The sequence below is a fragment of the Benincasa hispida genome, chromosome 5, assembly GCF_027475165.1.
Source record: "Benincasa hispida cultivar pf3 chromosome 5, pf3_genome.v1.1, whole genome shotgun sequence".
NCBI lineage: Eukaryota > Viridiplantae > Streptophyta > Magnoliopsida > Cucurbitales > Cucurbitaceae > Benincasa > Benincasa hispida.
This window is the reverse complement of record NC_143482.1, coordinates 58855255-58927343: the sequence shown is the minus strand read 5'-3', so window position 1 is coordinate 58927343 and position 72089 is coordinate 58855255. Positions and strand designations below refer to the sequence as shown.

Sequence of the window (72089 nt, the reverse complement as noted above, 5' to 3'; positions counted from 1 at the left end):
GTTTTTCTATTATATTAGACATAAAATTAAAATTTATATATCTATTAGATATTGAAAGTCCATAGGTTGGATGCACACACTTATCTAAAAGTTCAAGGGCTAAATCTCTAATTTACGGTTTGTTTGAATTGACTTAAAAATTTTATATTTTTCAAAAATTCATTTTAATTTCATTGTGACACTTATGATAAAAATTTTTTAAAATAAAAACACTCATATATTTGGCAATTTTTTCTCAAAAGAATTTTTATATATAGGATTGTTTGATTTGTTATATACTTAAAATATTTTTATTAACATCAAATTACTATAAAGGATAATTATAACATATTATGAACTAATAATTTAAAATAATGAACGTTGGAGTTGATTTTTTGGGATGATCATCGGAGGTGGTTGCCAAAATTGGTCGGTGGCAGTATTGGCGATGGCGGTGGCAATGGCTGGAGTTGACCGGCGGCAATTGCTAAAAGTGGTTGTTCATGGTGTGGTGGCTTACAGCGATGGTGGCCAAAGTTGGTCATGAGTGGTGGTCGGCGGGTGGTGGTAGTCACGACAACATAGTAGAAGTGGTGTATATGATTTTTAGGGCATTTTAATCATTTTAAAAGTTATATAAATCAAGGAGAGATTGACGTTTAAACATTTAAAAGTCATTTTTCTAAAAGTTGATCTCAAATGTTTATCCTAGACCAAGCTTATTTCATAAACTCGTTTTTTAAGGTCAAGTGTTGAACCTATCTTTGTGCAGCTTGGACAATTGTCTAATAAAAACTTATCATCTCTCAAGTTTTTTTTTCTTGTGTGTATGCTAATCATTGTTCTTTTTCAAAAAATATTTTAAGTGGTTGTCATACACTACAAATTTTTTCAAAATGACTTATTTTCAAAATTAAACACTTAAAAAGTTAAACCAAATCAAGTTGGTTTAATAAAAAAAATTTCAACTCAACTTTTAGAAAAAGAATATTAATTGTTAATCTCTTTAACTTTTACCATATGTAAATTACGAAAATATCCTCACTACTTCTCCACCTCACGTCCACCATAGCTACTACCGGCTACCACCAGCCACCTCTAGCGAAACAACTACCACCCGTTGTTGCCAACCTCTGGCAACAACCACCCATGGACGACCACTCCGACAACAACCACCGTCAATGATCACCTTTGACAACCACCAACATCGACGACACCGATAATGACTAACTCTAGTTGCCAACTTTGACAACCAAACTCTGGCTGTCAACTCCGACAACGACACTAGCTATGGCAACCAATTTCATCAGCCAACTGTATTGATCATCTCCAATTGACATCAATTCCATCCATCATACACTCAAGAATAAGATAATAACAAAAAAAAAAAAACTCAACCATTAAAAATATTTTTAAGTAGAAATTTAAAATTATTAATTCACAGCGTTAATGGTACTTTATAATAATTTCACATTGATTTTGACTATTCCAAATGAAACAAACTTAGCATTTTTTATGTTAGCAATCCAAACAAACCTTTTTTTACAAGGTATATTTTAGTATTAAATCCATGAAGGAGATAAAATATGAATATTATATAATTTCAAACCAAAAAGTATAATAATAATTAATAACAAACAAACAAACTGATCAGACCATGGTATTGTCAAACTACGACCATATGTGACGGCCAACATACATTATCCATTATTAACTTATTATATTCTCTCTTTTCTTTCACTTTGCTTTTTTGGTCTTTGTCCAAAATAGTTTGTCTGATTTTCAGATTTAATAAATCACTATTGGGTGACTTATTGTCTAAAATAGCTTTTGATTCTGTGATCTAAAGTATTGAAAATCTTAAAAATAGTTTTTGTTTTTTTGAACGTATTGATCGTTTTTAAATTTTAAACTTAAAAATTAATCATACAAAGTAACTAGAACATATATGGTTGAAGATTTATACCATAAACTTATTTATAAATATATGATTTCGAGAAAAAATGCACATCACCTTCACGTGACAACAACGGTAAATTTATAATTCTAAAAAGAATGTGACCTGTGAGATGAAAATATTTATACACTGATGTGGTATTTTCACATAGACTCTCCAATGCTTAAGTCAGAAAGCATATATGTATAGCAAGTAAAAAATTTGAGTTTTAGAATAGTGTTACTTCTTCCCAGAGCTATCAAGAAGTATTTATAGATGTAGTTAACCTAGGTCCTTCTCAATATGGTTCGAAGTTTCATTAGAGGTATCCATTAACCTACGAGGTTGAGGCTTGCTTCGTTTGATATTTTTCTAGAATCTATCTCAGCCAAGACCAAGGTAGAGCATCTTCTTTTTGCCTCATTTTCGGCTTAAGGCAATCCCTTGAATCAGAACATGTACGATGCAAAATATCACTATCTATTATAGATAGGTTGCGATAAAAATCTATCAATATTTGATAGATGTCTATCGTAGTTTATCGTTGTTTGTCATCGATAGACAGTAACATTTTATTATACTTAAAAATATTTCAACAATTTATTATTTAAAACAATGGCCAATAAATATATACAACCATCAAAAGAAAAAAGAAACACAATTTAAAAATTAGAGGTGGGAGGAAGTGCATTAAATATCAAAACTTTACTTAATCTGCTGACTCAAGAAGATGGATTCTTACTTCTAAGTCCAAACAAATCTGATCTAATTAGGTGCAGAAAGACTACCATCTGAAATATTTTTTCTTTTCCTACTCTTTTTTCACACACAATATCAAGCCAATACTTCATTTTTCTTCCTTTCATCCAAATTTTCCCCCAAAAATCAACACATCAAAACCCATCTACACAAAAAGCCAAGTTCTCATACTTTGTCTTATAATTAGGCCAATTCCCAAATTGGAGTCACTCCTATATAAGTATCATCATTCTTATGCCTTTCTTCCTCACACTCATAATCAACATACAACAATTTCCTTAGCAAAAATGGCTTGGTTTCTTGGCTTTCTCTTTCTCTTTTTCGTTTCTTCAGCTAATGCTTGTGATCGTTGTGTTTATCAATCTAAAGCTAGCCACCTTTATGATTCACCTACTACATGTAAAATGAATAAATGAATAATAATTTTCAATTTTTTTTTTATCTTTTTTAGAATAATAATTGCATGAAGATTTGGTCATAATTAATATGGGGTCTCTCTTATATATCCATTTGGAACAGATGGAGGAGCATGTGGTTATGGCAATGTGGCCTTGCAATTCTCTAATGGCTTCTTTGCAGCTGCTGTGCCTTCCCTTTATAGACAAGGAGCTGGTTGTGGCGCCTGCTATCAGGTCCTTATTTCCTTTTCTTTTCATATGGTTTTTCTCTTTTAGGTACAAGTTTAGAGATACGAGATCGAAATTTTTTTATCTCAAAACAGATAGTGTATATATCAATTATCGATGAGCTATACTTATTTTAGCTTTTCACATATTAACGTTTTTCGTAAAGATCTTTTTATGATAAGTTGGCAACTATTAGCTATAGTGTATGTTAAGCGTTGTTAAATTATTGTTGACATAACTTTTCACAAGTTCGTAGATTCGACTTTGACATAAGAGATAAACCTATATTTTCATTATATTGAGAAAAAATCGACAAAAACATAAATAATAATAATAAATAAATGTCACTCATATAAATAAAATAGAAATAATAAGCATTTAATTCATAACTGAGTATAAATGGTTTTTCAATTAATTTAAATTGTTATTTATTTTCTTTTTTATTAATTTTTTATAAAAATCCATCAACATTTTATCAATATTTTCATTGACATTTTTGTAAAATTGAGATCTCGACACATCGATATTGATATTTTAAACTTTAATATTAATATTTTCTTATTTAGGTGAGATGCAAAAACAGAAGGGTTTGTAACACAGTAGGTACTAAAGTGGTGTTGACAGATCAAAATAACGATAATGTGACAGATCTTGTCCTTAGTAAAAGAGCTTTCTTTACAATGGCTCTAAATGGCAAAGGTGCAGACCTCTTGAATCTTGGAATTGTTGATGTTGAATACAAGAGGTACAAGTTTTCATTATTTGCTTTATATATGTGTGTTAAATTACAAAAACTTCCCTCGAATTTTGTCTTCCGTTTTAGAAATTACCCCCTACATTTTAAAAAGTTGCAGTAACATCTTTGACGTCTTTCATAAACATTTTTAAACCATCTTAAAGTAGAAATTTTCTTTAGAATTTCGAATGATAATTACGACCTAGAATGATAGGTGGTAACATTGCCACATAGATACGTTTTAGATCACGACTTTGTTCACTGTTTCATGTCTCAATTTTCATTTGAAATAATAATAAAGGATTTTACTCCAAAAACAATAGCTTTTGAAACAAATATGAAAGTATAAGGATAATATTGAAACTTTTATACATAAAGGTGCTTTCGGAATAAATAGCAAAATTCAATGTACATATTTTTATAGTTTAACCTAACTTTTATTTTCTTAAAATGATCTCTTTATGCAGGGTGCCTTGTGAGTACAAATATAAGAATTTGTTAGTGCAAGTGGAAGAACCAAGTTATAATCCATTTTACTTGGCTATTAAATTTTTATACCAAGGTGGCCAAACAGATATAGTAGCTGTGGATATAGCTCAAGTAGGTACATCTGACTGGAGCCATATGAAGAGAAATTATGGAGCTGTTTGGGAAACTAACAACATACCTGAAGGAGCATTACAATTGAGGATGGTCGTGACTTCTGGATATGATGGAAAGTGGGTTTGGGCAAAGTCCGTACTTCCTGCTGATTGGAAAAGTGGAGCGATTTACGATACTGGAGTTCAAATCCACGATATTGCCAAAGAGAGTTGTCCACCATGGCAATGTGGTGATAAGATATGGAAATGAAGAATGTTCACATCAATTGTGATTTTATTTTCTCTAAACTATAGGATGGGGAAATTATAAATTTACTCATCTATGTAATAAAGGAATTCTAAAGAATTCTATAATGAAATAAAATGATGAAATATATTTTAAATATGAACAATTGTTTTGGTCTTTTGATCCTTGATGTACCCTTTTGGAATAAGGGATTTGTTTTTAGTAATTGGGACAGCAATATCTCAACACTACCTTGTATGAAATAGATGAAAATCATACATCTTATGAAAATAACGATTCCAACAGCTGGTTTCTACTCCTTTAACAAACTTACAAATCTGTAACTGAATAGTATAAACAATAAATACTATCTCAAATGAATTAAAGTAAGAGAGTTATCATTTTATAACTTCAAGAAAAGAGAGATTCCCATGGATGTAGGCTGGTTTTGGCTTAATCACGTATGATTTGTGTTCTTCATCTTCTTTCCCTTTAATCTTCATGTGTGCATGTTGAAGTTTCACCTTCAATCATAAAATCGCCATTAGAGAAGAGATCTGAGAGCTAGAGAGAAGCGTGAAAAATCTAAGAGAAGAAAGAGGAAATTACATTTCAAATGAGAGTGATAAATCTAAAATTCATTTAAGAAAAGAAACGGCATCCATGTGTTAATCAATCTACAAAGAAGATTTGGTTGCTTTACCTCTTCACTCGTTTCAACTAACTCATATCAGAACTGGTATTAGAGGACCAAGATAATCAAGAAAAAAGTTTTTGAAGGTTCAAGACTCAGATTTCATATTTAAAATGGCAGTGGCAAGGGTAGAAATAGAGAAATTTGATGGTAAGAGCGATTTTGGCTTGCAGAAACCCAAGATCAAGGTTATTCTTGGTCAGCAGAAATTCCACAAGGCTCTTTTGGACCCAACAACTCTTCCAACCATGAGTATAGCACAAGAAAGAAAAAATATGGAGTTGGCAGCTTATGGAACTTTGGTTTTGAACCTCAGAGTCGTAAGGCAGGTTATTGATCAAGACACTACCTACAAGATGTGGACCAAGTTGGAAGCTCTTTTTGCCACAAAAGACAATCCAAACAAGATGTTCTTAAGGGAAAAGTTCTTTACTTTTAAGATTGACTCAGGAAAGATACTCACAGACAACCTAGATGAGTTCAAGAAAATAGTTTCTGAATTCAAAAACATTGGTAAAAAACTAGATGATGAAAATGAATCATATGTTCTTTTGAATTCACTACTTGGTGTCTATAAGGAAATGAAAAATGCCTTGAAGTATGCAAAGAACCAATTGCAACTAATGCCATTATTTCAGCATTAAGGACTAAAGAATTGGAGCTTCAAATCACCAAGAGAGAACAACCAAATACATAAGGGTTGTTTATAAAGGGCAAGAACATGCCAAACCAGTCTAAAAGTGGTAAATAGCAACCTAATAAGGAACATAAGCCTAAAACTAATCTGAGGTGCAATTATTGCAATAAGAATGGACATTTTATGAGAGATTGCTATAATTTGAAGAAAAAATCAAGAAAAAGAGAAAGAACAGAAGAAAAAACAGCTTGAAGTCTCCAAAGTTGAAGGCTCCTACTTTTATTTAAATGCTCTAGAATCTACCAATTACAAAGCTAACCAAGTAAGCCCTTTAGAAAGACATGATTGGGTCCTAGATTCTGATTATACTTATCATATAACACCTTTCAAATCTTGGTTTAACACCTATAAAGAGATCGATGGAGGATTAGTGAACATGGGCAATAATGAAGCTTATAAGATCAAGGGAATTGGCTCAGTTTCACTGAAGCTAAAGGATGGGTCAATTAAGCCTTTAAGGAATGTCAAACATGTGTCTTTGCTCAACAGAAATCTAATTTTCTTGAGAACGTTGGATTCCATGGGGTGTGAATATAGGGAAAATGTGGAGTTTTAAGTAATAAAGGATTCTAAAGTAATCTTGGTTGGTGAGAAAGTCAATGATCAGAGTAGAGATGTTAAATGGAGCTTATGTTGTAAGAGAGACAGACTTGATAGAAGCTTATTTGTGGCACAAAAGGCTATCACACATCAGCATTAAAGGTATGCAAGCCCTTTCTAAACAAGGTATACTACCTCAAGGCATCAGTGAACAACTCTCTTTTTATGATCACTGCATAATAGGAATGGATACTAGGAAAAGCTTCACAAAAGCTCAGCATACTACCAAAGGTATTCTTGATTATGTCCATTCTAATTTGTGGGGGAGACTCGAAGCCTAACTGGCTCAAGGTACTTTCTGACTCTAACTGGTGATTTTTCAAGAAAAAGTCGGATATACCTTCTAAAAACCACGAATCAGGCATTTGAGAAATTTAAAGATTGGAAAGTATTGATTAAAACACAGACATCTAAGAAACTAAAGTACCTCAAGACAGACAATGGACTTGAATTTTGCAATGAGGTATTTAATAGCTTATGTAGTGAGAATGGCATAACAAGACATAGGACTATGTGGTATACACCTCAACAAAATGGGGTAGCTGAGAGGTTTAAATATAACTATCATGGAAAGAGTGAGGCGTTTGTTGTCTGATGCAATTTTAAATGAGAAATATTGGTCTGAAGCAGCTACATACACTGTTTATATCCTAAATAGGTGCCCACTGTTTATAGACTTCCTTACACTAGAAGAGAAGTGATCTAACCATCCTTCAAACCTAGATAACCTAAAGTATTCAATTGTGTTGGTTATGTGCACCAAAACATGGGAAAACTATGGTGTCAAGTATATGTTTGTTGGCTTCACAAAGGGAGTAAAAGAATTTAAAATGTGAGAAACCATTGAGAAAATGTTTATTGTTAACAGAGAAATCGCTTTTAGAGAAAAAGATGTGTTTATGCACAAGAAAGAGAAGGCGAAGGACAAACTGACTTCTCCACCACTATAATTGAAGTGGAGAAGTCCACTGAGCAACCAATAAAACTTAACCCACTTAGTGATTTAGAAGATTAAAAGGAAGGAACGGAGGAGCAGACTAAAAGAGTTAATACTCAACCTGATTTGAGTCAATATTCATTAGCTAGGGACAGACAAAGAAGAGTTATAGTTCCCCCAGCTTGGTACACTAAAATGAATTATATGAACCTACTGCTTAATGCTATTATGGCTCTTACTGATCAACAACCAACTACTTTTGAAGATGCTACAAGTGTCTCTAATGCAAGGAGTTGGATAAAAGCCATGAATGAGGAAATGCATTCACTAAATGTAAATGATATTTGGTCCCTAACACCCCTTCCTAAAGGATGTAAGTCAATAGCATCCAAGTGGGTTCTTGAGTTAATGGAAGGAACTTCCAGATAACGGAATCCTAGATATAAGGCTAGGTTAGTTGCAAAGGCTTCACACAAAGGGAGGGCATAGATTATTCCAAGATATTTTCTCAAATGGCCAAACTTGTTGTGGTTGATGCCCTATATTTCGTAGGGTCTTATAGTTTGTAATTTTATGGTATAAACTTATTATTTATTTAATAAAATATATGATGTTTTATTAAAAATTAGTTTCATTAACTACAAACCAATAAACTAACATCCAGGGTTATCTTGTAGCTTAAATGTATGTAGAGATATACAGGTGGATCATGTTTAAGTGATCACCTAAATGGTCTATAGTAGATGGATAAAGCTGGATACTTTATCCTGGTGACATTATGAGTATGGCTCACTTTGTAGGTGTTATAATTGTTGTAAAATACTACAAATGATCTGATTCTGATCATTCATGTGATAACATATGAGTGAGGATATTCTATACAAACGAGTTTGTATAAGACCGGACCATAAAATGTTTAGTCTCATTATATAACGGCGTTCATAATAGAGATTTACATTTCACCAGGATAACCATAGGTAACATGACCTGAATCCTGTGTGAGTTGTGAACTCCAACCTATGAGAGCGGTCCCTTGATTTGTATCGGTGAGAGTGGCCAAATCGCCGACTTAATAAGCTTACCATTTTGGGGATTCGTCTGATTGAAATTAGGAACACAGCTACACAAGAAGGAATTCACTACTTCCCCGAGGTCGGGGCAAGTTGATAAATTACTCTCTTGAGGGCTGATTTTGAGGCTTGAACAATGTGTCGCCACACCCTCTCCTTGCCAAAGAGGGGTTTAATCATAATTGGACTATGATCTATTGTTCATTAAAGGGATCAGTGGTACTTAAGAAGTTAGATATAACTACAGGGGCAAAACGGTAATTTTGACCCAGCTGTACTTATGAGATATTTGTGAAAGGTCATCGTACTGTAAATTGTTTATATCCAATGAACACAGAAATATATCTATAGTGCGAAGAGTGCAGCTGTCGGTCTTTAATGGAGTGTCCGAAAGTTAACGGATGGTGAATAATTTAATTGAAGAGTTTAATTAATTATTCACGTACCGCTGAAGCTTCAAGCTACATGTCCATGAGGTCCCCTCGGTAGCTCAATAGGACTAAATGAGAATTAGTTTTTGGATTAATTTGAATTGTTCAAATTAATTGAGGAAATTAATTATATATGATATGATTAAGTTAAATTAACTATATATGATATAGTTGTTAAAATGTATTTGATACATAATATTATTTATGATAGGAAATAAATATTTGATTATGATTCAAATATTAATTATGTGAATTGGATTCATATAATTGAATTTAATGTAAATGTGATTTATATTAAATGTCATTTGTGAGAGAAAAGAAACTATAGGTTATAATGTATATGATACAATATTGAAACTATAGGTTATATATGATATGTGATATAACATATAGTTATATGTAAACTAAATTTGTTATTATATATATAATTATATTATATTAATTTAAATTGAATTTTTTTAATTTGAATTAATGGGCGGGAATTAACTTCCCTCCCCACTTTTCTCTCCATTCATGTATAATGTGAGTGGTTAACAGAAGTTGATAAAAAGATCTTCTCTTCATCCTGAACATGAACAGAACGGTTCTGTTCTTTTTTTAAAAAAAGAAAAATTTTATCGATCTGAGATCTCTCTTCCTCCTAATCTCCTCCCTTTCCTCACCAAAATCACCAGAGCCCACCACTCCTGGATCTCTCATCCTAGAGAATACTAAGGACGCTTTCGTGGTTGTGTCAGTTGGAGATCGAAGGATTCCTATTTGAAGACAGTCTTCAAAGGTAAGGTTTTCTGAAAAGCCTTTTCTTCTTTTCTATTTAGTTAAAAGCATGTTGTATATTATTTTCAAATGCATGATCTCGTTCTTGTTTTTCTGTAAAATAGTTTTTCAAAACAAATAGGATTTGGGACGACCTCACTTCCGCTACGAGTCCCTTCACGGTGGATCCTTCAAAATTAACCTCTATTAGACTTCTTCTATCTATGGTTGCTCAAGACAATTTGGAATTGGATCAACTAGATGTGAAGACTATTTTCCTTCATGGACATCTAATAGAGGCAATCTAAATGGTGCAACCAAAAGGGATTAAACTAAAAGATAAGGAAGACCTATATTGCCTACTCAACAAGTCAATTTATGGACTTAAAGAGAAGTTCCAATGACATATGTGTATATGTGAATACATCTCCTATAAGGATAAGGTGTATACCTACTCATATATGTTGATGATATGTTACTAGCAGGGAAGTCTAAGCAAGATATGACTCAGGTCAAAAATCTCCTGAAGAGAGAATTTGACATGAAGGATATGAGCAAGGTAAACAAAATTCTAGAGATTGAGATCCTTAGAAGAATCAACCCTAAGCATAAACCATTCTAGCTACTGTGGGAAATTACTAAAAAGGTTTAATCTAAGTGAGGCAAGACCTATACCCCTACCTATTGCTCAACACTTCAAGTTGTCCACAACTAACTCTCCTAAGGAAACTGACCTAGAACATCTAAATCATATGTCTACATTACCCTATAGTCAAGTAATTGGTAGCCTAAAGTATTTGATGATCTCCACTAGACATGATCTCTCATATTCAGCTAGCCGTGTTAGTAGGCATATGTCTAATCCATGTAAGAGACACTGGGAGGCTACTAAATAGATCCTAACTCATTTGATTTGGTCCAAAAATTCTAACCTAATCTATCAAAAATTACAAGAATTAGAGTTAGAATTATATGGGTATGTAGATGCAGACTATGTAGAGGATTTGGACAAGAGAAGATCCTTAACAAGCTACATAATTCTCTATGGTCCTAATCTAATCAATTGAAAAGCATCATTACAACCTATAGTGACCCTATCTACAACAGAGGCTAAGGTTGGCAAACATCCCCACGAGGTTGGATCCCAGCCCCGAGGTTTGACTAGGGATGGGGGTCAAAATCGAAGATCCTAACTGGGTCCCCGGTCGGGGACGAGGAGGGTATCCCAGCCCCATCCCCGTCCTTGTCCTCGCCCATGTCCCCGATTAAATTTTTTATTTTTAATATATATATATATTTATTTATTTATTTATTTATAAAAAAAAAACGAGGATAGGTCTCCGCAAGGACCCATTTCCCCGGTGGGGATGGGGGGAAATACCCCCCGCGGGAATCCCCCCTGCCCTCCCCACCACCCTGCCCTAACTCTGTTGCCAACCCTAACAGAGGCTGAATATATGCATGAAGGACTTTGGTTTGGATCAAACAATAGTTAAACTCTACTGTGACAACCAAAGTGTCATTCACCTCTCCAAAAATTCATAATATCATAGAAGAACTAAACATATTGATATCAAATTGAAGGATGTGTGAACACCCACGCGAAAGAAGATCGTAGCCAAATTTTATTTTTTATACAGAAACTTATAATTCAGAGGACAAAAACATTGATATGCTTTCAAATTACAGCATGCTATTTTACAAAGAATAGAGGAAATTAGATATTGGAATTTACTTATCCTTGAAGGCCAATCACTTCACGAAATCCTCTCCCGTCATGAACTATTCAAATGAACTCTTTCTTCCATGAACTCACAAATACCCAAAAGAAAACACAGCAACTCGAATTGGACACCACCATCAGATTACCTCGATATACTCTATAAGGTGAAAATCGACCATAATTTTGTAGGATTCATGATAATTTTAGCAGGGAGGGAGGAGAGAACTTTTATTTTTAGAGAAAATTTGTAGCACAATCAAAAATTGAGGAAAACACCCTTCTGATCTCTGCGTGAACAAGGAAGAAGACATATCTCTCCAAAAACTGCCCACTTCCACGATATCTTGAAAGAATAAGGGAGAGGGAAGTTATTTCCATAACTCCCTCCCTTTAATTAATTTAAATTTAAAAAGTAAAAAATAATAATTTAATTAATATATCTACATATATATAATAACTAACTTATTATATATAACATATATTATACTATATGTTATAACTAATATAACATATAATCTATAGTTTATATAATATCATATATAATATAATCTATAGTTTGATATCTCATTTAACCTATAGTATTTAATATGAATCAAATTCATATTAAATTTAACCTATTGTATTTATATGAATCGCATTCATCTAATTAATATTTGAATCAAATTCAAATATTTATTTTCTCCCAAATAAAATTTTATATTCTAATGTATCAAATACATTATATGTTATATCATATATAATTAATTTTCTCAAATTAATAAAAAATTAATTAGATTCTCATTAATCCCTGTTGAGCTACAAAGAAAACCTTATGAACCTATAGATTAAAGCTCCAATGGTACTTGATTAATTGATTATTGATTAATTGATTAAACTATTTAATGAAATTAACAAACTTCCATTAACTGTCGACCACTCTACTAAAGACCAACAGTTGTACTTTTCGCACTATAGAAATATTTTTATGTCCATTGAATATGGTTAATCAACGGTGCATTGACCCTTCACAAAATGCTCGTAAGTACAGTTGGGCTAAAATTACCATTTTGTCTCCATAGTTACATCTAACTTCTTAAATACCATTGATCCCTCTAATGAACAATAAGTCATAGTTCAACTATGGTCAAACCCCTCTCAAGCCAGGAGAGAGCGTGGCACCATATTTTTCAAGCCCCGAAATTAGCCCTTAAAGGAGCAATTTCTCTACTTTTCCTATCAGTAGGGAAGGAGAAAATTCCTTCTTACGAAGCTGCGTTCCCAGCTCCCCAATTAAAAGAACTCACAAAATGGAAGGCATATTGAGTCAGTGATACAGGCCATTTTCACCTATGCAAATCAAATGATCGCTTTCATAGACAGGAGTTCGCAACTCACTCAGGATTCAAATCAAGTCACTTATCGTCATCTTGATGAAATTTAAGTCTCTTCTATCAATGGTGTAATATAGTGAGACTATTCATTTTGTGGTCCAATCTTATATAAACTCTTTGTATAGAACATTCCCGCCCACATGTCTCTAGACGGATGATCAGGATCAGATCATTTGTAGTACTTTACAACAACTGTAACAGCTATAAAGTGGGTCGTATTCATAGTGTCACAAAGATAAGGTATCCAACGTTTTCTATCTACAACAGATCATTTAGGTTATCACTTATGAAGAACTATGAGGTCCAATGTGGAAGTGCGGATCGTCCCAATTTTAATTTTGAAAAAATTATAATACAGAGAAACATTATGCATATGAGCAAGTTTTACCCGATTAAATAGGTAAGGGAATTCGGGTTAGAAGATAACTTACCCATGAAGCCAAATTAATCTTCATAAATTCCTTCTCCCATCGATCACAAACTCTTCAACTCTCCTCGAACTGAAAAATAGCAAACCAAGATGGCCACCACCAAGAGGTAATCCTTTGTATCTGCTTAGAGTAGTGTGAGAATAACAAGAGTTGTGGGTTCTATCTATTTTGGTAGAGGGAGGAAGAATTTTTTAAAAGGCAGAGAATTTTCTTGGGAAACTTACGTTGGGAGATAGCTTTACACATAGACCAACCCTCTATGATTATCTTCTGTGAAGAAGATGAAGAAGCCAACACGTAAAAGCTTCCCTTCCACGATTGATAATGATGAGAGAAAATAAGGGGAAGGAATTATAACTCCCTCCTAAATTAAATTAAAAAATTTTAATTTAATAAATATTTTATATATAAATGTATGTATGTATGTATGTATGTATGTATATATGATAACTAACTCATCATATAATACATATTAAACTATGAGAGTGTTTGGTTCACCAACATGAGTTGAGTTGAATTGGTATAATATACCAACTCATTGTTTGGTCCACCAACTTTAAATGTTGGTGGAGTTGAGTTGATATATTTTACCAACTCACTTCAACTCTCCCTTCTTCCCATGTTTTCAATGGCTCAATCCATCGGCTACTGTCACACACCAAGAACTAAACTCTAGGCTCCGACAACCACCTCGAATGACAACTCCGACAACCAACTCTAGGCTCTAACAACCACCTCTGGTGACAACTCCAGTGATCAACTACAGGCTCCGACAACCACCTCCAATGATAATTCCGACGAAAAAATCCGGACTTCGACAACCACCACTGATGACAGCTCCGGCGACCAACTTCGAGCTTCGATAAGCTTCGCGCGACCAACTCCGATAACCAATTCTGGCCTCCAACAATCACCTCTGATGACCCAACTCCGATGACCACCTTTGCGCTACCAACACCGACAACTAATTGGCTCCAACAACAAACTCCGGTGACCAACTTCGACAACCACCTTCATAGGCTCCAACAACAACCTCTGACTACAAATTCCGAAGAAAATCACCTTCGATGATCACCTTTGAGCGAGAAACTCCAACGGCCAACTTGAGGCTTCAACAACCACCTTCGATGACAAGCTCCAACAACCAACTCTAATACTACCTTCATGTGACTAACTTCGGGCTTCAACAATCACCTTCGACTACAATCTCCAACAAAAAAACATCTTCGATGATCAATTTCGACGATCAGCCCGACCAATTCTGAAAGTCGAAAACCACCTCCAATGACAAACCTCGACAACAAACTCCATTACACCTTCATGTGACCAACTTCAAGCTCCGACAACCACCTCTGACTACAAACTCCAACAAAAATCATCTTTGATAATCAATTTCGACAACCACTTAGTACTATAAGACTGATGACTGTTAAAGTATGTTGTAGGGTTGTTGATTATATAAAAAATATTACTTTATCTACATTAAGTACAATATTTATATGTAATGAATTCACATATCATACGAGTCTTAAAAATATTTAGACAAAAAGTATGTATGTAGTTGAAAAGTATGTAATATATAACAGAAAAAAAAATTATAAAATGAAAAAAAAAATTCTGGAACATTTTCCCGCAAGAATTAGTGAAAAATAAAGATATGTTCTCTGATGATCCTTCAAATTTAAAGGAAATGAAAATGAAACAATTGAAGAAATGTGGTGACATTCCATTGGTTGTTAAGATGATGGGGAAATTTAATTAAAAAACTTATGACATAGTAAAAATATAGAGCAACAATAGTAAGAAGTAGAAAAAAAAACAAGATGATAATGAAATTCATAGAGAAAAATTAGCTAGAATTAAAAGTTTTGATTTCACTTTAGTTTCTCATTTTATTTAACCATATTTCTATAAGAAAAGTACTAGGTGAATTGTTGTTCATAGCCTAGAAAGAAAGAAAGAAAGAAAGAAAGAAAAGTTTTAAAATTAAAAAAAAAATGCAATCCATATGTTATTCAAACAAAGATGGGTAGAATTATTGAATAAAAAAATTTCAAAACAAAAATAGTAATCATAAAAGCATATTATTTAGAGTTCAAAAAACTGCACTAAATACCCACAAATATGAACTCAACTCTACACCCCAAACACAGACATATAAACTAAACGGATATATGAATTCTACAGACATATGAACTCCATACATCATATCTCAACTCAGCACCCTAAACAGTCCCTATAAGTTATATCAAATATAATACACAACCTATAGTTTTTATATTATATCTAATACAATATAATCTATAGTTTAAATTCTCTCAATCAATTATGGTATTTAATATAAATCAAATTTATATTAAATTTAATTATATGAATTCAATCCATATAATTAGTATTTGAATCATATTCAATTACAACAAAAACAAGTTGTATTTTTAGTGTCACCAAGATATGGTGCCCAGCTTTATCCATCTATTACAGACTATTTAAATTATCACTTAAACATAATCCACATATATGTCTCTACATACATGTTTAAGTTATAGAAGATAACCTTAGATGTTAGAGTATTGGTTTTATAGGTTAATACTATTAAATGCCGAATAAAATACCTCAGATTTTATTAAATAAATGTACTATTTGTACATTACAATTGCAAAATAAAGAACCCATGAGATTTAGGACATTAGCCCCAACAATCTCTTACTTGTCCTAAAGCTAGTGAGGTGTACATCCTAAAAGACATACTAATACAAAAGTACAGAACAAGAAACTAGGGCATAAAATACGCCTAGTACAAAATCTCCCACTTGCTCTAGACTATATGTGGCATGTTGCTGGAGTAAAAATCTGTGTCATTAATTCAATTTAACCCAAAAAAATGAAATTTAAGATGTTTAAACAACGTAGTTATAGCAGAGTGGGAGGTTGATCCAATAGGAACCTCATTTTGATTATTGAATTCTAAAATGTAACAAAGGGGGGGAATAATTTATTTTAAAGAAACTAAGTACAATCAAAGTAAAAGCAATTGTAACAAAAAAAAATAGTAAAGAATTAGATTCTTGGGAAATCTTTATTAATTAGGTTAATTCTATCATTGATCTTGAACAAATACATGGAAATTCAACATCCCATAATCCAATAGGATAAAAACCCTAAAGACTCGATTAGCTAATTAATATGTACCATACCAATTAGCCCTAATCTAAGTAAAAAAAAAAACACTTCAATTCAACAAATTCATGTTCTTTTCTTAGATTGCTTTAGAAACTAGGGTTCTCATGATTATGACATTCAATAAACACATTATAGTAAATTTCAAGAACGATTGTTTGAGTGCTCCAACTTAATAAGTTCAAGAATTAATTTTGAAAAGAAAGTCCTAACAAACCAAAAAAAAATCTTTAATTTTGCAACCCATCTTACTATTATGCAATAGTGCCAAGCAAGATTTTCATACAAGAAATTAATAGAATCAAGATGTAAACTATTTTTTATTAATTTCTATTCGAATTCAACACAAGAACATTCAAGAATGCAAAAATTCAAGAAAATACACAAAAGATCTCAAGAAATTAAACATAAACTAAAGATTTCTCAAGAAAATTACTTACCTAACCATTAATTGGAGAAGTCTTGAAGGAATTCATTGAAGAATTGATGAAATACATGAAGAAATTCACAAAAAGACTTGTGCATTTACATGAAATCTCTCAAAACAAAAGTAAATTTGTGGTTTTCTCTCTAATTTTGATCTAAAATTTCCCTCTCTATCAAAAAAATGAAATCTGTCTCTTTGAAATCTGAAAAATCTGAAGCATTTAACTGATGAGGGTGGCAATGTTGCAACCCTAGCTTAACGTTGACTCCAACACTTGGTTTCGTAAGGGCACACGTGCATTTGATTTTTTTCCGTCAACTTTTGGAGCGTTGCAACACTGGGTATAGCATTGTGATGTTGCCCTATTTTTGCAGCTATTTGTTGCTTTCTGGCTTAGCATTGAGGTAGCGTTGGACTTAGTCTTTTTGGGAGCATTGCGACGCTCCGAGTGTTGCTTAAGGTATGTAGAATTGAATTAGCTGAGGGGTAGAATGGTAATTTGGCATTATCTTTCTTCTTAGTTGATTCTTTGGTCTAATTTGGCTTTATTTAGCTCCAAATTTCTTGTAATGACTCCAAAAGTGTCGTCACATAGATAGCTTCGACGCATAACGTTGCTGATTCATTTACAAAGGCACTCACAAATAAGGTGTTTGAGGATCACCTGCAGGTTATTGGTCTATGAGATATGTGATAGGTTTTGAAAAGAGCTATATTCTCTATGTTAATTCCCTTAATTCTATGTTAATTGTTTGATTAAATTGTCCATTTTGTAAGTAAAATCCAATCCCGATCACGTCCCCTCGATGCACAATCTCTCGAATGAGATGATACTTCTGCTCTGTGTACATCCACTGTCTATGACTCCTAGACTCTTGGGAATTAGCCACAGCACCACTATTATCCTAATAAAGGTTGATGAGCATAGACATGTCTAGAAACATTTCCAGATCAATTAGGAACTTCTTGAGCCATACAGCTTCTTTAGCTACTTCACACGATGCTACATACTCAGACTCCATAGTGGAGTCAACAATTCATCCTTGCTTGGTACTCCTCCCGACTACTTCCCCTCCGTTAAGAGTAAACACTGATCCTGATGTTTGGATTTCCTAGAATCCTTATCATTCTGAAAATCAGAGTCCATATATCTTATAAGGATCAAATCCTTAGATACACGAACACATAACCCCTCGTTCTCCAAAGATACTTGAGGATGTCCTTAACAGCGGTTCACTAATCAAATCCTGCATTAGACTGATATCTATTGACTATCCCCAATGCATAGTAGATGTCAAGTCTAGTACATAACTTGCATACATCAGGCTACCAACAGCCAATGCATAGGGGATCTATCTCATTTCTCAACCTCTTGAGATGTCTTAAGACACTGTTTCTTAGACAAAATAATTTCATGCCTGAAAGGGAGAAAGCCTCACTTAGAGTTCTGCATCAAAACCTTGACAAGCATTTTATCAATGTATGATGCCTGAGCAGGGGCAACGTTTTATTCTTTGGATCTCTAAAAATCTGAATACCCAGAACAAACTGTACCTCTCCCAAATCTTTCATTTGAAATTAGGTCGCTAACTAATTTTTAATTTTAGTCAGTAGACCTACATCATTTCCAATGAATAGGATATCGTCTACATACTATTGGGTTTTATGCCCTAAAACTAGTAAATAGTAAATATTATTAATTGACCGTCATCAATAAATAGTTATAGATATTAATTCAATAAATTATATTGTTTGTATTGTTGTATATTTTTTCTTAATAATCCTAAATCCAATAAACTAACATCCAAGGTCGTCTTATCAATCTTGAACTGTATATGGAGACATACAGGGATCAATGTTCAAGATACAACCTAAAAAGTCTATAGTATAGAGATAAGGTTGGATATCTTATCCTTGTAACACTATGAATATGACCCACTTTGTAATACAAACGTAATGATCCAACGTAATGTAGGTGACACACGAGTAGGGGTATCCTATGCAATGAGTTTGCATAAGACTGGATCGTGAAATAGTAACAACTAGATGTAACATCTTGACTAGTTAGGTTTCTATTTCAATAGGCGACTTAGTCTTAATCTTGAATGTATTACAAACTTCTGTTCACCAGGGATTGGCTTTTGAGTTATATGGGTGAGGGTGACCAAATCGTCGACCCAATACGCCTACTTTTTTAGGGACAAGACCAAGTGGGGAGTTGGGAACATAATAATACAAGATAGAACACACTTCTTCTTGCCTTAAAGGTAAGTAGATAAGTGTTCCCTTAAGTGATATCTCATAGACTTAAACAAAGGGCCCTATCTCTCATTGGCCTGGTGTTTTTATTTATTGATTGGGTCATAAATAGGTTGTTGAGTACTAAAACTTATGGAGTCAGAGGTAACCCAACGATAATTTGATCCAGTTGGAGTTACAAACTGTAAGCCTTTAATCTTGAATTGTAACTAAAGAAAAGAATTAAAATAATTAAAGTTAAAAGTTAGTTTGAAAAAAAAAAAGGGAATTAATTTAAAAGAAAAGAAAGAAATGGAAGAAAATGGAATTTTGGAAAGGAAAAGAAATTTGAAGACGAATTTGCCAATCTTCTAGAACCTGCGCTCATCGCATAGCTCAAACGTTTAGTGATCTCTCGCTCTCAACGATCCGACTATCATGTATCTCTCAATGTTATCGATCTCGTTGTCGCTCATCATTCAGTGCATAGTCTATCGCATAGCTTATGCGCCTATCGTGTAGCATTGACGCCTATTGTCTAACGCATCATGGCCATTGTCTAGTGCGTCTGCTTATCGTGTAGCGCCATCGCCCAGTGTTTACGTCTATCGCGCAACGCCCATCGTCTAACGCTCTGCCTATCGTGTAGCGCTCACGCTCATCGTAGCGCTTACATCTATTGCCCAGTGCCCATGACTAACGCATCATCTAGCATCTATGCTTATCGTCTAGCACCCATTTATCGTCTAGTGCTATCGTCTAGTGCTGTCGTCTAGCTTCTACGTTTATCGTTTAGTGCTTACACTGATCATGTAGTGCTATCGCCTATCGTCTAACTCCATCGTCTAACGCATCACTTCACATCGTTTAGCACCATCTGTAGCTACACGATCATCTGCCCAGCACCTTGCGCTCAATGTCTGGCTCTCTCACTCTCGCTCACGTAGCCTCAGCGCATGAGAAACTCTTGGGTAATATCTCTTGCCAACGCTTCGTCCAATATGCATCCAAACCTCACAAGCTCTACACATGGTTACCCTTGGCTTCAATGCTTATCTCCTTTTAACCTCTACAAACTTAGCCTCATCTCATGTGTTAATGTTTCCTAACACCCAACGCACGGTTTCTTTTTAACTTCTCACTTAGCCGAATTTTCTCAACTCAAAGCTACTCAAGGAAAATCTATTCAACACTTAGAAATTTTTCTTTTCTTAAACATAGGATTTAACTTATACTTAGTTAATTCCCTTAATTATATGCTTAAGTATGAAAGTTGGAATCCAGGTTTCACAAAAAATCATTCTAACCCTTTCCCCAATAGCATACCAATTTATGTGTTTATTCATTCAATTTAGTATAACGATTTTATTTATTGTACAAATCGAATCGCGAGATGCAAGGCAATTTAGCACGAGAACGCTTCCGCTATGAGATTCGATCCCTTCAATTGGTAACAAAGCCAATTTCTTGTATCTTCGTTCTTCGTATTTTTAAAAACAAAATTGTTTAGAGGTGGGTTTAATATTCTGCATTGTGAATGTTTGAATGTTGGTTTGTAAAATTAGATGTTTTCGATTTTGGCACTAAATTACTTTTTAAATCGATTAAATTGTAAGAGCTCGTTGTATTTTTTGGCATTTTAATTCCTGCTTCGAGTCTTAAAGTTCGTGTCAATTGATAGAGCAATTGTTACTAAAGAGATCGGGAAGAAACAAAAGTGTTTGGGGCAAGTTCGAAGATAAAAAAAAAAAAGGATTAAAGAAATCTACTGCACAACGTTGCGACGCTGCAATCGTAGTGTTGCAACACTCCAAGGCAGAGGCGAAGCATTGTAGTCGCAGCATTGCAACAATGCCCACAGTGTTGCAACACTCCGAATTCTTTACGGAGAGAGGTGGCGCGTGCAGAACGTGACAGCTGCAAGTTTTTATCCTAATTTCATTTATGTAATTTTAATTTATATATTAATTAATTAAATTAATATAATAGTTATATTAATTTAATCAATTAATTTTATTTTAGGGTGTCAAAATTGGTCCAAATTTTTTTGTTTAATTTAATTATGCATTGGATGGATGTTTTAAATTATTTTTTTAATTCATATTACATATTGAATGTCATATAGATTCAAAAATACCCACCTTAGGATAAACATGTACATGCATCATAATTAAATATAAAAGATTATATGTTATATATGCATGATTAAATTAGCATGCTCATGCAATGTTAGTGACTAAGCATGTCCATGCATCACACTATATATTAAAATTGTTCTAATGAATAGTGGAATGATGTATGTGAATGCTTGATGTATTTATAGATTTAATAATAATTTAATTTATAAAGAGTTATGGTACTAATGAATTTAATTAAAATCTATAATCTTGATTGCATTCAAGCATAGGTCCAAATTATTTTAAATGGTTTGAAATTGACTTATGTTATTTCTAATGGGATTAGGAATAGATTAATCTTTTTATTTTTTTTAAATAGGATTAAAATAAGTTTCAATAAAATATTAAATTTATAAAATAAATGCCCATAAGGGACCTTTGTCTAAGGAAGGTTTTGTCCATGAGAGAGTATTTAAGTTGATGGAAACGGAACACCTCTACTTGGGAATCGACCTGGAAGCTAAATTGGGCAAATATTTTATAAGTATGCAATAAATGATTGATTTTATTAAAAGAGGGTATTAAATGAAATCAAGTATTGTTAAACCATTCAATATAAATATTGTATTGAGCAAATGTAAAGGGCTTAGATAAATTCGTTAATCGAGTTTTAACTAAGTATAATAGAATCTTAATAAATTATTAGAATACTTTAGTGGGAGGAAATTGGTATATATGATATATCAAATTTCAGCTCTCACGTCCCCAAGAGTTCATACTGTGAAATCCATATTCGGCTTCATGTCGCCTTGTGAGCAGCCTCCCGTCAGAGAGTATTGGCATGGATCAATAACAAGGTGAATGGGTAAAGTATTCATAGTAAGTGGGAGAGGGATGAGTGTCAATGTATCCTACGGTCTCCTCCATTAGGTTGCACCATGAGATTCCAATGGTCTGCCTACGTGTCGTCTCAGAGTGAAAATCCCTTTGGAGGGCCTCATCATAGGGGTCAGAACAACGCAAACTCTAGCAATGGATAGGGTTTCTTATATTAATCTTCAACAGTTTTCTTTCCCTTCGATAACCTATTGAAGCGTACCTCTGGGATCCAAAAATGAGAGGGTCATACTTACAGGATGAATTAAGTTAGTTAGTGAATCCTTAACCGAAACAACGGTAGCTAAAAACTATAGGAATAAGAGTTATTCTGGTATTAGTAATTGGCTGGGATTGTCTTAATTCAAGGGAGAAGTAGCTAATCACCCTTCAGTGGTTGTTACTCTAAACCTCTAAAGTATCGTTGCAAAAACTAAAATCAAAAGTTTAATTAGGGTTCTTTTATTAGATGTGTTTTTTTTTTTTTTTTTTTTTTGCTAAATTGATTAGATAATTAAGTAAGGGTTATGATAAAGATAACTAATAAGGTCAATTGATTGTTATATGTTTCAGCATGTCTTCCATTATCATATCTTTATTTAAAAATGAGAAATTAACCGAAGAAAACTATATGACATGGAAATCTAACCTGAATACGATTCTGGTTGTTATTGATCTACGGTTTATCTTGACGGAGGAATATCCTCCAATCCTTGTTCGAAATGCATCTCAAGTGTTGAAGGATGCTTATGACCGTTGGACGAAGGCCAACGACAAGGTTTGAGTCTACATCTTGGCAAGTCTATCTATCGTTCTTACCAAGAAGCATGAGACCATGATGACTGCACATAAGATTATGGAGTCCCTCTAGAAGATGTTTGGATAATCGTCCGCTCCGATCCGGCACGAGACCCTCAAGTGCATTTATAATCTACGCATGAAAGAGAGTCAACTATAAGAGAACATGTTCTGAAAGTTCATTTAAATGTCATCAAAATGAACAATGCGGTCATAGACGAGTAGAGTCCGATGTCTTTTATTTTGGAATCTCTTTTGAGGAGTTTTCTTCAATTCCGTAGCAATGCGGTAATTAAAAAGATACAGTACAATCTGACTACCCTTCTGAATGAGTTACAAACTTTTTAGTCTCTTATGAATGATAACGGACCAGTAGTAGGAGAGGCAAATGTTGCCTATTTCAAAAGGTTCCATAAGGGTTCATCCTCTAGAACTAAGTTTGTTCCTTCAACTTCTGGTACTAAGAAGATCCAAAAAAGAAAAGAGGGAAGGGGAAGGCTCCCGCTGCTGGCAAAGGCAAGGGCATGGCTAAGGCTGACAAAGGTAAATACTTCCATTGATGTGGATGGTCACTAGAAACGCGATTGTGCCAAGTACCTTGCTGAGAAAAAGAAAGAAAAGGAAGATAAATATGATGTACAAGTCCTGGAAACTTGTTTAGTAGAAAATGACCATGATGCTTGAATACTTGATTCAGGAGCCACTAAGCATGTTTCTTCTTCTTTACAGGGAATTAATTCCTCTCAGCAGCTAGAAAGGGGTGAAATGACGTTCAAGTTTGGAACGGGAGACGCCATTTCGGCTCATGTAGTGGGAGCTACTAAGTTGTCTTTTGAAAATAAATTTTTGTTTTTGAAAAACTTATACATTGTTCTCAAAATGAAGAGAAACCTTGTTTCTATTTCTTGTTTAATTGAATAATCATACTCAGTTTCTTTTAATTCAAATGAAGCGTTCATTATGAAAAATGGTGTGATTATTTGTTCAGCTAAACTAGAAGACAACTTATATGTATTAAGACCAACTAAAACAAAAGCACTTTTAAATCATGAGATGTTTAAAACTACTAATACTCAAACTAAAAGGCAAAGAATTTATCCAAGTAACAATGATACATACCTTTGACATTTGAGATTAGGCCACATAAATCTCGATAGGATCGGAAGATTGGTAAAGAATGGACTTCTAAGCAAGTTAGAAAATGATTCATTACCTCCTTGTGAATCCTGCCTCGAAGGAAAAATGACTAAAAGACCTTTTCAGGGAAAAGGTCATAGAGCCAAAGAGCCCTTAGAGTTCATACATTCTGATCCATGTGGTCCGATGAACGTAAAGGCTATAGAAGGGTAAGAATACTTCATCTCTTTTATAGATGATTATTCGAGGTAAGTTACTTATACCTAATGGAACATAAGTCTGAAGCATTTAAGAAGTTCAAAGAGTATAAGACTAAAATTGAAAACCTATTAGGTAAAACAATTAAAACACTTTCATTTGATCGAGGTGGAGAGTACAAGTATTTAGAACTCCATGACTATTTGATAGAACGTGGAATTCAATCCTAACTCTCAGCACTAGGTTAGACATTTGTTATGCAGCTGGAATTGCCAATAGGTACCAGTCCAATCTAGGGTTAAACCACTGAACAGCGATTAAGAACATTCTTAAGTACCTTAAGAGAACGAGGGACTACAAGCTGGTATATAGAGCTAAGGATTTGATCCTTACAGGATACACCGACTCTGATTTCCAAACTGACAAATATTCTAGGAAATCCATGTTAGGATCAGTGTCTACCCTAAACGGAGTTGTAGTATAGCATAGTATCAAGCAAAGATGCATTGCAAATTCCACTATGGAAGCTGAGTATGTAGCTACTTATGAAGTCGCAAAGGAAGTTCCTAAGTGATTTGGAAGTGGTTCCAAATATGGACTTGCCCATCACCTTATACTGTGACAATAGTGTGTTGGGGATGATGCCCTAAAGTCTCGTGTCCTATAGTTTGTAAACACATTTTGTACAAACGCTTGTGATGTATAATATATGATATTTTCTTCACTATTTGACTTTGCACATTGGATATTTTATTTGCTTTACCACAAACCAATAAAATAAAATCTCTGGTTGTCATTATGTAACTTAAGCATGTATGTGGTGACATACAAGTGGATCATGTCTTAAGTGATAACCAAAATGGTCTATAGTAAATGGATATAGGAGGGAATCCTTATCCTGGTAACATTACGAATGCAGCCCGCTTTGTGGAATGGTTACAAGTGTTGTAACTTGCTATAGATGGTTTGATCCTGATCATTCATGTCGGGATGTGCGAGCGGGGGCATCTTATATAAAGAGTTTGTATAAGACCTAATCACAAAGTGTTAACGTCTCGTTATATAACGTTGTTCATGACAGAGACTTCACTTCACTAAGATGGAATTCACTCATTCCCAAACGTAGGGGTAAGTAGATAGATTGCTTCCTTAAAAGCTGATCCCGGGGCTTGAATGATGTGGCACCACACACCTTCTCATGGCACAATAGGTGTTCACACATAGTAGAACTATGTTGTATTGTTCATTAGAGGGATCAGTGGTACTTAAGGATTTAGATATAACTATAGGGGAAAAACAGTAAATTGGCTCACCCGTACTTACGAGCATCTATGAAGGGTTATCGTACTGTTGATTGGTTATATCCGATGGACACAGAAATATATCTGTGGTAAGAAGAGTTCAGCTATCGGTCTTTAGTGGAATGCCTGACAGTTAACGGATGGTGGATCTTGTGGCTAAAAAGTTTAGTCAGCTATTCACATACCGTTGGAGCTTCGAGCCATAGAACCATAAGTTCCTCTTGGTAGCTCAATGGATTCAAGCTGAGAATCAGTTTTTGGGTCAGTTTGAAATGTTCAGATTGACAAGAGGGAGTTTGATTATATACGATATGATTGAACTGGTTAATTATATATGATATGATTGACTTTATGTATGAGATACATTAATTGGAGTAAAATGGATATAAATATGATTTATATCTAGTGGAGAAGAAAACACTATAGTTGATATATGATATTAAACTATAGGTTAATGAATATAATATGATTATATTTATTATTTTTTAATTGGACAGTTATAGGATAATTGGTTGTCGTTTTCTCCATAAATGTGCATTAGTGGGAAGTTCCAATCGATTTTCGTAACTGAAGAATAAAATGAAAATTGTTTTCATTTTACAAGAACACACGATTAATTGCTCATAAAAGTGTTTGTTGCCTATCATTTAGTAAATTGAGAGATTATACAATAGCTCACATTCACTACACGATTGCTTACCTTCTTCTAAACGATAGCCTACCTTCTTTTAAACGATCGACTAGTGTTGAGCTTTTACTAAACGATTGTATAGAACATCGCTGCCCTTTTCCTACACGATCGCATACTTCATCTAAATGATCAAGCACTTTGTCTATACAATAGACTTAACTTTCTCTCACTTGCTTGATCATTGTATACGATCTCTTTTCCTCCTCCCGTCTACCAAATCCGAACAGAGTCCACTCTTTGGATTCTTACACCGAGAATACTAAAGGTTCTAAGTGGTGGTGTCATCCCTATGTTCGTGTGGAGGCCGTTCGTGGTAGACGACCGGACTTTTGGTGAACGATAGCTTGCCGTTCCAACGTGAGCGAGAGCACCCATTCCTTGGAGAGAGTGAGATTTCTGCTAAAGAGAGACTTCAACTGGTAAGTTTCTTTTTTCTCTTGGTTGTTTATTCTTAAAGCATGTCGGTAATTTTATAGTATGATGCATATCTATTTGTTTGAATGTAAATGTGGTAATTTTGTCACAATGCTTTTGGAAAGATCCGCTTCCGCTCATAGGTACTCTTGCATAAGAGTTCCTTCACACTGGGGCAGTCGCCGATGCTGGTTTATTTACGAAGGCTCTCTCTCAACTAAAGTGTATGAGGGTCATCTAAACAGTCTAAGTCTGTGAGAAATATACATTGTATAATCTAGGGCAACTAGGAGATGTGTAATAGGTATATAGATGCCCTAGTTTATTGTATTTATTTACAATAATCCCACTTTTTGGATTGTGTACAACCCATTGACTAGAGTTTTAGTTCAAGTGGGAGTTTGTTGAGTTTTATGCCCCAAAACTCATAGATAGTAAATGTTATTAATTGACCATCATCAATAAAAAATTATAAATATTAATTCAATAAATGTTATTGTTTGTATTGTTGTCTATTTTGTCTTAATAACCCTAAATCCAATAAACTAATATCCAAGGTTATCTTATGAGTTTTAAACTGTAGATGGAGACATATATTGATCAATGTTCAAGATACAACCTAAAAAGTCTATTAAGTGTTTCTTAACTTTACCCACTGTAACATTTACTTTGGATAGTTACATAAAGTTGATTATTGTTCATCAAATATTTTAACAAACTTTAATGAACCATTGCATGCTTGTAACAAATCTATCTAATTCACCTTCCAGATCAGTTCTCAATTAGAAGTGTTCCGTTTTCGTCAGCTTAAATACTTCAACTTGGACAGAATCGTCCTTAGACAAAGGCTTCTTATAGATATATTTGTTACAAATTTAATCTTTTATGACAAACCAATTTAATCCTATTAAACTGGTTAAAAGATTAAACTTATTTCTAATCATATTAGAAATTTTGTGATCATAGGTTTAAAGTGAATCAAATTTTAAACTATATAAAAAATTATTTCAAACCTATGTTAACATGCAACTCTTTATATAGATTTTAATTTCTAATTTCTTTTTAACTTATAATTATTATAAAGTAAAATGAAACAAATAAAAACCTCAGATTGCATCTAATGACATACTTTAAAAAATTATAACAATTATAACTAACCTAAAGCGGTGTCATACAACATGCAATCAATTTTTCATTATGTACCATACTAAAGTAATGAAAAATAATAACATACATCCATACATAAGAAACTATATATTATAACATTTATAATATACATGATGTAGGGATATGTTATTTATGCATGCAAACATATATTATAACTATTATATTATTTGATGCATGAGCAAATAAATTCATGCAAACGTATAATATAATTAATGTTAAAATGATGCATGAATTAATGCATATCCTACAGTGAGATTTTCTCTCTATGGCATATATTATGACATATATAAAATAAATATAGACATACATCCAATGCACAATTAGAACAGCAATATTTTGGATTGAGATTGACCTCCTAATCATTAATTAAATTAATACAACATTATATTAATTTAATTAATAAAAAAACTAAATAGAAGTTAATTATTACAAATAATAATTAAAAAAATAGGAGGAAAAAATTGTTGTTAGACCGTTGGAGGAGCCAAATCGTTGGTTCAAACCACCTGGACCGAAAATCCCGAACGCTCGCTAAACCACCCACGTCAATACATTCGAATTGTCATGGCACTAAGGTACAGCGTCGCAACGCTACTATACAGAACGCCTTCTGTATAGTGCATTTTTGTTCCATTCTCCTCTGTTTTGGCCCCAAATTCTCCAGATCTTCGTTAGAAACTTCTAAGAATGACCCGAGCTTTGAGAATTTTAGACTCAATAGAAAATTATGTCCAAAAACAACAGGCCCTTACATACCGAATTGTAAACAAAACAATCAATATCTATACAGACCATTCCCGAAAGTATCCATAAATTGCAATTTCCCCCATTCATCAATCATGAATGTAGAAACAATAAAACCAACCAATTTCTTTGAATTTAGTTTCAAAGAAAAAAAAAACTGAGACTCAAAACCTGGCTCTGATACCAATTAAAGGATGTGTGAACACCCACGCTGAAGCAAAGCATAGCCCAATTTTATTTTTTTATACAGAAACGTAAAATTCAGAAGATGGAAACAATGATATGTATTAGAATAACATGTTATTTTACAGAGAAGAGAGAAAATTAGAGATTGAAATTTACTTACCCTTGAGGACCAATCACTTTATGAAATTCTCTCCCATCACAAACTATTCGAATGAACTCCTTCTTTCACGAACTCACGAATACCCAAAAAAAAAAAAAAAAAAAAAAACAGCAACCCAAATTGAACACCACCATCGGATTATCTCGATATTCTCTATAAGGTAAAAATCCACAAGAGTTTTGTGGAATTCATGATGATTTTGTCAGGGGAGGAGGAAAGAATTTTTTTAGAGAGAGAAAATTTGCAGCGCAATCAAAAATTCAGGAAAAACCCCTTCTGATCTTTGTGAGAACAAGTAAGAAGATATGTCTCTCCAAAAACTGTCTACTTCCACGATATCTTGAAATAATAAGGAGGAGGGAAGTTATTTCTATAACTCTCTCCCTTTAATTAATTTAAATTTCAAAAAAATAAAAACAAAATTTTAATTTAATTAAATTCAAAGATTTATTTTCTCTTGAATAAAACTTTATTTTATAATGTATCAAATACATTGTATTAATTAAATCAAATATGATTAATTCTCTCAATTAATTTGAACAATTCAAATTAATCGAAAATTAATTGAATTCTCATTAATCCCAATTGAACTACCGAGGGGACCTTACGGACCTATAGATTGAAGATCCAATTGTACTTGATTAATTAATTAAACTCTTTAATTAAATTAACCAACTTCCATTAACTGTCGGTCACTCCACTAAAGATCGATAGCTGCACTTTTTGTACTATAGAAATATTTCTGGATATACCCAATCAGCGGTGCGTTGACTCTTCAAAAAATGTTCGTAAGTAAAGTTTGGTCAAAATTACCATTTTGCCCCTATAATTACATCTAACATGTTAAGTACGACCAATCCCTCTAACGAACAATAAGTCATAATCCAACTATGACCAAACCCCTATCAGTAGGGAATGAGTGAATTCCTTCTTGTGAAGTTACATTCCCAACCCCCCAATCAAACTAATCCCTAAAATGGAAGGCATATTGAGTTGGCAATACAAGTCACTCTCACCTATGCAAATCAAAGGACCGTCTTCATAGGCAAGAGTTCATAACTCACTCAAGATTCAGTTCAAGTCACTTATGGTCATCCTGGTGAAATGTAAATCTCTTCTATCAACAGTGTTATATAGTAAGACTATTCATTTCATAGTCCGGTCTTATACAAACTTTTTGTATAGAACACCCCGCCTCATATGTCTCTACATGAATGATCATGATCATATCGTTTGTAGCACTTTACAACAATTGTAAAAACTACAAACCGGGTCATATTCGTAGTGTCACCAATATAAAGTACTCAGTCTTATCCATCTACTACAGACCGTTTAGGTTATCACTTAAACATGATTCACCTATATATCTCCACATAAATGTTTAAGTTACAGAAGATAACCTTGGATCTTAGTTTATTGGTCTTGTGGGTTAAAGCTACTAAATGTTAAATAAAATGCCTTAGATTTTATTATATAAATAAATTATTTGTACAGTACAATTATAAATGCAAGACCTACGAGATTTAGGGCATTAATCCCAAGACAAATATCATTTTGTACGAGATAAAATTGAAAGTGGAGAAGTGGAAGTACTAAAAGTTTATACCTCAGCAAACATTGCTTATATGCTGACGAAGTCAGACCCAAAACTCAAGCTCCTCAAGTGTCTTGAGTTGATCAGCTTCAACCTACCAGACACAAGTAAAGGGTCAAAAATCGGAAGATAAGAAGATTGCAAGCATTGGATTCAAGGTGAAGAATTGAAAATAATGACTCCAATGGCTTGTTTCTACTCCTTTAACAAAATAACAAATTTGTAACTTAATAGTATGAACTATAAATACTATCTCATATCAAATAAATAAGTAAGAGAGCTATCATTTTGTAAAAATATAAACTTATATTTATATTCTTAAAAATAATTAATTAATTAAAAATAAATTTAAAAAAAAAAAAAAAAAAAGACCTTCCTGTGGAATGTAGGCTGATTTTGGCTAAACCACGTACGATTTATGTTCTTCTTCTTCTTTCCTTTAATCTTCATGTGTGCATGTAGTAGTTTCACCTTGAATCATAAAATCACCATTACAGAAAAGGTCTAAGAGCTAGAGATGAGTGTGAGAAATCTGAGAGAAGAAAGAGGAAATTCCATTTCAAATGAAAGTGATAATCCTTAAACTCATTTGAAAAAAGAAACCTCACCCATGTGTTAATCAATCTATAAAGAAGACATGGTTGCTTTCCCTCTGCTCGTTTCAACTAACTCATATCATCTTGGGCTTCTCCTCTTCAGCTTTTCTTCTTGGTTTGGGCCTAAAATTCACAAAACAACTCAACACTTTCTAACATAGGAAAATACATTATTTTAACCTCACTATAAGAATTTTGGGCTTTAATGTCAGTTGGAAAAAGTGAAATCGAATGTATAATGTCGATTTTTAAAAAAATGGATCTTTAAAAACCGACATTCAAGGTCTAATTTTTTTTTTTTACTTTATTAAAAAAAAACCCTTTCACACATATTTCGACACTTGCGCACACCGGCCTCCTTCCATTTCTCTCTTACCCAAACTCTAACTCTCCTTAGCCGTGCGAATCGTCCGTCCATCTGTAGTTGTCCGCCGGTTGTCCGTCGGTCTCCGTCAGTCTCCATCATATTTTTCGTCCGTCCTTCAGTAACCAACCATCAGTCTCCATCACATCAGTGCTTAGATATTATAAGATTTACATGGGTCCTTAGTTTTCTAAGAGGTATTCATTTAAACATGAACTAGTTTTAACTTACAACAGAGTATTTGATTTGTGTTTTCTGAACTCCAAAGGTTAATGTAGGTCTTTCTTCCTTGATGGATGTTCACATAGCATATCTAGATATCATGAGACCGTTTGCTGAATTTGTGAATTATTGACAAATACCATCATGATATATAAATCTGTGAAAAAATAAAGGTTCTGGATTCTTATATGCAGGTTCATGACAGCAAATTATCCTCAAGCCCTCCATAAATTCTTAGACTTTCTTTTTAGGATTGTTGATTCATTGTTTGCATATGTTAAATTGAGGTAAGAATTAAACTATTTCAGAGTAAGGTTCTTTTGGAAAGTAGTTAAATTATAATCTTTGAGTCAACTCATTTGAGCAATAATGAAATGATTTTGAGTGAAGTTTTTCATTTGCTAGGTTCAAGTTTGACGTGTAAGGCTAAATTTTGATTCTTGGGGATTTGAAAAGAAGAAGGAAGATTGCATTGGACATGTTTTAAGAAGGTTGACAAGTGGAGAAAGTGCACCCAACACAAAAAGGACTTCATAACAACATTAATAACAAGTACAAGGTAATATTTATAAGATGCTTATCTTAAAAGTTTGTTCTATTTTGTTCTAAATTTGTTGATATTTTACAATCATGATTTTATGCTTTTAAATTTTCCCTTGTGATTGTTTGTTTTTTTTTTTTTTAAGATTAAGTTGCATATTTTACAATCATGGATAAGTCATGGATGAAAATAAATAGAATGTCAACTGAGTATGGTTTAGGGGTCGAGATCTTTATTAAAAATGGTCTACAAAATTTAAATATACCGAATGTCATGAGTTGTCCATGTTTGAAGTGTGTGAATGTAAAAACTTTAAATGTGAACAAAATAAGAGATCATTTAATTTTTAATGGTATAGATCAAAGTTATCAGACATAGATTTTTCACGTTAATCATTACTGATTAAGAGAAACAATGAAAATGTGTCTACTAGTGAAACAGACGAAGTTGATGAGGATGATGTTGATATTGATGACACAAATGGAATGTTTGAGGCTGCATACAATAACTATTTTAGTGGAAAATCCAATACTTTTTAAGAATTATTAGATGATGCGTAGAAACCATTGTAACCAAATTGTAAAACTTTTTCCAAAATATCTACATTGGTAAAGTTATATAATTTGAAAGCTAAACTTGGATGGAGTGATAAGAGTTTCACTAAGTTGTTGGAATTAATTCATGACATATTACCTAGTCCTAATGAAATTCCAACTTCTACTTATAAAGCAAAAAAGATGTTGGGTACTCTTGGAATGAAGTACGAGAAGATTCATACATGTAGAAATGATTGTTGCTTGTTTAGAAAAGAATTCTCTAATGCAAATGTATGCCCCATTTGTGGTACGTCAAGATGAAAGCTTAAAAAAAAATTAAACGAAAGGGCTAAGAATATTCCAGCAAAAGTCATGTGGTATTTCCCCCCAATTCCAAGATTTGAAAGAATGTTTCGAAGTAAAGAAATAGCAAGTTTATTGACGTGGCATGCTAAAAAAAAAAAAGAAACAGATGGTTTATTAAAACATCCCAAAGATACCCTATCGTGGAAAAAAATAGACAATTTGTGGCCAGAGTTTGGGTCAGAACCTAAAAAGCTTCATCTTGCTCTTTCGACAGATGGGGTAAATCTACATGGAGATCTTAGTAGTAGATATAGTTGTTGGCCAATGATGTTAGTGACGTATAATCTACCTCCATGGTTGTGCATGAAGCGAAAATTTTTTATGTTGACTATACTAATATCTGGTCCTAAAAAACCGGGAAATGACATAGATGTTTATTTAGCTCCGTTCATAGATGACTTGAAAAAACTTTGGAAAGATGGGGTAGAATGTTACAATGCAAATGAAGAACAACGTTTCATGCATAAAGCAATTTTATTGTGGACCATTAATGATTTTTCTGTGTATGGTAACTTGTGTGGTTTTTGTTGGGGTTGATGCCCTAAAGTCTCGTATCCTATATTTTGTAAACAGTTTGTACGAACGCTTGTGTTGTTAATATATGATATTTACTTCACATCTTGTATTTTGCTCAGTTATTTGTTTTATTTGCTTTACCACAAACCAATAAACATAAAATCCCTGGTTATCTATATGTGACTCAAGCATGTATGTGGTGACATACAAGTGGATCATGTCTTGAGTGATAACCAAAATGGTCTATAGTATATGGATATAGGAGGGAAACCTTATCCTGGTAACGCTACATATGCGGCCTGCTTTGTGGATTGGTCACAAGTATTATGACTTGTCACAGATGATCTGATCCTGATCATTTGTGTTGGAGACATGCGAGCGGGGGCATCCTATACAAAGAGTTTGTATAAAACCTGACCACGAAGTGTTAACGTCTCGTTATATAACACCATTTTTTACAGAGACTTCACTTCACTGGGATGACCATAGCTAACATGACCTCAATCCTGAGTTAGTTAGGAACTCCTGCCATTGAGGGTAGTCCTTTGATTTGTATGGATGCGAGTGGCCAGGTCACCGATTCAAACCTACCATTTTGGGGATTCGTCTGATTTGGGAGCTGGGAACTCAGCTACACAAGATGAAATTCACTCCTTCCCCAAGGCAAGGGTAAGTAGATAGATATCTCCCTTAAGGGCTGACTCCGGAGCTTGAACGATGTAGCGCCACACACTTTCTCTTGGCCGAGAGGTGTTCACACATAGTTGGACTATGTTGTATTGTTCATTAGAGGAATCAGTGGTACTTAAGGAGTGAGATGTAACTATAGGGGCAAAACGATAATTTGGCCCAGTTATACTTACGAGCATCTGTGAAGGGTCATCGTACTCATGATTGGTTATATCCGATGGACACAGAAATATATCTGTGATAAGAAGAGTTCAGTTTTTGGTCTTTAGTGGAATGCCTGACAATTAATGGATAGTGGATCTCGTGGCTAAAGAGTTTAGTCAGCTATTCACAGACCGTTGGAGCTTCAAGCCACAGATCCATTAGGTTCTGGGTAGCTTGGATAAAGTTGAGAATCAGTGTTTAGGTTAATTTGAAATTTTCAAATTGAGAAGAGGAAGTTCGATTATTTATGATATAATTGAACTAGTTAATTATATATGATATAATTGGCTAAATGTATGAGATACATTATTTTGGAGGAAATTAGATATAAATATGATTTATATCAAATGGAGGAGAAAATATTATAGTAGATATATGATATCAAACTATAGGATAAAAATATAATTTGGTTATATTTATTAATTAATTAGTTGGTTAATTATATGATAATTAATCCAAAATTCACGTTCTGACGTGGGTTAGTAGGGCTGAGTCAGTTTTTGTAACCAATGAATTAAAATGAAAAATATTTTCATTTTTAAGTCGTTCAATCGATCGCCCAAATAGAAAAAGAGAGAGCGTGCGTTGGTGAACATCTAAACGATTGCTTACATAAAATGAGAGCCTATACGATAGTCTTCTCCGCCTAAACGATCATCCACCTCGCGGCTAAACGATCTCACGCTATTTTCTACACGATCGTATAGTGTGTCGATTTTGCTAAACAATCGTATACCTTTTCCTAAACGATCGTTCAGTAAAACCTACACGATCATATAGCTTCTCCTAAACGATAAGCAATTTGCTATGCGATAGCATCTTTTTTCCTCCCATTTTCTTATCGCCTACACGATTTGTGTTTCCTCCTTCTTCTACCAAATTCACCAAAGACCACTCTTTGGGTTTTCCCTCCGAGAATACCTGGGGCTCTTTAGTGGTGGTGGTGTCTTCCCCACGGCGTTCGTGTTCGCAGTTGTTCGTGTTGTTGCAGTCGACGCTTCTGCTGGGCGTTAATAGATCGCATGGAGGTTTTCCGCTGCGTTGGAGTTTCGAAGTGTGAAAACTATCTTCAACTGGTATGGAACTCTCTCCCTTGTTATTTATCTTGTTCTTAGCATGCCGATAATTAATGTTTGTTTGTATAAATGTATGTGTTGAATGTATATTGATGTATTTCTGTCACTGTGAGATCGGAGCGATCTGAACGTGCTCATGGAACTCTTAGATATGATTTCCTTCAGTTGTACGGTTAAAGGATATCATGCATGTCCAATTTGTGGAGAGAATACTTCATCCACTTATTTACCAAAAGGCAAGAAGATGGCATATCTCGGGCATCGCAAGTTTCTACCCCACCATCATCCATATAGGAAACAAAAGAAAGCTTTTATGGCGTACAAGAATTAGAATTTGGTCCAGAACCATTGAGTAGGGAATAAATTCTTGCATAAACAAGTATCAATATTCATTTGGTAAGAAAACTATCAAGAAAAAGAACAGTGGAGATAGCACTTCAACTTATTGGAAGAAAAAATCTATTCTTTTCGAGTTAGAATACTGGAAGTATCTTGACGTGTGACATTGTTTAGACGTGATGCACATTGAAAAGAATATATGTGCAAATCTTATTGGCACATTGCTTGATATTCCTGGTAAAACGAAAGATGCAATAAAAACTCGATTAGATTTGGTGGAACTGAACATAGATCAGAGTTAGCCCCTCAAGTAGGAGAGAAAAAATTCTTTTTACCTCCCGCATGTTATACATTAATACGAGCTGAGAAATTGAGCTTTTGTAAGGTACTATCAGAAATTAAAGTATCTGAAGGCTATTCATCGAACATTCAAAGTTTAGTGTCGCTCACAGATTTGAAATTTACGGACTTAAGTCGCATGACCATCACGTTCTTATGCAACAGTTATTATTGGTAGCCATTCGGGATATTTTACCCAAACATGTAAGACTTGCAATTACTCGCCTATGCTTCTTCTTTAATGCTATATGTTGCAAGACAATCGATTCATCTTAATTAAAAGGTATGCAAGAGGATATCGTTGTCACTATATGCCTCTTAGAGAAGTATTTTCCACCATCATTCTTCACAATAATGGTACACCTTGTAGTGCATCTCGTAAAAGAAGTTGAGTTTTGTGGACCTGTTTATTTGGGGTGGATGTATCCTTTTGAACAATACATGAAAGTGTTGAAAACTTATGTACGAAATAGAAATCGACCAGAAGGATGTGTTGGAGAAAATTATATTGTTGAAGAGACTATAGAGTTTTGTTCTGAACTCGTATTTGGTGTTAATTTTATTGGGTTAAACTCATCAACATAGAAAACGAATTCAAACATTGATAGAGCATTGTCAGCTGCTTCTTTTATCATACCAAGTAAGGATGAGTTGGATCAAGCTCATCTTTATGTCATTCAAAATGTAAATGATGTGCTTCCTTACGTCGAGTATGTAGACCTCCATCTTATTCTCGTTTTAGGTTACTTGATTATTCAATAATCTACTAACTTTGTCATTTATAATAGGCAACATATGGATATTTTGTCTAAGCTCAATTTTAGTAAAAATAAAAGTAGAAAGTGGCTTCAAGAAGTGCATAATCGTACATTCAGTCGGTGGTTGTCCACACGGGTAATCTCTAGAGACCTACTATTTGATGTATAATTAAATGTTAACTTCTAAAATATTATGAAATATATTGTAGGATGCACTAGCTCTCGAAGTTCCCAAAAATTCTATATCGCCTTCTTTGAGATGGATAGCTAATGGACCTTGTCCAACTGTGGCAAAATATTCGGTTACGTGGTCAAAGGTTACTACTATCACACAAAGAATGGCGATGATGTTAGGAGGGTTCAAAATAGTAGAGTTAGTATAATGGCTACCACAATGAAAGTCTCTAGTGCTAAGGACAAAAGGCCCGTCATGTCAGATATGACCTTTTATGATGTAATACAAGAAATATGGGAGCTTGACTATCATGGATTATCATTTATTTTATTCAAATGTAATTGGGTTGAGAATAGAACTGGAGTCAAAACAGACGAGTTTGGGTTTACTATTGTGGACCTTAATCGTATTGGACATAAATCAGAACCATTTATTTTAGCCTCCCAAGCAAAACAAGTATTCTATGTAAAAAACCTCGCAAATTTGGGTTGGTCAATTGTTTTCACATCTCCACAACGAACAATTGAGGATGATTTTTATGAAGATGAAATAGGAGATATGCTACAAGAGTATGGTTATAGAGGTATGCAAAGAATGCCCAGTGTTGATACATCTATTGAGATTGATGATACAACATCCATATACATTGAAATGATTGTGAAGGTAGATGGGTTGATAAATAATATATTAAACATGGTATGTCATTTACTATGGTTATATGTATTTAAATATTAAGATTATATGTTTTTTATATGAGTCAACAAGTAGCAGCAAGGATGATAGAAATATGATCCCACAAAAACATAGTAGAATAAGTATACCACGTGGCCCAACTACAATGTCTAAGTTGACACAAATAAGGACATTTGGGCAATGGTTGACCATCGATTATAATGAACATGGACAACCGGTTGGATCTGGAGCAAAGAAGATGCAAAGTTATATAGAAGTTTGTGTTCGACAACAAATTCCTATAACGTATGATTCTTAAAAAAAAAGTTCCAAACCATTTAAAAGATAAACTTTTTTATTGTGTAGCGGTATGTTTTCTAAAATTTTAATTCATATGCATAGTAGTTTATTAGTTTATTGTTTAACTACTTTTTTCATTGTGCAGATGTCATTCGATGTGGACTCTAAGTCCAAACATTGTATACTAATGTCTGCATCTTACCATGCATGACATAAGTACATTGTATACATTGTACGTGTTTAACCATGCATGACATAAGTTCTTTTAAATTTGTTAAGGGGACACCATGCCACTTGGCTATAGGAATTGTAGATAATATTGTTGCAGTAGCCACAGCATTTGATAATGATGTGTCTTGTTTAACTGTTAAAGTTCTGATTGACATTGTTATTGGAGAAGATTTATCTATACCAATTCCTGTGAAGAATAAAATCGAGTTCTTAAATCAAGTAATGGGCAACTTCGTAAAATGGCCTCGTGAACTTGTAGTTATGGTTGACAAGAAAAAAGTATGTCTCTTTTTTAGTATATGAGTTTGGTTATTTATTATTTTTCCTACTTTAAATTTTTATAACTTTGGTTATGGTAGGACCATTCAACAATTAAGAGCTTCAGTTAATCCTCCAAATATACTAATGCCAATGGTACCATCAAACTATTGAACAGACATGTCATGCATAACATGAACGATGTAGACATAATCCATATCACTTTGGACGAGCATATATTTGAAGAAACAAATTTATTTATATAGACCACGGTGATCTGATCCAATATTGCAATATGGTTGAAATAGGCTATATGTGTATTTTGACGTACATTGCGTAAGTATTACTCATCTAGATTCACTCATGTATACTTTGTTTCATGTTTAAATAATAAAGTTTACTTTGTTTAGGTATCTTTGGGATGAATGTGGTCATAATATTATGAAGAAGTTTTTTTATAATTGATCAAGCAAGAATATTGCTACACGTGAAGTCTCAAGATATCTGATCCAGAAATTTAGCCAATCAACTAAAATTGGCTAATTTAGACCAATTAGTCCTCATTCCATATAACACAGGGTAAGTAGATACAGGTTCTTAAGTTATTTTTAATTTGCATTATACACGTACTAATATTCCATATATCTACAAGAAAATTGTGTTTATGTTTTGGACTCTCTTCGAAGTAATGTTCAAGAGGATTTTCATGGAGTTATAAATATGTAAGTGTAATTGAACTTTCTTAGTTCTTAATTGAAGTATTTATGTTTAACTAATGTTTTCAAACTATTTAGTGGATTGAAAACATGGCAAACCAAGCACGATCTCCAACACCATCGGTCTTCTCCAAAATGAAAACCTGTAAAGGTAAATTTGCATTCATTTTTTAACAATTTATGTTCATTCGAACATAAGAATAATTTTTTTCAACTTCTTTATATGCAGTGCCCTCGTCAATTAGATTATGTAGGATGCGGGTACTATGTACAAAAGTTTATACACGAAATAGTGCATAATCCTACTACTCCTATTACTAGCCTCGTACGTAAATTATTTATTTTTTATATAGTACTAGCTTTAATTTAATAAATGGACGTAAACTTATGTTGAATTTATCTTCTTTTTTTTCCTCTTTATAGTTCAATACAAAAGATGCATATAACCAAGGAAAGATTGACGTGATTCGAACCCAATGGGCAAGTTTTGTTGGTTGATTTGTGTAAGGATGTAATTCTTGTTTTTTGTCTCAATAGAATGTAAATGCTAGCTTAGAATGAATGTAAATTTATCTAACCATAATCTTTGTGAATGGAATTAGTACTAATTGATATTTGTGAATGAGAGAAATGATGGCTTAGTGTAAGTATTCTATGAAAGTCAGGTATTGTTATGCAAATGTTGATGATTAGTGTGTTTATTTCATATTTTGATGAGTATATGTAATGGATTGGAAATATTGATTCTTGTTTGTGGATAAATTCATAGGTGGAAGACATGACCTGTTTATTATTGGAAGATTTATGTATAATATATTTTTTGTGTTCATGGGGTATTTGGTGTTAAGTATTCATGGAATTAGTACTAATTGATATTTGTGAATGAGAGAAATGATGGCTTGGTGTAAGTATTCTATGAAAGTCTAGTATTGTTATGCAAATGTTGGTGATTAGTGTATTTATTTCATATTTTGATGAGTATATGTAATGGATTGGAAACATTGATTCTTGTTTGTGGATAAATTCATAGGTGGAAGACATGATCTGTTTATTATTGGAAGATTTATGTATAATATATTTTTTGTGTTCATGGGGTATTTGGTGTTAAGTATTCATGGAATTAGTACTAATTGATATTTGTGAATGAGAGAAACGATGGCTTGGTGTAAGTATTCTATGAAAGTTTGATATTGTTATGCAAATGTTGGTGATTAGTGTGTTTATTTCATATTTTGATGAGTATATGTAATGGATTGGAAATATTGATTCTTGTTTGTGAATAAATTCATAGGTGGAAGATAAATATTGATGGGCTTGCCATGCAAATTTTTTTATACTTTTTAATAAAAAATAATAACGGACATTTCCTAACCCAACACGAGACATATAATGTCGTTTTTAACTTATTGACCAAAAAAATAGATTCGGCAACGGAATTTTAAAAAAACGGACAGATTCAGGACTTCAATGTCGGTTAAGAATTTTAAAAAAATAACACAGGCTTTAATGTCGGTTGCAACCAACATTGAAGGCCTTTAATGTCGGTTGAAAATTTCACAGAAGACCTTTAATGTCGGTTGCAACCGACATTGAAGGTTGTGTTATTAAAGGCCACCGACATTAAATGGCTTTAATAACAATATCTTTAATGTCGGTTGTCAACCAACATTAAAGCCCTTTAATGTCGGTTTAAACTGATATTAAAGTCCGAAATTCTTTTAGTCCTTTATCAATTTCAAGAATGAATTTGTTTTAGTGATTAGGAAACAAGTAAAGTAGGCAAAAATGTTTTTATTTTCATTTAAAGAAAGAGATAAAAAGGAGGAGAGGAAAGAGAAGTTGAAGGAAGAAAAAGAAGATGAAAATAGATTGAAACATTTTTCGACTAAAAGTGTAATTTGATCTTTACACACCATGGGGTGGGTTAAGTTTTTTATTAATAATAATAACAACATATTTGGGGTATTTTGGAAATAAAAAAGTAAATTTTGGATATCGTATAGAGTGGCTAAGTATTGACAAATTTATGGTAGTTTCAAATTGGATAAAAAAACTCGTATACATAGTACACGAGATTCCTCCTCTAAATCAGCATCAACATATAGATTGTTAAGATAATAAATGTGTACAAGGTACATGAATTTCTTTTTGGACTCATCACTAACTCTCTCTTTTTTCTAAGTTATGTTTTTAGAATAATAAATAAAATCCAACCTAAAAAATAGTACTTTTTTGCCAATGATTAAATTGGATCAAATAATATTGAAAATGCTTAAAAGAAAATCAAGTTTAACTAAAATTACAAACAAACTTGAAAATAAGATAACATTTCAACAAAACTCATGTGTCACACCATGAATCCAATTTATTTTTGTTATTAGTTATTTTGAAAAAAATCCAATAAATGTTAACACAAAAAGTTACATATAAAATAATAAATAAAAAAAGTTATAAAGTTTATGAATATTTTATTTCGAAATGAATTTTATAGGGAACTTTTGATGACAAAATGTAGTCTCCTTTTTCTAAAAGAAAAAGAGAACAAAATAAAAAATAAAAAAAGAGTACCAACAAAGGCAAACATACTTATCCAATGGTTCCTCTTTTTCTTCTGTGCATTGTGTAAGAAATATTGAAAATGAACAAATAAACGGTTAAAAACTGTACCTCTTAACTTTTTCAAGTATATCAAACCATTCTTCAAGCTAACTCTTATAAGATTGATCCAAAATTCATTATAGTACAAGGTAAGATTTACAACTTGTTTGTACTTTAAAGATAAAATTGCAATTTGTTTGCACTCATGGTTTTCAAGATTTCTAATGGTATTTGGCTCAAAAAGTTATTTTAAATCACTCCCAAAGTTGAAGTTGAAAAGATATATTTTAAATTTAGGCTAAAATACCCTTGAATTTTACTTTTATTTCAAAATATCCAAGATGTGATTTTTCAAAATTATCTTTGAAATAAAAATTTGTCAAAATTTTGGATGAAAATTGGTCTTATTTTTCATTCGATGTCGCTAGCCCATTGTTTTTAGTCTTGATTTTGGTCCAATATTCTATCAAATTTCTACTCAAATGATAGTTTTGAAAAGTGATATTGCAATGTTGAATAGAACACGGGTTTAATAACCCAGTTCAGTATAATACCATCTACGTCTGGGGGACAATATGCCCAAAGAAAGATAAATTCACTAATATCACTACAAGAAAATTATCTATTTTCGAAGGTCATAACATTTGAAAAAACCTTTAATAGACCTTTGATACATCTTTTTTCGGAGGTTAACTCAACCTTCAAAATAGATCCCGTCGAAAAAAGTTTTTCAAATGTTTAGTAACCTTCAAAAATATTAATTTTCAAGGGTTTATTTTAACCTTTGAAAATTATTATTTTACAAAGGTCACATGTCTTTGATAATTTTCAATACTTTATCGGTAATTATTTTTTGTCTAATGGTTTTTTTCTAAGGTTTTCATTATTTTTAAAGGCTTGTAATGCTATTTTCAAGTATATTAAAGCCTTCATAAATAGTTCTTTATCAACAATTGTAATTCCTTTGAAAAAAAAAATATCACCAACATTAAAATTAAATCAGAACCAAAACTTCCAGTAAGCTAAAATGAATAAACAACAATAATCACAAAAAAAATTCTATAAACACTACAAGAATTTTACTATTTGCCAATGCAAAAAAAGAAAAAAAAAAATCGACAAATCTTACAAAAAGCATTAGCAGAAGCTTGGATTGGTCTTCATCTTTGACCATTTGCACTATATTGCTGTAAGATATAGCCCTGAAAAGATGTATTAAAATTCAATAAGCACAACATACTCGATTTTACTTGTTTTAAATGAATCATGTATCAAAATTAATAAAATAAACTTATGCCTTCGAGAGATAAGCTAAATTTAGAGAGTAGAATGATCAAAGAGACAAACTTTATTTTTACCATAGAAATAGACTGAGAATATCACACAAATTAAAGACATACAAAATAAAAGATCGAAAGATTTAGGTATAAGATATGAGAAATATTATCATTCTTAGCATTATTGCAACTAAACTAGATAGTTTATATTGTGTTAACCAAGCAAACAACTACCCCTCAAAGCAAACACCCAACTAAATATTACTCTCATTCAAGCATGCTCACTAAGTAGACAAAAGAGGATATTGAAATCATATATCTCACCGTTCTACGGAGTATTGATTTCAATGACGATCAAAGCTTTTCTTTAGGGCTTCTAAAATCACAATGCATAGTCACGAAGATCCATAAAAGTCTTGATCATTTGTATTACATAACCTTCATATTGAGAATGAATGGATATAACAATGTGAAATAATCATAGAGGCACAAAATCATAATGAGAATAATTACTCTCATGAAGCAAACTTGTAAGCAATAAAATTTTACACTCTTATACAGATAGTCAAGAAGTCGAAACAAAGGAAATAAAAACAATATCATACCTTATAAGTAGAAGAATGTATTACACCATCAAAATAAACAAAGAAAATCTATGGGCATAAGTCAAAACATAAGAAAATATCAATTCCAAAAAATATAGTAATGAACTTATTAAAGATATGCAACACGAATTATGCATATCATTATGGCTATAGTCAATATAGGTTATGAACTCAATCCATGAAAATCATTCTTCGTCCCCATAATGACCAAACCAAAATACCCATTTCAACCCATGATTAAAGAAGTATAATAATAGAAGATCCAAGTACCGTTAGATATGTTCTCTACAAAACAGTTTTAGAAAATTGTTCTCTATCTAGAATCATTTATTAGTTTTAAAAACTCATATCATTTTTTCTGAAAGATAATAAATTTTGGATACACTTGTATCATCCAAGAAAGAACAGTTTCAATTGTTGTAAATAAAGACATAAACAACGGTAAAGCAAGAAAACATAATTTTGGAAGAATTAGCCAAACCTTTCTCATTAAATCAGCCAAATGCTTCTTTAACAACGTATCTCATGATTTAAACATAAAGAAAATTCGTTCTCACCTCTTAAGCTTGTCAAGACCTTTATTCCCAATGATGAGACAACTAATATGAATGTTATCGATTGCTTCACAGATCTTTTCACGACCATCATTTCAATAAATCTTAAGCAACACAAAGATTTGTTCCATTATGGAAAAATTTCAATGAGTAAAACAAGCAACACTTTGATTCCCAAAGCATCCTAATAATACATAATTGATACTTTGACTCTCAAAACCAATTAAAAAGTTCTCAAAATTAAAAGTTCCAAAAGTGACACTTTTAACTTTTAAAACAACCTAGAAGATTTCTAAATGACACTTTGACTTTCAAAACCAACCTATAAACCTCTTAAAAGTGTCTAAGTGACTCTTTGAAAACCAATTAAAAATGCTTAAATGTCTAAGAGCAAAACTATTAAGGAAACCTCATATTTAAGAAATATCTCTAAAATAGCAATAAGCCACGTTACTATTAATTACACTCATATATGAACAAATAAGAATAGGCCTCATATTTGCACCTTATGGCATGTCTATATCAGTTTGACATCAGTTTTACCTCGCTCACTTGCAACATCACAAATTGGATGGATTAAAATTGAAAAATAAAAATTAACTTAACCTGCAATATCAAATTTCAGTTTATGCAACAATATTTCTAATAGTTATTGTAAAATTATTAAGGTCTAGTGGCTCAAATTTTTATGAAGGACTGTGTTATAGTTATTGAAAATGGGTGGACACTTATTTAGAATGTTTTGATTTCAACACAAGGTCTTTGGTTCCTACAAATACATGTACATAAAAGCTATTTACACATTAAATTCAAATAAATAATTTTTCAAAAAAAAAAATGGTCCATACATTTCTAGCACCATACACCAATCTTTGGATTTAATTCATGTCACACTATTCTAGGAATGAAACATATATCCACAATTAAATCAAAAAAACAAGTTGCAAACAACTAGTAATGGTAATTGGTAAAAATGGAACAACTTGCCCCACTGAAAAATGATAATATTTATATCAACTATAAAATTGTATTCCACCAAATGATTACCTGTGTTCTGATATGAAATTCTCCAGTCATATGCAACCATATACGTAGTTTTTTCCTCGTAACCCATTCGAATCAAGTTAGCAATTAGGACTGCCCACACAAAATAGCTATGAGCAAACTAGTCAGTAGCAACAAGCCCATTGACAGGCCTGACCTTGATTCCTGGAGGATCTAATCTAGTTTCATTATCCAATGACATATGCTCTACCAAGCATGAAAGTTTGCAAGTAAAAAAGGTTCAACAAGCATACCAAATTTAGTTATATAAAACTAACCAACAAATTCTTTAGATGTGCACAACGTCAAACAGTTCATTGCAAATATTACTATCCAGACAAATTCTTAAACAATCAATTACACAACACCAGTAACCACAACTTCAGATAATTCAATACATCAAATACCTTAAAACCCCATATTGTATAGCTCTCATATATCACTATACAATTTATGTAGAATATTTACTAAAACTTAGCATTATATATAAAACTCTGATAATTAGACAAACAAACTTGAAATGATTAAACCATTCAAACAAGGGTATAGAGGAGGGTCATAATATTAAATACCTTTTATACACTTTGCTAAATATACCGCCCCACATATCTTACCCACCCTAAACGACCACGTTGAGGAAAAAGCACCAGAAACAATAAAGAACCAAATGAGAAAGAAATAGAACAAATGGTTTTTAGAGGGAAAAATATCCAAATACGGCAGAGGCGAGTGGCGGTGGACGAGCGGAGCAGCGACTATTTGAAGAAAAGTAAAAGGGAGATATGAGGGTTGAGGCAGCTTACAAAACGCGTGCATTAGTAATGGCGATGAGCGAGCGTGCAACGACGGCGACGAGCGAGCTGACGACGCTCGTGCAGTGGCGTGTGGCGGTCATGGTCGTGCCGCTGAGAGTGAGAGTAAGAGTATGAGAGGAAGTCGAAAATAGGGGGAGAGTGAGAAGGAATCGAAATAGAACTGATTAGAGATTGAGAGAGAACCTCATTCAACACAACACCATGGGAGATTTTCCAAAGCCTTCTTGTGAGTTGAAACGATGTTGGGAATCAGACTGAATGGCGGAAGTGTGTTGCACGAACTGAGCGATGCCTGAAACGACGGAAATCGGACTTAGCGGTAGAGATGTGATATACAAGTGAACGGACCGAGCGGCAGAGCTAGGAGGAGGGATGGAGAAAACAACAGATCAGTGGGAAATTTTCAAAGATTTTAAAAATCCTTCGATTAATGTAGACTTTTTCCAAAGAACTATAAAAACCTTCGATAAAAGGTAAGTATTTTCAAAGTTTTTTTTTTTTCCTTCGATAAAGATAATAAATATTTTTAAATTGATAATGATAACATATATTTTCAATATTTTTTTTAGTTTATAAATATTTTTTCAAAGTCTTAAAAAACCTTCGAAAAGAGTTAGTTTCCTATCAGAAGGACTTTTGATTTTAATAACCTTTCATAATATAAATAGTCTTTTGCAGGTTTTTTTAAATACATTTGATAAAAGAATATTTTTAAAGGTTTTTTATAACATTTGATAAAATGAAGATTTTTTTTTTTTTTTTTTTAAGGTTTTCTAAATACTTTTGGTAAATGTATATATTTTTTTTAAAGGTTCTTTTATAATCTTCAACAAAATGAAGATATTTTTCGAAGGTTTTCTCAATAACTTCAATAAATATATATGTTTTTCAAAGATTTTTCATAACCTTTGATAAATAGATATATTTTTCAAAGGTTTGCTATAACCTTCGACAAAATGAAAATATTCTTTGAAGGTTTTTTTAATACCTTCAATAAAAGTATATTCTTTTCCAAAGATTTTTTTATAACCTTTGATAAAATGAAGATATTTTTCAAAGATTTTCTTAGTACGTTTGATAAATATATATATATATATTCAAAGGTTTTTTATAACCTTCAATAAAATGAATGTATTTTTCAAAGACTTTCTAAAAAACCTTCGTTAGATATATATTTTCTTCAAATGTTTTTAATAACCTCCGATAAAATATGGTTGAAATAGACCAACTTTATTGTAGTGTATAATGTCAAGTGATTACACCATTGTACTTATTTGTAAAGAAATGGCTATTATAATGACACACAAATAGCTTTAACATCTTTCTAAACCCTAAACCTAAAGGAGAAGACAACCCTAAAACATATTCTGCACAACCCAGAAAAAGAAACAAAATCGGAAGAATACACACCCAGGATTTTCAAGTTAAGGAAAAATATATTAAGTCAGCATTTTAAGGAACATCATTCTATCTAGAATAGCAATCGCTGGGACATCCTAAAAAATAATCCAAGAAACAAGATGACAAACAATTCAGAGAACAATTGACATCCTTTAAAAAAAAATTTGTTAACGTCAGATCTCTAACAACAAAGTTTCTAAGTAGTTTTGTAATTTAACCTTAAATTTTTAAGAAAGATTAAGGGCAAGTTCCTAAGTATAGTTCAGTTGCATAAGATAAATTAATGCATTCCATTACACATTTAGAATTGTTGTAGCTTTTGAAATAATTGTTAATAACAATATGCTTCTAAAAAAACCACTTGTAAAATGAAGTAAAATCGGTGTTAGCTAAATTTTAGCTTTTAACCTTGAAAAAAAATAGGTTATAGTATTTGGAAAATAATGTTAAATTATTGTGATCGATAAAAATGATTACATAGACCCGTTGTCAAAATTTGCGTAAGCTTTTCTGTTCATAATTTATATTTTTAAATATTTTTAAAATATTATATCATATGTGCATTCAACTTTAAGTTTAACTTTTGTCTGCTCTAAATTATTTGTTAGATATGGGAGAAATATTTACAAATTTTTAATTAAAATATGATATTGATTTAAAGACAAAATTGGTGGGATTGAACTAATATTGAAAATATAAAAATTGGTTGTGTGAACTAAATATACAAAATCAATTTTAATTTATAAATAATAAAATTGAAAATTGAAAAATCGATAAAGAAAGTAACTATTGATTCTACGAGAATCTATTTTAAAAGCTAGTAGATAACAAATTTTAAAAATTGTGAGAATGATTAAATGCGTTATTTTATCAAATTTATTCCCAATCAATTTTATCAAACACTCAAAGCATTTAAGATTTTAACTAATTATTTTTAACTTTCAAAGTCGTTTTTTTTCCCCTTTCAAAATCACTCACTTACAAAGTTACCCAAACCTATCTTAAAGATATAATTAAAATCCACAAAGTTTGTGAAACTTAAACATCAAAATTATATTAAAGCGAAATCATAAGCCAAACACTAAATTTTTTTAATGAAACTCGATACTTATCTAATATGGTATCAGACTCTATAAAACCCCAAATGGATATTTGGTCTACAAAAAATGAAGAATTCGATTCAAGAATGGTGAATCGAAAGAAGCACCATTTTAAAATAGCGAGATAAAAAGATTTCGTAATTTTAATAAGATGCACGAGTTACGTCACCCATAAAAAAGAACGGGGTAATTTAAATGTAATTTAATTTGCATTTTGTGAGTGAAAGAGAACAGGGAGGAGGAAACTTCTCCAAATGATTTCTTGAAGAGAAAGGCCCTATGCAAAATTCAAGTAGTGGTGAACATTAATAAATCTTTTTCACCTAATTTTTCTTTTCTTTTATTTTACTTCTTTCTTTTTATAATTATCATTCATTAGAAGCAAATCTTAAGATATTACCCACCTTCAAATTAATCCCACTAAAGTTCTAATTCACCCCATCATAAAGTAATTGACTACGTATTTATACCAAAATAACCCCCCAATCATTTATGTATTTTCAATTTTGTCCAAAATTTTTCAAAATTCTCATTTCTTCCCTTATTGTAATAAAAATTCTTAAGTAAGTTTTTTGTTTAAAAAAATGTTTTTTTAAAGTACAAATTGGGTGTGGGCATATTAAAAAAATGTTGACGTTTGTTAACCTTGCACATTAAATAATTAATTTATTAACATGTTTAGACATGTGACTATATAATTCAAATGTTACTTAACACCAAAATTTAAATGTTCATGTTAATGGAAATATGATTATTTTAAAAAAAAAAATAACATTTATCAAATTTTTTATCTTATAATGAAAGTGTCTATTCACTTCATATTTCGATGTTTCATGGGAAAATATCGATAAAAATCGACCCGTGTAATATGTTGACACATAAAAAAGACCTTTTCTATTAATAAAATTCAACTCACCCGTGGATAAAGTGTAACCCACCCCACCCTCATAAAAATCCAATTATGTTTCAAGTGGTATTTCTAAATGAAGTGTCCACGCGTCCAAATATCATATAATAGTTTTTTTAATTAACCAATAGCTTATTAATAACTAATAAAAACTTTTGAAAAAATATATGTTTTATCTTTTGAGTTTTGAATCTAATTTGTTGTTTTGTTTTTTGTTTTAAAATTTTGAATTGGGTTTCAATTTAGTTTATAGATTCAAAAAGGTTAGAATTTCCACTTGAGATCTGAATTTTATTTCAATTTGGTCACTAGGATTCAAAATTTACATTTTCAGCATCATTTTTTTTTCTAAATACTCGTTTTTCATCTTTAGTATTAATGTCTATTTATTAGTTAAAATAATTATAATTAATTAAATTTCACTATTTTTTTTCATTATTAAAATTAATTTAAAATTCTATTTCATAATTTTTTTAAAATAATTAATAGACATTAACGTTAAAAATTGAAAGTGGGTATTTAGTGAGGGATTAAAAGTGTAAATTTGAAACTTGAGAACCAAACTAAAACAAAATTCAAAATTCAAAAATAAAATTGTAACATTTTGTAATGCCCATATCCAAGATTCGACATCTGATGGCCCCAACATTCCCTTGCGGTAACAATACCCTTGCTTATCTTGGACCACTTCTAAGAGTGAAAACAACCCTCACAAACCAACATGAATCCTCAACAAGATTCGTCCCCACTCACATGCTTTCTAAGAAAAAATCTCAAAATGTCACTCAACGTAGGATTGCTCAAAGCTAATCATACTTAACTTTGGAGTTCCTATGATTAAGTCACCAAAAAGACAGGTACTCCTTATTGGTATAAATAGTAAATTTCGATTCTTTTAAACTTTTTTTAATCATACTTTTATATCATTGAAATCCCTCTCAATTCTCATTCGAATATGATCTCGATTCATTTATGTCTCCCTCCTAAATTCAGAGTATAATAAGAATTATAATATTGTTAAATCTATATCCCAAATGAAAATTAGATCTAAAACTTAAAGCTCAAAAGGATATTTTTTTCTAAATTAGTTAAAAAAAAAATAAAAGTTAGAATACTTTGAACATATTGGTAGATCGTCATCGTCCCACAAAAGGGCTATGAAGTCTAGTAGTAGATAATGAGACCACTCACCCAATAAAGACAAAAAGGTTTTCATAATAAAACCCATCCACAAGCGCCACGCACAGCTGTTAGTGCGCAGCCCAAATAGGGTCGGTGCGTGCGGCACTGCCGCCACCCATGTACCATCCACTCACAACTCAACTTCAACTCTCAAACAAGATATTTAGCCAAGAAAATTTCCCATAGAACTCTTGGACAATTTTTCACACCACATTTATTGTTCGTATACCACGTCAATCTACTTTTAAAAATAGAGTGAGATTTATTGATATTAATGTAAGATCTATAAATATTTATGATGACAAATTTATAGTGTAAATAAGGAGTATGGTACTTCCATAATACTAGAAAAATTCTCTATTGAATCAAACAGAACTTTGAAAACAATGGTCTCAATGAAAATAAAGGTGTATGTTATATCTACAATAACTAGATGTAGCTTAAGTTGCACTTCGTCTCATGCTCTTCTCTCTTTTACCCACAATAAAAAAATATTAAAAAGTATATATTTTTTAAAACAACAAAAGTGCCACGAGTCACATTTCCATTAGGCATTAGTCGGGCTGAACCCTAATTTTTTTCCAAACTTAAATAATTATTTTAGATATATTTAATATTATATTTACGACATATTTGGGAGTGATTTAAAAATAGTTAACATTACTTTTGTCATTTTCAAAATCACTTTGAAACATCATTTTAATCATTCAATATCAATTTTGATGATATGAAAATTACATTTAAAAGTGTAGAATTAAACATTAAATTAATTTTACATGGTAAAAGCAAGTTTCAAAGTAATTTTAATATGACAAAAGTAATTTTAACAGTTTAATCACTCTCAAACATACTTTTATAACCCATAAAAACGAGTTGTAGCAATCCATTAAATATTAAGTTTACAATTAACTATTATTAATTAATATATGAACATGTTATATGTAAAACAAATTGTATAATTATTTTGTAATATTATATAATCTATAATGCATTATATAATATATATAATGCATTAAATGAATTGAGTTTATAACATGGAATATTGAATTTCTAATAGTTTTTTGTCTTTATTTAATATAATTATATTTTAAAATTTAAAATTCAATCTATATATATTGAAAACATTATAATGTTGTTATCAAATTTGCATTGTTTCGATAATTAAATTTGATAATAATTTTCAAAAACAAAATCCAGATTATTTGTCAAATACATATTTGTTGAACTTAGTGAATGTGAAGATATAAAACAATATCCAGATTCCCAACCAAATAGACCCAATTTTTTTCTTGACATGTCAAATATTTTCACATGTCCTAGGATCGACATCTTAGATATTTTATAATTTTTCTATTGTTATGAAATTGAGGAGCACAACGGAGCACAAGAAAATACAACGATTATGGAGAAAATATAATATACTAATAATAAATATAATATAATAATAAAATAAAAGAATTAAAATTATAGAAATTTAATAATATGAAAATTTAGTGGAAATTTGAAGTGGATTTCTCACCAATGTATGTGATTTTAAGATCCACCAAATGTCATTTTGTGCCACTATTTATAGGTAAAGTAGCAAGTAAGATGTGGTCTTATATGGACACCAAGCACGAATAACTACAAGGTACATGGACAACATGAAAATTGACACATGGCTTTTAGGACACTAAGCAATGGACATTTATTTATTTTTATAATAATTATAATACTCCTCCTTAGATACCCATATATATATATGTGAAATATGTTTTGTTAAAACCTTACTAGGAAAAACTCAATGGGACAAACCCTAGTGAAGGAAAAATAATACATATTTCATATAATATATACTCCTAAAACAATGCAATATATTTACTCCCCCTCATGAAAACATCACTTAAGATCTCTGAATCGCCACTTTCGAATGTTGTGTACCAATTTTTCAAAAGTTGTGATTGATAATGGTCTTGTAAATAAGTCTGTCAGGTTATCCTTCGAACAAATTTGTTGTACAGTGATGTCACTATTTTCTTCAAGATCATGAGTGTAGAAAAGCTTCGGTGAAATATTTTTTATTCTATCTCTTTTAATATATCCTCCTTTGATTTCAGTTTTGCAAGCTGTGTTGTCTTTGTGTAATATTATTGGAAGATTTTTATTAGAAGAGAAATCACATTTTTTACAAATGTGCTAAGTCATTGATCTTAGCCATACACATTCTCGGCTAACCTCGTGAATTGCAAGAATTTCAACATGGTTTGATGAAGTAGATGTTATGGTTTGTTTCACTGATCGCCATGTTATAGCAGTTCCTCCACATATGAATAGATAACTTGTTTAAGATCTAGCTTTGTGTAGATCAGATAAATTTCTAGAATCTGCATAATCAAATAGGTCAAAAATTAATTTATTTGAATAAAACAAACTCATATTGATTGTTCCTCGAAGATAACGGAGTATATGCTTAATTTCGTTCCGATGTCTTTTTGTAGGAGAAGAACTATATCTAGGTAATAAGTTTACTGAAAATGCAATATCTGGTCTTGTAATATTAGCAAGATACATAAGTGCACCAATTGCACTAAGATATGGTACTTCAGGACCAAGAAGTTCTTCATTATCGTCTCGAAGTCGAAATATATCTTTTTTTATATCCAATGAACGGACTTCCATTGGAATATTTAATGGATGTGCTTTGTCCATATAAAATCTTTTCAATTTTTTTCCTGTATAAGTCGACTGATGAATAAATATTCCATCTACTAAATGTTCAATTTGTAAACCAAGGTAAAATTTTGTTTTTTCGAAATCTTTCATCTTAAATTCTTTCTTATGATACTCTATTCCATTCGAAAACTCTTCAGGAGTTCCAATTATATTCAAATCATCAACATATACAGTTATAATAGCAAATCCAGATTATGATTTCTTTATAAAAACACATTGATATATTGAATTATTTTTATATCCTTTTTTTAATAAATATCCACTCAGACTATTGTACCAGATCCGTCCAGATTGTTTCAATCCATATAATGATCTTTGTAACTTTATTGGATATAATTCCCGAGAATTTGATGTATATGTTTTCGATACTTTAAATCCTTCTGGGATTCTCATATAAATATCATTATCAAGAGATCCATCTAAATATGTTATGACTACATCCATAGATGCATATCCTGATTTTCATACACAGTTTGACCAGTTAAATATCTTAGTGTAATTGCATCCACAATTGGAGAATATGTCTTCTCATAATCAATACCAGGTCTTTGTGAAAAACTTTGTGCAACTAGTCTTGCTTTGTATCTTGTGACCCCATTATTTTCATTTTTTTTTTATCACAAATACCCATTTTTATCCCACAAGTTTGACAATTTTTAGTGTTCAGACTACCGTTCCAAAAACCTATCGTTTTGAAAGTGCGTTTAATTCCGCATCGATTACTTCTCCCCACTGAAGCCAATATTTTCTATGTCAACATTCTTCAACAGATTTTGGTTCAAGATCATCATTTTCAGATATAATATCAAGAGCAACCTTATACGCAAAAATGTTGTCAATAACTACATTAGTTCGATTCCATCTTTTTCCTGTCGTGACATAGTTTATTGAAATTTCATTATTATCTTTAGGTATTTCACCTTCCCCACTAGTCATGTTGAGGATGTCATGTTAAGGGTTTCTTCATGAGTACTTACATCCTCAACCAAGTCTTTTTTACTATTAATTATTTTTCTTTCGAGGATTTTTATCTTTGGAACCCACTGGTCTACCACGTTTCTGGCGTGATCAGACTCGTTAATGATAACTTGTTGCGTTGGGATATCAATTTTTTATGGAACATTTGCAGCTAATATATATGATGACTTAGTTAATTTCTTTGCATCTATAAATACATCTAATAATTGATTTGCTATATTTTGCAAATAAATAATTTTATGAACTTCAAGTTCACATTGATATATACTGGGATCTAAATGAGATAATAACGATGCATTTCATATATTTTCTTTTTCCAATATCTTAATTCCCAAGGCGATGAGCCACCTCATTCAAGAAACGTGGACACCAACCAAAGGATTGCACCTAAGCATCCTTGGCAACCAACTCGATATCATTTACAAAAGAACTAATCTCATACAAGTCTACACGGTTATGCAGAATGGAGTTAATGAGCTTCATACAATCAGTGTCCACATAAACAAGGGGAAAAGGACTCCCACCAAAATTAACAATAATGTCATTCAAACCTTTCAGCATAGTCAGCCCTTCAAGAATCTTGATGGATCACTTCATAGCACTTTCTCGCATCCCACGAAGACTGCAGTTCCAGAAGAGTCACACACATGTCAAAACCAATCAGATCCCCTCAAGATGGTGCCTCTTTTAGGTTCACCAATCTTGATCGGATCACAATTTCTTCTTATTAGACCAACATCACCCATTTAGGCTTTATGGACTCTATACCATATTTGATAGTATGGGGTTCCATCTCAAAACCAATTGGCAAGGAGAAGAGTAACTCATCTATCCTATAAAAAGTGTGAGTCCCCTTGGTTTTTCTAATGTGGGATTCCAACATGATGGACGTTGATAGACATTGATAGACTTTTATCAATGTCTAACAATGTCACTGATAGACACTAGTAGAACAGCGTCTATCATTGATAGTTCTAAAATTTTGTTATATTTTGTTAATATTTTGATTCATTTTTCTATATTTAAAAATAACTTTTTAAAATATCCCTTTCTCTTACCGCGTTTTTTTTTTTAATCATTCAATTGTTTTAATTTTGCTTCTGATATAAGCCATTCCATTTCCAACTCAATCCCACGATTCTCATCTATTTCTTTCAAACCCCTTTTGGGTCCACGCTTCCATTTCCTTTTATTGGAATGTGAATATAAATCTCCCATCAATTCATTCTTTTTCGTTAAAATATTGTTATCATTCTTATTTTTTAACTCTCATTTTACTTTAATTCTTATATTTATAATAAACTCTGAATTAATCCTTATTATTATTAGTTTGAAATTATTTTTTTATCAAAATTGATAAAAACAACAATAATAGCTTCATTGTAAGTAGAGATACAATATGAAATATGAATATATTTTCAAATTTTATACACTTTCAAACTAATAAAAATAATAAGGATTCATTTTGATAAAAAGAATATTTATATTCAATTTTGATAAAAAAAAAAATAATTTCAAAATAATAATAATAATAAGGATTAATTTAAAGTTTATTAACTTATAGACTTTCAATCTAATAATAATAATAATAATAAAATCTTTGTAACTAATAATAATAAGGATTAACTGACCATAATAGATTCGATATGCCTAACTAATCATAATCTTGCATCAACAAAAATAACAATATTCAAATTAAAATTCATCTAGTTAATATAAAAATCGACGATGTTAATATATAATTATGTGTTAATTTTGACAATTATCGAAATAAATTCTATTCAATCTCAGGTTCTATTTGATAATCATTTAGTTTTTTTTAAAAAAAATTAAACCTATTTCATCTACAATTCTTATAATAATTTACATTTCTTTAAGTATTGAATTCTTAGTCAAATTTCTTAGAAGTGAAAATAGTGTTGATAAATTTAATTTAAAAAAAAAAAAACGAAAAACAAAAGGGTTAATCTTAGCTTTTAAGATTGAAAATCGTGGATAACACAATATCATTACAAAACACACAAAAGAAAATGTCTTTAATATCTTCCATTTCCCCTTTCAACAAAATGCCCACCTGTTTTCCACCATGGCCCATCAAAACACCCCTATATAAACCTCCCCTTCCCCTTACTTCTCTCTCACTCCAAATCCTCAGAAAAACAAAATGCCTTTCTTCCTCCCTCTCCTCTTCCTCTCCCTTTTCTCTTCTGCCACTGCTTGTGATCGTTGTATTCATCAAGCCAAAGCCGCCTTCTATCAAGACGAAGCTGCTGGTTTATGTAAACTTTCAATCCCTACGCTTTTAAAGGCCGATCCAAACCCGACCCAGATTAATTTTTCACAATTAACCAATTGGGTATGTTTCATTTCTTGCAGATAGAGGCGCCTGTGGCTATGGCGATCTTACATTGCAACTATCAAACGGCTACTTCTCCGCCATTATGCCTCCTCTATACAAGTATGGCGCTGGCTGTGGCGCCTGTTTTCAAGTAATTAAACACTCTTAAAACAAACAATCCTCTGTTTTCATTTCCCCTGTTTTTTGTGATTGGATTAATGCTCTGTTTTTGCAGGTGAGATGCAAGGACGATAAAATTTGCAGCAAGGAAGGGACGAAAATTATTGTAACAGATCGAAATGACAATACTTATACAGGATTGGTTCTTAGTCAGAAAGCTTTTGGTGAAATGGCTGTGAGTGGAAAAGATAGATTGCTATTGAGTTATGGAGTTGTGGATGTTGAATTCAAAAGGTTTGCCTTTTAGTTTTTTTCAATGATGGGTTCTGTTTTTGTTCTGTTAGACCTACCAATATTTTGATTGATTTAATTTAATCACCCACTTTGATGTTGACCAATTTTAAAAAGTTGTGATTATCTTTATGATCTTATCCAATTTTTATGATTTGGGTTTTGGTTTTTTTCTCTTTTTTTTTTTTTTTTTTTTTTAGGATACCTTGTATATACGATGACAAAAACTTGTTGGTTAGAGTGGAAGAATGGAGTCAATATCCTAATTACTTAGCCATTAAATTGCTTAACCAAGGTGGCCAAACAGAAATAGTAGCGATCGATATAGCTCAGGTCAGATCGATTATCAAAACATTTCAAATTCACTTCAAAATATGTCTTAACTAACGAGATAAAAATGTATAAACAGGTTGGTTCCTCGAATTGGGATTATATGGGTAGGAATTATGGAGCTGTGTGGGAGACTAAAAAATCAGCTCCGAAAGGACCATTGCAATTGCGGTTTGTGGTGACTTCTGGATATGATGGAAAGTGGATTTGGGCAAAATACGTGCTTCCTGTTGATTGGAGACCTGGATTGATTTACAATACTGGAGTTCAAATTTACGATATTGCTAAAGAAGGTTGTCCAACAGAACAATGTGGCGATGGACAATGGAGACGATAGATATATGTGACTAATCCATCAAATACATGTTATATATAAGGTTGTGGTATTTGATATCTAATACCATATTTAATGTAAGAAAGAGGAAAAATAAAATAAGGGATGGATGGAGTTGTATGATTATATCATAATCATAAAGTATATAATAAAGTAGATAAATTATTAATGATATGATATTTAGTTGTCATGGGTTCCAATTGGATGGTCTTTTTCTCTTTAAAGCTTAGTCTTGATTTCACACCAAGTGGATCTGAACATAGAGAAGTAATAAATGTGGAAATAAGTAACTATACGCACCGTATTGCTATTGACTATTGATGTTTTTTTTTTCTTCTTTCCAACGGCTATAAATCATAGATGCTATCAATAGATTATATTGTGGGCAAAATATTAGTTGGCCAAATATTACCTTTTATTAATGTGAGTAGGCTTTTTTTTAAACAAAATATTTTTTTGGTGTCTAAATTTTCGATCTAGTTTTTTATTTGGTTCATGAGCTGTCAAAAAGGACCTTTTTAAATATAAAAAAATATTTAAAAATTTTACAATTTATAGCAAAAGACTTTAAAAGTATAAAATACTTTTGAAATTTTTTACTATGAAGTAAAATATTTTTGGGATATTTCTATTTATAAAAGTTGTCCGTTGTAAAATATCACACTTTTACCTATAACTTTTGAATTTACCTGTTATTTAGTCTAGATTTCAAAATATTACATTTTTTTTTACTTTGAGTTTTGAGTTTCATTTCAATTTGGTCCCTAAAGCTTCAAGATTTTCACATTTAACCTTCATTTTCATTAAATACTTACTTTTAGTATTTAGTGTTAATATTTATTAATTAATTTAAAATAGTTAAATTGAGTACAATTAAATTAATTTTCACTCTTTTTTCATCTCCATTAATATTAATTTAAGAAGTTCATATCATAATGATTGTAAATTAGTTATATAAAGTTAACGTCAAATACTAAAGTGATCATTAGTAAAAATTTAAAGATAAAAGTGTAAAATATAAAATCTGGGAACCAAATAAAAATTTAACTCAAAATCCAAAGTGAAAATATAATATTTTAAAATTTAAGACCAATTAGAGATTAGACTCAAAATTTAACACCTACTTAGGCATTCTCATTTTAACAATGTACTTTTTTTTTGGACTTTTGTAATAAGTTAAATTACGTCTTTAACATTTTAATTTCATCCTATGAATTTAAATGATCAATAAAGTTGATATTTTTTATTTATTAAATTTTTTATTTTTATTATAAAATTATAATAGAAAATAGATGCTCACTACTTAGTGTCCCAAAGATCATGTGTCACCATTCATGATTTTCATGTGTCTTGTAGTTATTCATGTTTGGTATCTATATAAGCCCACATCCAACTGGCCACTTTGCCTATAAATAGTGGTATTCGGTGGATCTTAAAATCACACATACATTGATGAGAATTTCACTTCCACTAATTTTCATATTATCCAATTTCATGATTTTGGCACTTTTATGTTTTTAGTTATTTTATTTTATAATTTTAGTTTTTATTTATTTAGTATTATTAATAAAAATATTATTATATTATATTTTTTTATATCCGTATTCTCACTATGCTCCTCAATTTCATAACATGTTATAAGCACGAGCTTCTGTCGTTTTCCCCGCTAAAGGTAGGTCCTAAAAGTGCAGCCATGACAAATCTCACAGAATTAGAATTTGTCGCCATTGATATTAACGACAATAATTATTTTTCATGGGTACTTGATACCGAAATCCACCTGGATGCTATGAATCTTAAGGAGACTATTAAAGAAGGAAATACGACATCTAGTCAAGACAAAGCAAAAACTATTATTTTCCTTCGTCATCATATCCATGAGGGATTGAAAATGAAGTATCTTACAATAAAAGATCCACATATCTTGTGGAAAAATTTGAAAGAGAGGTCTGATAAAAAAAAATAAAAAAATAAAAAAAACAAAACAGTTATATGGATGCACTTGAGGCTACAAGATTTCAAATCAGTAAGTGATTACAATTCCACATTATTTAAAATCAGTTCAAAATTGTTGTTGTGAAGAGAGAAAATTACTCATGTTGATATGTTAGAGAACACATTTTCTACATTTCATGTCTCAAATATGCTCCTATAGCAATATTAAGAGAAAGGTTTTAAACAGTATTCTGAATTAATTTCATGTCTTCTGGTGGCCGAACAAAATAACGAGTTATTGATGAAAAATCATGAATCTCGACCAACCAAAACAACACCATTCTTTAAAGTGAATGCTATGAATTTTAATAATAATTGTGGTCGAGGTTGTGATTGTGGCAGAGGAAGAAATAATTATTATTTTCGTAGTGGTCGTTCTAATCATTTAAATTTCAAAAGAATCACATAAAATGATGATCACAAAGGAAAAGCTCCACAAGATAAAAGTTCAAAGAGTGTTGAAAATAAATGCTTCCAACGCGGAATGACTGGGCATTGGTCATGTATCTGTCGTACGTCAAAACACTTAGTTGACCTTTATCAAGCCTCCCTGAAGGAAAAAGAGAAAAATGTGAAAGCAAATTTTGCTAATGACATATTTGACCCATCCCATATGACAAATTTGGATGTGGTGGAATTCTTTGAATCTCCTGAAGAGACGATTGGCACAGTTGGTGGCACATCAAGTGTTTCTTTTGACTTTGAGAATATCAAGATTTAATGTTGTTGTTTTCTTTTATCTATCTTCATATTTTTTAGTAACTTTTGTATATTTTAAGTGTTGTTTTTCTTATTGTAATTATTTTCTTTTAATGAAGAAACATAGATCATTTTCATATGTTGGATGACTCCAAAATTAACAAAGAGTTCTATGTCTGGCAAATAGTGCAACTACATATACAATACTTACAAGTAAAAAATACTTTCCAAATTGACAATGCTGAAAGCAAAAGTAAATACAATATCAGGTTCTGCAAACTTGATCGAAGGTTTTGGAAAAGCAAGTATTATTTTGCCTAGAGGAACAAAATTTACAATTGATAATACATTGTTCTCTTGTTAATCAAAGAGAAATCTCCTAACTTTTAAAGATATATGTTACAATGGTTATCATATTGAGACTGATAGTAAGAATAATGTGGAATATCTATATATCATATCCACTATCTCAAATGAAAAACGTATATTAGAAGAGTTGTCTGCTTTATCTTCTGGATTGTATTATACTCACATATGAGTAATTGAAAGCAACACTGAACCTGAAGTTCATAAATCCAGACATATTTACAATTTTGCATGATCGATTGGGTCATCCATGATTTATAATGATAAGAAAAATTATTGAAAATTCAAATGGACACCCATTGAAGAACCATAAGATTCTTCAATCTAATAAATTAACATGTGATCCTTGCTTTCAAGAAAAATTGATAATTAGACCATCACCAGCTAAAGTAGGGACTGAATCACCTTCTGATATATGTCGACCCATTAACCCACGAAGTGGACTATTTAGATATTTTATGGTATTAATAGATGCATCCAGCAGATGGTCACGCGTGTGCTTATTATCAAGTCGAAATCTTGCATTTGCAAGATTACTTACTCAAATAATTAAGTTAAGAGCACAATTTTCTGATTATACAATTAAGACCATTCGTCTTGATAATGCTAGTAAATATACATCCGAAGCTTTTGATAATTATTGTATGTCAATTAGGCTAAGTGTTGAACATCTTATAGCTCATGTTCTTACACAAAATGGCTTAGCAGAATCATTTATAAAACGTTTGCAATTAATTGCAAGACCATTACCTATGAGAACTAAGCTTCCTTCATCTGTATGTGGACATGTCATTTTGCATGCAGCATAACTTGTGCACATTAGGCCAATAGCTTATCATAAGTACTCGCCATTACAATTAGCTTATGATCAGGAGCCAAATATCTTCCATCTGAGATTTTTTGGATGTGCAGTATATGTTCCAATTGCTCCACCATAACGCACTAAGATGGGTCCTTAAAGGAGGTTAGGAATATATGTTGGATATGATTCCCCATCAATTATTAAATATCTTGAGCCCCTGATGAGTGATATATTTACAGTACGATTTGTTCATTGTCATTTTAATGAGACAAATTTTCCAATATTAGGGGAGGAATTAAGAAGTTGGAAAAAGAAATTACATGGAATACATCGTTATTATCTCATTTAGATCCCATCAATGTGAACTTAAAGTATAGAAAATAATTCATTTGCAAAATATAGCAAATCAATTACCAGATGCATTTATAGATGCAAAGAAAGTAACTAAGTCACATATATCAGCTGCAAATGTTCCATAAAAAATTGATATCCCAACACAACAAGTTGTCACTAATGAGTCTGGAACACGCCAGAAGCGTGGTAGACCAATGGGTTCCAAAGATTAAAATCCTCGAAAACGAAAAATAATTAATAGTGAAAAAGACTTGGTTGAGGATGTAAATACCCATAAAAAAAATCATCGACATGACCAGTGATGAAGGTGAAATACCTAAAGATTATAATGAGATTTCAATAAACTATGTCATAACAGGAAAAGATGGAATCGAACTGATGTAATTATTAACAACATTTGTATGTATAATGTTGCTCTTGATATCATGTCTGAAAATGAGGATCCTTAATCAAAATCTGTTGAAGAATATTGATATAGAAAAGATTGGCTTTAGTTGAAAGAAGCAATCGATGGAGAATTAAACTCATTTTCAAAATGTCAGGTTTTTAAACCTATAATTCAAACACCAGAGTTAAACCTATGGGATACAAATGGGTATTTGTGAGGGAAAGAAATGAAAATAATGAGGTCATAAGATATAAAGCAAAACTAGTTACACAAGGTTTTTCACAAAGACCTGGTATTGATTTTGGGGAGACGTATTCTCCAGTGGTGGATACAAGTACATTAAGATATTTAATTGGCTTGACCATGTATAAAATTATGAATATGCATCTTATAGATGTAATAACAACATATTTATATGGATCTCTTGATAATGATATTTATATGAGAATCCCAAAAAGATTTAAGGTACCTAAAATATGTACATCAAATTCCTGGGAATGGTATTCAATAAAGTTATGAAAATCACTATATGGATTGAAATAATCAGGACGGATGTGGTACAATCGCCTGAGTGGATATTTATTAAAAGAAGGATATCAAAATAATCCAATATGTCTGTATTTCTATAAAGAAATCACAATCAGGATTTGTTATTATAACTGTATATGTTGATGACTTAAATATAATTGGAACTCCTGAAGAGCTTTCAAAGACAATAGAATATCTTAAGAAAGAAATTGAGATGAAAGATCTCGGAAAAACAAAAGTTTGTCTTCGTTTGTAAATTGAGCATTTAGCAGATGGAATATTTATTCGTCAATAAACTTATCAAGAAAAAAAATTGTATATGGACAAAGCACATTCATTAAATATTCCAATGGAAGTCCGTTCATTGGATATAAAGAAAGATATATTTTGACCTCGAGAAGATAATGAAGAACTTCTTGATTCTGAAGTACCATATCTTAGTGCAATGTGTGCATCATGTATCTTGCAAATAATACAAGATCAAATATTGCATTTTAAATAAATTTATTAGTTAGATATAATTCCATTTTAAATAAATTTATTAGTTAGATATAATTCTTCTCCTACAAAAAGATATTGGAACAAAATTAAGCATATACTCCATTATTTCTAAGGAACATTTGATATGGGTTTATTTTATTCAAATAAATCAAATTTTAATCTAGTTGGTTATGTAGATTCTGGATATTTATTTGACTCACACAAACCTAGATCTCAAATAGGTTATCTGTTCACATGTGGAGGAACTACTATATCATGGTGATCAGTGAAATAGACTATAACAACGACTTTCTCAAATCATGTTGAAATTCTTGCAATTCATGAGGCTAGTCGAGAATGCATGTGGCTAAGGTCAATGACTCAACACATTTGTGAAACGTGTGGCTTGTTTTCTAATAAAAACCTTCTAGTAATATTATACGAAGACAACACACCTTGTATAGCCTAAATCAAAGGATGGTATATTAAAGAAGATAGAACAAAACATATTTCACCGAAGTTTTTCTATACTCATAATCTTGAAGAAAATGGCGACATCACTGTACAACAAATTTGTTCGAAAGATAACTTGACAAACTTATTTACAAAGACATTACCAATGACAACTTTTGAAAAATGGGTGCACAATATTGGAATGCGGTGACTCAGAGATCTTAAGTGATGTTTTCATGAGGGGAGTAAATATATTGTATTTTTTTAGGAGTATGTATTATATGAAATATGTACTTTTTTCCTTCACTAGGCTTTTTCCCATTGGATTTTTTCTAGTAAGGTTTTAACGAGGCATATTTCATATATATATATATATAGGCATCTAAGGGGGAGTATTATAAGTATTATAATAGAAAATAGACGTCTATTGTTTAGTATCCCAAAGGTCATGTGTCACTATTCATGATTTCCATATGTCTTGTAGTTATTCATGCTTGGTGTCCACATCCTACTTGCCATTTTGCTTATAAATAGTGGTTATTTGAAGATCTTAAAATCACACATATATTGGTGAGAATTCCACTTCCACTAATTTTCATATTATACAATTTCATGATTTTGGTTATTTTATGTTTTTAATTATTGTTTTTTATAATTTCAGTTTTTATTTATTTATTATTATTATATTATATTTTTCATATCCGTATTCCCATTGTGTTCCTCAATTTCATAACACTTTTTAAAAATAAATTATAGATTTGTGAGTTTTTAGACTAGGTTACTTTACCATCTTGTTTTTTTTTTTTTTTTTTTTTTAGTTTCTAAAAATTAGACTTGTTTCATTTCACTTTCTTGAAATAATTTTCATCTTTTCTAAAGTAAAATAGTTGAATTATTAATCAAATTAAAAAAACATAGACAAATTTTTAAAAATCTACTTTTTATAGTTTTCAAATCTTGACTTGGTTTTTTTTAACATTGGTAAAAAGTAGATCACAAAAGAAATAAACTAAGTTGAAGGAATATTTATAGACTTAAGTTATCTGTCCGGTTTTGTAGTTAAATAAATTTAGGTTTTTTCACTTCAACAAATATGGGTAGTGAGGGATCAATCTTAACTTGAAAATGATTAAACTGAATATTTTTTTCTACAACACGATACATACACACATATATATAGCTTCTTACAGATTTTGCAAAATAAGTTTCAAAAATTAGGCTCATAGTCCAAACTTATTACTTTTGCAAAAATGATTAAAAAAAACGATACACTATTGATATATACTTGATATATGTGATACACTTGATATACTATTCATATACACTTGATATACTCACTACTATAGAAATTGGATTACTTGACGTTTTTCCAATGTCAAGTAAAGGGTATACTTGACACTTATAAAAGCGTCAACTATTCGAATGTCAAGTATAGTATGATAACTTGACTCCGAAAAAACGTCAAATAATATGTTTCTTGATACAAATTTTGTGTCAAGTAAGATAATACACTTGACATTGGTGGTATGTCAACTATTCGAGTGTCAAGTATAGTGTGATACTCTTTGACATTTTTTATGTGTCAAGTATATGTCTTTTTGTTTTCAAATTAAATTCCCCAATCGATATTCTCATTTTCTACCTTGTATTCCAACAATACAATTACATCAAATAAATAAACATTGTACATTTAAAATCTATCAACTCAATATATTCACTAAAAATCCATATGTTCAACTATGAACACTCCTCACAATTTACAACAATATTTCTCTTTCACATGTACATGCACAAAATAAAATCTCAACTATTGTTTTTGTATATAAAACTCAACTTTCAACAAACACAAAAGTGACAAATTGTTTAATAAATAACCTCTCAATAAAGTACATTATTTCATCTATACATTGAGCTTTGAAGTCTAAAGATCGAGGACTAAGGGTCAGGCAAGTCATGTTTAAGCAAGTCAACCTGCAAAATAGAATAAAGGGCGATAACATCAAATTTAAAAATATATAAATAAGTGTTAAAATACAACAATGTAATCCAACCTACGAAAAGTTCAATAATAATGGTTACAAAACGTAAATTCCAGCAACTATGTAATAATTCCAAAAGAGTTTCAAGGCCTTAATACCTATCAAAACGTCTAAACATCGTTAACTTTGTTGGATAGTGGCTCTAATCCCTTGAAATCTTTGAATTGAACATCAAAAATTGAAAATAACTCAACTATTAGATCAATACTTCAATGGGTAACAAACTATTAATAGTAACCTTCAAACTTATCAAAGCCAAGATGGGTCTTAAACCTATTGGACAACAACTCAACTCCTTCCAACACTTCAATATAACACCGAAAAAGTGACAGATAATACTAAGTTAATGTCAAAAATTATTGAGTGTTAAAAAATTTTCAAGTAAAACCACCAACACCAACCAAAATATTGTGGGCAACAATGGAACAAACCCAATATCGAATAGCAAACAAGATATACCTCATATACTTACTGAAAATCTTACTGAAATCAATATCAACCTGTTGGACAACACACTAATGTTCTCCAAATCTTGAATCTAAAGTCAAATCATAAAGAGCATCAATCAATTTGGGTAAAAAAAAAAAACTTATGGGATTCAAAATTTTCCAAGAAACTCATTAAAGTAATCAAAACTCACCAAACTTACCAAAACCTTACCCAAAAATACAAGATTCCAGCGAAATGGAATATAGATCTGACGAGATAGAGTGAAGCCCACACTTGAACAAATCTGTTACAAAGCTAGACCTCAACGAAGACGTGGACGACCTCGACGACGACAAGCAGATTTGGCTGGACCAACTTGACTGAAGCGACGGAAGCAGTTGGGGCATTTGACTACAGATCTGGGTGACGCTAAAGCGACGAAAGCGTTTGGCTACAGATCTAGGCGCGGCTGAAGCGACGGAAGCGATTGAGGGCGTTCGGCTACAAATCTGGGCGGGGCTGAAGACTCGCGAACGACGTGCACAGCTGGCCGGCTGGTGCGGCTAAACAGACGGTGAGGGACTAAGCAGACGACGAAATGAAAAACTCAATAATAGCGATGCGAACAAAGTGAGGGGGAGAATGAAGGCGGACGACGGCTAGGGCTCTCGGGTGCACAGAAGAAGAAAAAATGGGGGGAAGGGGAAGGTCGTGAGTGAGATGGTGAAGGAAGAGAGAAAGAGTTTTTAATTTGAGAGAGGGAAATGAAAATGAGAGAGGGAAATATTATTTTATTTGATAATTTTGGTAGGAGGGAAACCAAATTTGAGAGGAAAATGAAAATGGGAGAGGGGGGAAACAAAAAATAAAGTATCTACACGATCGTAGAGTAAAAAATAAAATCTCTACATGATCGCTTAGCTATGCTACACGACCGCTGAGTAACACTAGACGATCGCATACTAAATGCTACACAATCGCTGAGCTCAACTACACGATCGCTTAACTCTACTACACGATCGTAGAGTAACAAAATGCTATACAATCGTCTGTCCAATGCTATACGATCGCCTACAAAATGCTACATAATCGTTGAACTCAGCTACACGATCGCTGAGTAAAACTAGATGATCACCTATCGAATACTACATGATTGCTGAGTAACAAAATGCTATTCGATGGCCTACCCAATGCTATACAGTCACCTACCAAATGCTACACGATCGTTGAGCTCGGCTACACAATCGCTTAACTCTGCTACACGATCGCTGAGTAATAAAATACTATACGATCGCCTATCCAATGCTATACGATCACCTACTAAATGTTGCACGATCGTTGAGTGACACTAGACGACCGCCTACCAAATTCTACACGATCGCTAAGTAACAAAATGCTATACAATCGCCTACCCATGCTATATGATCGCCTACCAAATGCTATACGATCGTTGAGCTTGGCTACACGATCGCTAAGCTCTGCTACATGATCGCTGAGTAACAAAATACTATACGATCGTTTACCCAATGCTATACGATCGCCTACCAAATGCTACACGGTCACTGAGCTCTGCTACACGATCCCTGAGTAAAACTAGATGATAACCCACAAAAACCCCGCGATCGCTTACTCGAAACTACACGATTGCTTACAAAACATTACACGATCGCTTACCAGTTTCTATACTATCATCCACCAAATGCTATATGATCGTCTACCAAATTGGAGGCCTATCAAATATCCAAAATATTCCATCAATCTTTGCGTTTTTAACCCTTTTACTTGACACGAAAAAAATGTCAAGTAAGAGTTTCTTATACTTGACACGTGAAACGTGTCAAGTAAGACTTTTATTACTTGACACGAAAATCATGTCAAGTAAATGTTCGCGTGAAAATATCCTAAATATTCCATCAATCTCCCTTTTTTAACCCTTTTACTTGACACGAAAAAAATGTCAAGTAAGATCTTATATTACTTGATACGAAAATCGTGTCAAGTAAAGGTTCGAGTGAAAATATCTGAAATATTCCGTCAATCTCCACTTTTTTAATCCTTTTACTTGACATTTTTTTTTTCAAAATCATATTACTTGATGTTTTTTCCACAGAAACGTCAAGTAATTAAAAACTGCAAGTGTCGAGTAATGTAGATTTTGTAGTAGTGACTACTTGATACAATTGATATACTACTGATACACGATTGAAATTGAAGAAATTGAAGAAGGCCAAATTAGGCCAAAATGAGATAAAATCTCCTTCTTTGAGGCTAAAAGAGCTGCAACCCTAAATGAACTTGAAGATGTCCTCCTCGAACCACCACGAGCAGCATCATGAATATCGAAGCAGTACATGCAACAAACATTATATCTTCCATATTTGATAGGGAGGTTCCGTCGAAAACTATCTCCACCATGTTGTCATCGATGTCGAGCTTCTTAAGAAGGAAAGCGGAAGCGGTACAAGCTGGTTCGACCATAACTATCCTACCAAAAACAAGAAATTCAAAACGCACAAGATAAAGACAGTGAATACTGATCAAGATCCATCCCAAAGGCGACGATACAAATCGCCATATCGGACTGGCTTTCGAATGGAATTGCAGGAGAAAAAAGAGAGGAATGTGGATGCTTTTGAAATTCAAATTTGTAAATCTCGCCATATTTGCAACATAATAAACATCAATGGCACACTTGAAAAAAATAGCAATTATAAATAGTTACTTGGCAATTTATTTTTTTTTTAATTATTTTTTAATGCATAGAGGAAGGAGATACATGAGACTTAGGTGAAGTGTTCATAGTTTATTTTCCCAAAAAGAAAAAAATAATGATTAGAATGTTAAGAGTCTAGAAGCTGTTAAAGTTGAGAGTGAAACAATGGCTGGAAACAAATTATAGGTTCCATAACTGATCAGTTAAAAAATAGAATAAAGAATCTTTAATCATGATCATAACACTAGAAGGGTTTTTGGTTTATAAAATTTTTTTAAAGTAGAAAACTATATCTTAAAGATATTTTAAGAATTAAAAAATTAGTAATTTCTTGAATGGATAATCAAATTATCGACAAGATGTGAGTTCGGCCTTTCCAAATTTAATTTTTTATTTTATTAGTATAGTTTCTAACCATTTTATAGAATACATCTATAAGTGTTTCTATAATACAATACTAAAAATAACAAAAAACATAAAGACCAAAAAGAACCCAAACTAACACTAGAAAGATCAAAATAATATTTCTACCTTAAAATTTTAATGATTATTTGTTCACAAATAAGGATTTTGTTTTTTAATTATTATGTTTATTCACAAATTTTAAAATTATATTCTAAGTCATCTTCACTTAAATCTCAAGTTAAAGATGAAAGTCCTCTAATATAAGTTTAAATCAATTGACATATAGTATGTATTCTCGACTAAAAAGTCAAATATTCGAATCTACCATCTCATATTATTGAACTAGAAAATAAGTTTTAAAAAATTAAAATGAAGTAGAGAAAATTGACCATATATTTAGACAAAAAGAAAATTCTTAACAAATGTGGAATCATTTTTCTTTTCAAAGAGAATAAACTTTTTTTAGTTATTGGTTTATGAATTGATTAAGTTCCATTGCCAACATAAACATAGCTCAAGAAATATAAGATATGAATTATCAATCAAGATGTTAGAGGTTCAAATTCTCTATCTCATATATCATTGAACTAAAAAAGAAGAAATTAATTGAATTTATCTTAGTTTGACTTTTCTTTTTAGTTTTTTTTTATAGACAAACTTTTTTTAGCTTAGTCACGAGAATTTGAAATATTAGGCCCTGTTAAGTAACCGTTTGATTTTTAAATTTTTAGTTTTTTAAAATTAGTCTATAAACATTCATTTTCATCTAAATTTATTACTTTTTTATCTACTTTTTACTGTTGATTCAAAAAACAAATTCAAATTTTGAAAACTGAAAAAAGTAAGTTTTTAAACTTGTTTTCTTTTTTAATTTTTGGCTAAAAAGATAATTTTTGTACTTAAATAAGATGTGAATCATTATAAGGAATGAGAATAAAATATACTTAATTTTCAAAACTAAAAAATAAAACATGAAATGATTATCAAACAAGATCTTAACTTGAGCATTTTTTGCTTATTAGTTTATTTTATCTACTCATCAATTTGAGCATCTCATTTTTCTCAAAAAAAAAAAAAAAAAAAAAAAAAAAAAAATCCTCCTAATTAATTTAAGGCTGTAAAATTGATATTTTCCCTAATTAGTTTAATTTTTGTTTGTGTTTGTATCCACTTGGTATACCAAATAAAAACTACATGTACGTGTTAAAAATGGACTTTGATTAAATATTATTTAAGAAATGCTATACTATTTATTTATATATTAAAGTTCATTTCAACCTCTACATTATAATAATGGACCTTTTATTTCAATAATGTAGATTTGACAATTTTTTAGGAAAATATAGTTGTTTTAAAACTAATTAGAGATTTGTGGTAGTTTTTTTATTTTCAAGATGTTTGTCGAGGATCGAGAACTCGGCAATGGTATTTGTCAAAAGTCGAGAACTCGACGATGATAGATGTCGAAGGTTGAGAACTTGATGATGGTCCACCTGTGCTTGGCGATGTGTCGAGTGTTAAACATTCGACCTTCATAGGTCGAAAGTTCAGCCCTCGACAAACGTTCAACGTCCCGTCTCATCCGTCGTTGTCGCTGCTAACCAAGAATCTGGGCAGCTTTAATTTTCAACCCGTGCCTTTCAACCAACTTATTAAATTTTCTCATGGGGCAAGTGTTAAACACTCGACCTATGAGTTTTTAAACAACTCACCTGCCCGTCCCATTCTCAGCTCACATTTTCGAAATCTCTTTGCCTTTGTCATCCTCACATTTTCGAAATTGCTCTGCCTTCTTCCTTGTCCCTGATCACAAACTAAATCTCTCTACTCCTTTTTTGTACCCCACTTCTTTCCATTTCCATTTCTTTTCTTCTACTTCGTTTGATACAAATTGTTCCCACACGCCTCCCTTGATCACAAACTATATTGGTTTGTTACTCTACTAGATTTTTATTTTTAACAATAATTATAAATTTTATTTTTGTTCTTATATTATTATCTTTTTCTTATAGATTCTAATATTATTTTATTTTTTGTAGTTGTTGTCGGGTAACAAATAACAAAAAAAAAAGGGTGAACGTTGTCATTTTAAAGGGAAAAAAATAAATACCGTCGAATTTGTGAGTTGAACTTTAACTTTTATTTATTAGTAGTT

The 72089-nt window shown here is 31.8% G+C and overlaps 2 protein-coding genes, 1 long non-coding RNA gene and 1 pseudogene across 6 annotated transcripts; 3 read left to right on the top strand and 1 right to left on the bottom strand.

The window, feature by feature from the left end:
* Nucleotides 1-2867: 2867 nt before the first annotated feature.
* Nucleotides 2868-5023, top strand: LOC120078574 (expansin-like A2). Its single transcript, XM_039032852.2, has 4 exons — nucleotides 2868-3073; nucleotides 3194-3306; nucleotides 3867-4045; nucleotides 4504-5023. The coding sequence occupies exons 1-4, from the start codon at nucleotides 2962-2964 to the stop codon at nucleotides 4886-4888; spliced, it is 789 nt and encodes a 262-aa protein (XP_038888780.1). The 5' UTR covers nucleotides 2868-2961; the 3' UTR covers nucleotides 4889-5023.
* An 18016-nt stretch (nucleotides 5024-23039) lies between these two features.
* Nucleotides 23040-36240, top strand: LOC150036283 (uncharacterized; annotated as a pseudogene).
* A 7041-nt stretch (nucleotides 36241-43281) lies between these two features.
* Nucleotides 43282-46996, bottom strand: LOC150036282 (uncharacterized). 4 transcript variants are annotated; one of them, XR_016529839.1, is made up of 5 exons: nucleotides 46774-46996; nucleotides 46579-46680; nucleotides 45779-45868; nucleotides 43897-44010; nucleotides 43282-43497 (listed from the first exon to the last, which is right to left on the bottom strand). It is a non-coding gene; the product is annotated as an uncharacterized LOC150036282 (long non-coding RNA). The 4 variants fall into 4 exon arrangements; XR_016529837.1 differs by having other exon boundaries at nucleotides 45779-46680; XR_016529838.1 differs by having other exon boundaries at nucleotides 43897-45868.
* A 9946-nt stretch (nucleotides 46997-56942) lies between these two features.
* Nucleotides 56943-58457, top strand: LOC120078132 (expansin-like A2). The gene is made up of 5 exons (XM_039032351.2): nucleotides 56943-57149; nucleotides 57247-57359; nucleotides 57444-57622; nucleotides 57820-57952; nucleotides 58029-58457. The coding sequence occupies exons 1-5, from the start codon at nucleotides 57035-57037 to the stop codon at nucleotides 58284-58286; spliced, it is 798 nt and encodes a 265-aa protein (XP_038888279.1). The 5' UTR covers nucleotides 56943-57034; the 3' UTR covers nucleotides 58287-58457.
* The last annotated feature ends 13632 nt before the right edge of the window (nucleotides 58458-72089 follow it).

Bases quoted from the DNA above. Each gene is read 5' to 3' on its own strand.
- LOC120078132 (XM_039032351.2), top strand. From the start codon at position 57,035: ATGCCTTTCTTCCTCCCTCTCCTCTTCCTCTCCCTTTTCTCTTCTGCC. The intron at 57,150-57,246 runs GTAAACTTTCAA...CATTTCTTGCAG, and splicing joins AGACGAAGCTGCTGGTTTAT to ATAGAGGCGCCTGTGGCTAT. The intron at 57,953-58,028 runs GTCAGATCGATT...ATGTATAAACAG, and splicing joins TAGCGATCGATATAGCTCAG to GTTGGTTCCTCGAATTGGGA.
- LOC120078574 (XM_039032852.2), top strand. From the start codon at position 2,962: ATGGCTTGGTTTCTTGGCTTTCTCTTTCTCTTTTTCGTTTCTTCAGCT. The intron at 3,074-3,193 runs GTAAAATGAATA...CATTTGGAACAG, and splicing joins TTATGATTCACCTACTACAT to ATGGAGGAGCATGTGGTTAT. The intron at 3,307-3,866 runs GTCCTTATTTCC...TTTCTTATTTAG, and splicing joins GTTGTGGCGCCTGCTATCAG to GTGAGATGCAAAAACAGAAG.